At 36.9% G+C, this 72,089-nt stretch overlaps 2 protein-coding genes and 1 long non-coding RNA gene across 4 annotated transcripts; 2 read left to right on the top strand and 1 right to left on the bottom strand.

The window, feature by feature from the left end:
• The first annotated feature begins 2,971 nt into the window (after positions 1-2,971).
• LOC139510705 (uncharacterized) lies at positions 2,972-4,934 on the top strand. Its single transcript, XR_011661964.1, has 3 exons — positions 2,972-3,110; positions 4,068-4,168; positions 4,664-4,934. It is a non-coding gene; the product is annotated as an uncharacterized lncRNA (long non-coding RNA).
• Positions 4,935-10,464: 5,530 nt separating this feature from the next.
• On the bottom strand, positions 10,465-18,992 carry LOC139510704 (uncharacterized). Of its 2 annotated transcripts, XM_071297240.1 has the most exons (8): positions 18,848-18,992; positions 16,665-16,795; positions 15,732-15,782; positions 14,774-14,818; positions 13,108-13,155; positions 12,404-12,427; positions 11,852-11,905; positions 10,465-10,719 (listed from the first exon to the last, which is right to left on the bottom strand). In XM_071297240.1, exons 2-8 carry the CDS (start codon positions 16,786-16,788, stop codon positions 10,643-10,645), a joined length of 423 nt encoding a protein of 140 aa, XP_071153341.1. In that variant the 5' UTR covers positions 16,789-16,795; positions 18,848-18,992; the 3' UTR covers positions 10,465-10,642. The 2 variants fall into 2 exon arrangements, with proteins under 2 accessions (XP_071153341.1, XP_071153342.1); XM_071297241.1 differs by lacking the exon at positions 13,108-13,155.
• Positions 18,993-30,566: 11,574 nt separating this feature from the next.
• Positions 30,567-71,163, top strand: LOC139510703 (uncharacterized). Its single transcript, XM_071297239.1, has 4 exons — positions 30,567-30,620; positions 32,150-32,264; positions 68,160-68,294; positions 69,642-71,163. Exons 1-4 carry the CDS (start codon positions 30,600-30,602, stop codon positions 69,773-69,775), a joined length of 405 nt encoding a protein of 134 aa, XP_071153340.1. The 5' UTR covers positions 30,567-30,599; the 3' UTR covers positions 69,776-71,163.
• Positions 71,164-72,089: the final 926 nt, after the last annotated feature.

Below are 72,089 nucleotides of genomic sequence, written 5' to 3'. Positions count from 1 at the left end.
ACCCATTCCTAAATGGTATGGGGAAGTTATTTCCACCCCGTAAAAACTTAGAAATTAACGAGAAAGGGAAAGAACAAATAATAAGGAACACATACACTATGATTAAAGGGAGCTATTAGACAACAAAAAAGGGTCAATGATTGTGGACTTGTGCTTGAATAAGTGCATTGTTTGTCTCATACCTATTGCTATAGAATGAAATTCAAAACAGTGTGGCTGTGGCCATTGATTGACACATTAAATTCATCCATTGACTGGGACAATTTAGGTGAACGTTTGTATGTAACGACCACTGCTAACTATGTACTTTTTAAAGACACTTAAACTATTGGGTCACCAAAGGTTCTCAACACCTTAATAAAGTAATTCGAAAAATTAATCAGAAATAACACGATGTTTTGATTTATATTAATTATATAAATCAAAACATAAAGGTTATTCCTGATTAATTTTTCGAATTATTTTATAATTAAAGGCGTTAAGAAACTTTTGGTGACCCCACAGTTTAAATGTCTATCGTAGGTACGTCGTGAACAGTGGTCGTTACAGACAAACGTTCACGTAAATTGTCCCAGTCAATGGATGAATTTAATGTGTTAATCAATGGCAACAGACACACTGTTTTGAATTTCATTCTATGTATTTCAAGTATGCCACGTTGCTGCTCACAAGGAATGTACTAAACCAAGAGTTCCAAATGGTGAAGTTGAAATCATCCCTTCGTAAATTTTACGGACGCCATCACGAGTTGGTTGACCGTATGGGAATAACCGTTTCACAGATGATATCGGAGTTATATGTTCCTTACGTCGTAACTACAATCTCCTTCCCTTTCATGATTGTGACCTACCGAATTAGACAATTTACCGGATTTGTTATAACATGAGCAACACGGCGGGTGTCACATGTGGAGCAGGATCTGCTTACCCTTCCGAAGCACCTGGTATATCACCCCCAGTTTTTTGGTGGGGTTCGTGTTGCTTATTCTTTAGTTTTTTATGTTGCGTCATGTGTACTATTGTCGGTCTGTTTTCCTTTTTCATTTAGCCATGTCGTTGTCAGTTTATTTTCGATTTATGGGTTTGACTGTCCCTCTGGTATCTTTTGCCCCTCTTTTATTCCGTTTGTACTTGGGATTAAAGATCTATAACTCAGTGTAGCTTTTATCGTCTTTGTGTATAATTCATTTTTGACGATAGGTTAGCCGTTTGAGTGTTTTATCTATCCATGGAAATCTATATTTATTTTATAAAATTTTTGTTATAAGTTTGATTCAACCATTTAAGTGAGTTTTGTGTTGTACAGTTCACAATCGTGGTTTACATAACATATATATTATATGAACATATGATATTTTTAATGATGAAAAATACGTATCTATGAATAACCTTGAAAAACATATATACATATCTTACCTGTCACTGTTAATTTATGACTGTTTATTATATATTTGTTAAACTGTTGACATAAGTGTTGTTGGTGTTGTTTATTTACACTTGAATAACACTAGAGTTGTTTCTCTTTATACATGTTATACAGCTGCCTCTCTTGTCCTACTATTGGTTGTGTTTTTCATTTGTGTTTTTCATCAAAGTGTTTTAGGGGGATTTTTCTCTACTGTAGTAACTTAGCAATGCAAATGTTTAAGGTTGGTATGTTTTATTTCATTTTTATTATTATTACTTTTGTCATATGTATTAAAATGCCTTGTAGGGACCCTATAAATTGGAATGAAATAAAATTAAATTAAAATCTCCCGCTATAATCAATGAAGATTTAACTGTTTGCTAATTCGGTTTAATTAAATGACAGTTGGAATAATATTGAATTTGATAAACCAATGTTAGATAGAGGTCTATAGAATGGTGACACTACGATTATTTGAACCTGTAATATAAAAATAAATGATGATTGCTGCTTTAGTGAAACTGGACTAAATGTACTTATAAGTCTAAAAGTGGTTTAGACATTGAAGAAATTCGTCAGAATTATAGATTTCAATGATGGGTTGGATTGATTGCAGAAAATTGAATTAAAATTCACCATGCTACACTGAATATCATGCCAGCTTATACTTTCCTGTTGTTCATTACAACATATATGTTTTGTTATGCCTTGGCAATGAATATGTCATGGCATACTGTCTTATGCCTCTATACGACTGCTGGTTTTAATTTTCCACAAGGCCATCTTAAATTATCCTGGTGTTCTAGGACCTGTTTTTTTCAATGTCAAAGGAATATGCCGATAGTACTAGAAACTGGTATTTGTGAGTTGATGTTGCTGGTGATTAACTCAGTTTGAGTATGATTTGAACTCTCTTTAAAATTGCTGCAAAATTCGTGGATATACTAAGGGTTTCTTCCAAAGGAATAGATAACTAAAGGTAACCTTAAATCTGATTTGCAAAATCTTTTGGACTTGTGGGTTGTTAATTCTCTTTGAAATTTTGTTTTATTTGAACTTTGAACTTTTTATTTTAACGTTAAAGCTGAGTCTTTTGTAGATAAATCGCGTGTCTGGCATACACAATTATAGGCCTAGTACATGGACATATGAGGCTTATTTAACTACTCATGTAAGATGGCAATGTTACAGCGAACTCTTGTAGTTTTTATTGCCAAGTAGGTAAAGACATTTGCTTACTATCTTTTTTTAAAATATATTGATATATGTACACAACTTTAAATATAATATTTTTGGTGCATGAAACTTGTATATGCAAAGAATTCTTCAATTACAGAAAAGTTTAGAATTCTAACATATAAGATACAATTGTGCCGAAACCTATTTGATTCATTTGAAGCGCATTTATATCTTGCTTGATAGTTTTTTTTTTTTTAAATGTCCCGCTATATAACTTGGTTTTTTTTAAGAAAAAATAATGTTTGACATAACATTAATAAAGGCGTACATTGTAAGTTAAAATACTTTTGTGATTATATTTTAACCTTTTTCTAATTTATCTTGTGTAAGATTTTGCCAGCAGCTGTATATTAATTTTTTGGTGACTGTGCAACCGTCTGAACTTACTGCTGTTGTAGACGATACAATAATAAATTGTTTATGTTATAGAAGTAAAATAAAAGATTTTGGAAACCTATTATAAAGTAAGTTTACTTTATGAATATAATTTATGGCGACAATAAATAATGTTTTGTACCTTTTCATGTAAAATGAGATACTTAGTAATAAATAATAATAATTGGTTCAAAATTATATGTTTAAATGACAATAGTGAATATATAGCTTCTCGAGCTTAAAATATTATAATATACTTCTTTTTGTCTTATGCATTTCTCACTTATTAAGAGTAGTAGGATACATGTAACAATTAGGGATACTTGCATATTTATCTCCGACGGACATGATTCATCTGACCTCGACTTCATTTCGTGAAATCAGTGATAAAAGTTAAGTTTTTTTGATTGTCCGCAATTTAAGTAATTATTATAGGTCAACTATAGTGTGTTTATGGAATTGTTGACAGATGTACATATATGCCTAGTTTTCCGCATTTGACCTTGACCTTGACAAAATTGTTAAGGTTCATTGATAATTTTATAGTTTTATTTTAAATGGTTAAGTTCGTTTCTAATATACTATAAGCAAAAGGCTTACAGAAGTTAGTTATTGAATGATTGCAAGTGTACATGTCTGTTTGACAGTTTCATCTGACGTGATTTTCATGTTTCAAAATGCAGTGTAATGATTTCATAGTTAAGTCCATTTCTCTAGAATAAAATAATAGGTTTACTATATGGTGAATGTACATGTATGGAATGATGACAAAAGTTATCTGACCTTGACCTCATTTTCACGGCTCATTCGTCAAATATAAGATCGGTTTTGCTTATGTTGTTTCGCAGATTCTATAAGAAATTGGTTACCTAGCTTTTGTGTATGGAATGGTTGTTAGTCATTTATTCATATCTTGTTGTTTTTAAAGACTTTTCTTCAAGAGTTTCAAAATAAAATGAATCAAGATCAGCAACGAAGGAGTCATTTATAATTGATTTTGGGTGCAAACGGCAATTTGTATACATAAGTTTCTTCTTATTTTATAGGATGATAACGCTCGTTTTTTGTTTAGTTTTATTTGTATTTGATGTTTATGGAACAACCAGTAACATGGTTCCCGCAGTTATGAAACATCTTGGACCCCAAGGTAATTATTGGCATTGAATATTTAGTGATTTGTTTTACAGGTAGCATTGAGCTACATTAACTACCGAACAATTTTTTTCATAAATGTACGGAGCCAAATGAGCCTCGACTTCACATTATAAATTTAGAGCCTTTTTCATCAAATTATTAATTCAATCGTTAACGCTTTTAAAATAATGATATATCTGGACTGTAAAGAGACTTTTGAAAAGGTATAACTATGGAACGATTGACCTTATTAAGTCAAGTTCAAGGAACGAATTGAACACTACATGTATGTAAATCATATATAGTCTTTAATAAAATACCGTGCATTTATCCTTTAAAGCAACATTCTTAATTTTTTCAATACATTTTGGAATAAAATAGTTACAACAAACAATACAAAATCGGAAAAGGATCAACGGACTATTTTCAGATATTTCATGTTTGTTTTCATATAACTAGTGTATTCCACTGAGTTCCGAACGCAGAATGTATTTGTTTTATATTTCAGAAGCCTATTGGGACCTTCTGGAGACGATGTATCATAATCCTTACCATGATTTTTCCTGGCTTTTAATGTCTATTATGTCTACGGATGGAGAGGCAATGGGCATAGACATTTAGCTTTTATATAATGTTTCTTTTATGTCTCTTTTTCATTAACAATTCATTTTGCTTCATTCCATCCATTTATTTTAATAACACATGTTTTGTTTTTATCGATAATTATACAAGTTTTAAAGTTAACAAATATTTAGCAATTTTCATCTCACGTTGATTTTACATATTGCACATAATCAGTTAAATTATTGAAGAAAACTAATCGGAGGCAAATTATGACAAAAGGGGAATCGAAATGACGAAAAAAATATAGAAATGTAAAAAAAGAAACAAAACCGTTGATAATAATCAATAGTTAAAGTAGTTTCATCATAACTTTACATCCTGGAACTGGGCTAGTGTACCTAATTTATTATTAAATGTACCAGTTGGTTTTATTTCTGGTCTTATTCTATTGTATTATAATTTTTGTTTTTTATCATCTGCAATTGTTTTAAACAATCATATACCACTGTCCTAGGTTAGGGGGAGGGTTGGGATCCCGCTATCATGTTTTACCCCGCAACATTATTTATGAATGTGCCTGTCCCAAGTCGGGAGCCTGTAATTCAGTGGTCGTCGTTTGTTTATGTGTTACATATTTGTTTTTCGTTCATTCTTTTATATAATATGGCCGTTAGTTTTCTCGTTTGAATTGTTTTACATTGTCATGTCGGGGCCTTTTATAGCTGACTATGCGGTATGGGCTTTGCTCATTGTTGAAGGCCGTACGGTGACCTATAGTTGTTAATGTCTGTGTCATTTTGGTCTCTTGTGTACAGTTGTCTCATTGGCAATCATACAATATCTTCTTTTTTATATTGAAATCATTGTAAGCATTGTATATAATGTAAACATTCAGCTCAGCTTTGGGCGCTGTGATAAGCAATAAAAATTATTCTATTCTATTCATTCCTTCTACTTCTGATGGTAACAGCTCTCGTGAATTCAAAAGCTGTTGAAAAATAGATGCATTCAGTATTTGCAGTTCCTCGTCATCTAACTCCGAAACTAGACTTTATGTATATAACATCAGCTCAACAATGTTATATCTGTAAATTTGCGTTAACAAATTGTTTGTTCTTCCCTCGCCGAGATTCGAACTTATGCTTCTGAGATATCGTGGCACCAAATCGTGTTGAACTGTGCCCGACGCTCTTGTTTGTATATGCGACTTTTTTTTTTGTATTTCTTTGGTTCTTATAACGTGACTCTGTACTTTAAAAACTCCCGTCAGTATGATATTGTTCTATTTTTTGTCATTATGATATATTTCTATTATGAATTGCAAAATACGTTGAACAATAAACGTCAAAATCATTCAATCGCGTAGTGGAATTAACTATTTGTGGATTCTTATAAATTCTATATATAACTTTTGGACAATTTTCAAATCTCGGTCTATTTCTGAAATTTATTCTTACATACTTTTGATTTTTTAACCCTATATGCTAACATTGCCTATGTAAATTTTAAAATTGTTTGTATGTACATTGAACGACAAATCTACATGTTACGTATAGCATTTTCTGACGTGAGACACACAAACCAATGAATATTTGTAGATAGATGTTTTTGTGTTCTGTTAAATTGTTCCTTTTAAAATTGTTATACGATGATGACTGATGTACCCATATTTTGACTATTTTATTTATTGTGTCTGTTTAGTTAACGCATCAATTTACATATAACGAAATTTGATGAGACTGTCATCAAAGTAAGAGGGTTAGCGCTATAAAACCAGGTTTAATCCACCATTTTCTACATTTGAAAATACCTGTTCCAAGTCATGGAATATGACAGTTCTTGTCCATTCGTTTTTGATGCGTTTTATTATTTGATTTTGCCATGTGATTATGGACTTTCCGAATTGATTTTCCTCTAAGTTCAGTATTTTTGTGATTTTATGTTTGACCACTCGAACACATAGCTTCTTCAATAATAAAGTTTTTGATGGGCTGTTGTTACCTTTTGCCGTCAGTTTTAATCTAGCACATGCTATATGAGGCATGCATATGGAATTGTTCCATATTAGCTGAATTATTTATTGTAAAGGATCCTACAAATCGATGTAAGATGCAGCTACATAAATTATAGTCTGAAGCAGCGAGGAATCTGCAACAGATTGCATCCATCGGATCGTCAGCTGTTATGGTGATATAAAGTTGAAAACACATGATGTACATATAATTCGTCTATGTTAGATCTTTAAATTTGCATTAGCAAATGTTTTGTTCTTCCCTGGTCGGGATATCGTGGCACCAAATCGCGTTGTATATAAAATGACTGAATAATAGCCAACGAAAATTCTTATGGGGCGATTGATCATATGCTTATAAAGAAACAGTACACTTCAAAATAATATATAATAAGTCTAATAGGTTACAACATCACCAAAGAATATGAAAATGAATAAATGTTAAATATGTCGGATAACAGATATCCTTCATCAGTATGATTATGATTTAAAAGGAACCATATCAAAATATTCTAATTGAACTTTAACAATCTTGAAATTTATACATTAAAATAGTTGAAACCGAACACATAGACGCTAGCACTATTCTAAAATTCCAAAAAATGACGTAGGTTATATAGTTATTAACAATAGAGACTGCAAATATATGCTTCATATAAAAAAACAAAAAACAAACGTCCGATATGAACTGGTACAATTTGGAAATGTCAAAGGTGACGACAAATGTTACAACAAATATTTTGTGGAAATACATTCCCAAGAAACAGCACTGACCGATCTATGTATTCTTGGGAATGTATTTCTTTCTGAGTTACAAGAAACAAGTGATGGTAGGGAAAATTAGTAACTTATTCTTTGTTTTTTTCATATATGCACTCTGGGGAAACTGGCCTTAACTTTCTTAACCAAAACCTTTCCCGGGCAAGTCTATCGGTCCTTGATCATCCCTCTTTGTTGTCTATGATAGTGTTGGTAAGGTTTTGGAGATCAACCTTGGCGTGGTAGATATTTGATAAAGTAGAATCCTGACAAGAATGTGGTTACAAAAAAACATAATGAAAGGGAAGTAACTCTGAATAAATGTGTTAACATGAATTTTTAAGACAGACAGCTAGATATCATAAACATACTATGTATACACAAGCCAGAGTCTGAGCTTGATTTGCTATATGATATAAAAACTAAACTGACGAAAAAAGGTCATTTATTCAAAATCATAAAATGCAAAAAATACATTTTGCAAATAAAACATTTGACATAAAAGTTCATATTTAATATGAAATAATAATACATAATAAATACGAAATGACATCAACTAATATCATGTCAATTGAATAAATGACAAAGAATAGCAAAGGTGTGGAGAAAAATCTGCCCCATAAATAAACATTATAATTATACATACATGTATCTACTTCAAAAGATAACATTAAGGGCGGTATGTGGGTGGGAATTTTGAACAAATTGTTTGATAAGAATCACAAGTTAACACATCAAATGCTGATGATAAAAGGAAGTGACCACAATACACTTACACGTGAACTCGTGCTGACCCGCAATATCATTGACCAATACGAAAGAGGATATCCAATCATGCATTGGTCATAAGTGAAATTTCTCTGCACGTGAAAACATGTTATCTAGTTTCAACAATTTATCGCTTAATTAAGTAGGACACTCTGACCCTTTGACCAGACTAGAGACATCTTCAGTTACAGTATTAATAGCTGACTCTTTTATTTAAGTCGGTTAGTATAATAACCAATTAAAACAGAATTATCTTCTCTGCTGTCTTAAATTATTTTATTCCGCTTAATTTTCAATTAGCAAATAAAATTGGTTATATAAAACAATTCAAATAGAAAACTTGTGTTTAAGTGACAATGAATAAAATATTAAAGTTTAAATCATACCAGTACTAAATCATTGTCTATGATACTGTTCATTACAACAGTAATTAAATAGCTTCTGATATGAGAAACTTATTTCTCAAAGATACTTTCTTTTAATGTTCTATTACTTCTCCAAAGACAATTGTGTTTAACGACAACATTTCAAAACCATCTAGCTTTTAACCATCTAGTCAGATAATATTTATGAGCAATAACAAAAACGACTAACACCAATAAACTATGTTTTTGAATAAAGTCTAGAAGGTAGGATATTTGAAAATCAGTGCAGTGTAAGCACGTTTGTAATAATGACAAATCCGGGCTTTCTATTTTGTCTCACCTGATTGAAAAGGAGGCGAGACATTGGCATGAGTTTTCGATTGCTGCGTTAATATTAAGTATTAAAACCTGTTTACAATATTTGGTTAAGTTGTAGTGTGTATCCTGTACTTTTCAGTCAGTCACATGTCACTTGACCTTGTCCTTATTAATGCGGTATAATGAGCACATACGTGTTCAGTTTATTGGCCAATAAGTAATATTTATAGTAAAGACAACATTATTGTGGTACTAGTTACTTTTAACATGTAAATATGACGTTTGTTTTCATCTTTTTATAATTGACCTTCGACCTTCAATTCACAGACCTGTGTTTATAGTTTGTGCCGATGCACGTTCATGAGTAGATCAACGGCTTTCAAAAGGGGACCATGTTGCAGTTGGGGTAATAATGCCCTCTAGTATGCATAGAATTATAGATATACTAGACATGCATGTCCAAACCCATACAGTATAGTAATCTATGAAAGGTCCCGTATGACTAAAAATGAAAACTTAACTACATGTTTTATGGTTGTTGTTTTGGGTACCTTTTATTAACCATTTGATCGAGATTAAAAGGGAGATGGTTGAGATCTTAAAGCATCTAGTGCATGTGCCAATATAGGGACCTTTGAATACCTTTTGTCACATCTAAATGATTGTTTGTCAATTTGGAGAAATTTTGTTGATTAAAAATCATTTACAGTCTCTGTTGAATGATACCTCTCTAGACTCTAGCACCCGAAATATTGAATAGACTACTCTCAGATTTGTTTGTACTGTCTTTTTTGTTGTGGGGATAGATAAGTACCCTGCCACGTACACTGTGTTTTTGTAAGACTTATTTCTGCTTTGTATCCATCTGTTAAGTAACTTATTTTGATAGTTAAACTTTGTTTCTTTGTTGTACTGCTACACTACTGTCCCAAGTTAGATGGAGAGTTGACGCCTTTAAAATAGTTTAACCCAGCCATATTTCATATGTGCCTGTAAATGAGTGGTTGATGTTTATTGACTGTTTCTCAGATTTATTTTTTCGTTTATTGTTTTGAATAGGTTTTTTTTTTCTTATGCTGTACCGTTACACTACTATCCCTATATATTTTAACTGCCTAGTGTCGAAGCATGGACTCAATGAACGTTCTCGCAGCAAAAGCCTGATGTAAGAACTGAGTGAGAATGTTGTTACATTGAAAAAGAAAACAAGTTAATACTGTGTTTGAAACCTAATAAATGGCACGTTTATAATTTGAATAACCCGAGTAATTCCTTAAAATTCAATTCTTAATTTCATTTTTAAGTAGTAAATCGATGATGTCAGGTCAAATGAAAGAATTATGTCTTTGATAGACATTAAAACCCAGACAATCATTACACGTGTAACATCCAAAGAGCTGATAGACATTAAAACCCAGATAATCATTACACGTGTAACATCCAAAATTAAATTATTATGTATGAATTGAAATAAATAATGGCAAGGTTAGTTGAGATATCGCTTTTAAAGAAAGAAGACAGTAAAACCACACTAATTTTATTATTTAAAAGATTTCATACTTACAATGTTTTATTATAACAAAGAACATGTTAGTTCTTGATACATATACATACTAGAGAAATATATTAAAAAGAAAGGAAAGGAATGATTGTTCATTTTATTTTAAAAAAAAAAGAGGAAAAATTTTGTAGCATGTTTGGTTTACATCTCTGACATTGCATACCACATCCACGGGAACCCGCCTTGGTTGTTGTTAATCGTCCTTCTTCTGTAATAACCTAGTAAAAACAATATGAAAAAGTTGTATCACGGATATATATGTTATTGACTGAGTTTACTCCAAGAGAACGATTTTTTAATGCGACATGTTGATTTAAGTAAGTCGTGTGGTTAAGATGTTCATTTGAACATTGGTATATTTCATATTATTAATTTAACATTTCACTTAAGATCTGTGTAAATATATTGGCAAATACAATGTCTACCCATATTAAAGTGGGCATAGAGCAGGCATATTAATTACGTTGTTGACATCCATAAATTGCAGAACACAGTATTTGGCGCTAGTGGGTAAGCAATAGTGTTATTAAATGAATATCCTAAACATCATAATTTGAATGTCTTATTTTGTAAGTATCTTTGTGTTAGAAGTGTTTTCTTAAACAAAATATTTGTAATAAGATCTATTATATTTAACCAATCTTATTGGTTTGTTTTAATTGTTGTCTCATATTTTTTCATTTTTTCTTAAAACTAAGTTTTCAACTTCAGTAGACATAGAAGTTGGCTTCTTCTAGTTAGCTCTAAAGTTTATAAATGATCGTTTACTTTCCAAACGTAAACCCTTGCCAAAGGGAAGTATATAAATACGCAGGCACATCTAGTCGAAATGTAGGTATAGGTAGAAACAATTTTCATAGAACGTTGAGCAATAAAAAAAAATAATCACTTTCAAATAAAGGTAACAGTAGTATACCGTTGTTCGAAAGACATAAATCGATTGAGAGAAAAGAAATCCGGGTTACAAACAAAAACCGAAGAAAAAACATCAACCATAAGAGGAAAATAACGATACAACAGAAACACGAAAGTGCAACAAAACGACAATGTAACACACACAGAAACAAATTATTAGACAACAACTGCCATTTTCATGACTTGTTACTTGACATTTTAAGAAACTAATGGTGGGTTGAACCTGGTTTTGTGGCTAGACAAGCTATTGGTGAATTATGATAATGCTTTGCTGTCGAGCCTTGTTTCTTAATTGGCCTCAAGTATTTATGATTTTTTTAAATTTGATATGAGGAAACAGCTACCAAAATTACCGATGTGGATTGTACATCTATTATATGAGTATCTTTTTTCTTAAAAAAGTTACAATAGTTGCTGTAGATGAATAATACATACTGCCAGTTGGATATGAAGGGTATGTTGGGTATGCGATGTTAGGCATGCTTGTTCCTAAAAATAAAAAAATAAAAATTACAATTGTATCTCATCATTCATAGTTTTAAATCAGTTTACACAAAGGTATCTGTGGATATATATTTACAAAGAAGAAAGATACAGAAAAATATCGCCTCATTGTATGTATGTTTTTGGGGTGTTAAGTTATTCAATAACTTATTCTTATGTTTGTTTGTTTTATATAGATATACAAATATATATATATATATATATATATATATGGATATTTTCTTTGTTAGAGGGGGTGCTGCGATTTTTCATTCATTTTCTTGAATCATTGCTTAATATTTCAGATTTAAATTAAGTGGTTGTCTTTCTCTTTTTTTACAATTTCATTTTATGTTTTATGGCTCCCTTCGTTCATCAATTGTTGTATTTCTGGGCTCTTGGTTATACCGTACTATAATTAATAATAGTCGAGAATGAAGACTTCAAAACACAACATACTCTAACCATACAAATTCACAAAATGTATGATAGCCTGATACTCACTGACTCTTCTTGTATATACGTATCCTGAAATAAAAACATATTATGAATTATGTAGGTTATATTTTCAATCCTACAGGAGAACTTTTAAAATTTGAATATGAATATCATTATATGGTCAAAGTGTGTTAAACTCTAAATAGTTTAGGAAGTATAATTCTTCATACTGGGAATTTGTAAAATCTCAGAGATTATTCTGTCATTTCCGAAGAGAGTTAAGAACCTAACTTTATTAGGAAGAATGATGATGTATGCATATTTCACGGCATTTAATATGATGAGCACACAGTTAATAATTCAAGAGTTCTTAGAGTTCAGCTGCATGTTTCAAAGAAATACAATTATTGTTGAAACATATTTAAACCGATAGTTTCAAGCAACACTTTAAGGATAGAATCTAATCATTGAACCTGTATTTGCAGGTATTTACTTACTAGTTCAATTATAATATACTTAATATCCTAGTTTGAATACGTCCATGAGTGCGTACTTCCGATTCAGTTCAGGTTTTTCTTATTTTAACATGAATTTAATATAGTAAATACAAATAGATTGATTTCAATAATTTAGGTAATCTTTTTAGCAATTTGACATTATTTTATGATACATAAATCGTGCAGGTTATCTATTTTTATTTAATGGCATAATGATTAAAATTGTAATGGCATGCAGAGTGACTTTCAAGAGTCCAGGGAAAATTGTTATACCTGGCGGAAGTTGGCCTGGAGAGTTGAAGTTGGGGAAGACACTGTTATCTAAAGTAAAAAAAAACCTGTTATTGTGAATTTTGTATATTGTAATGGTATGAATGAAACAAAGTTGTGATGACTGCCAATAAAAATGCACCACTGGCAACAGTAGTTAAAAGATGTTTTATGTTAAAAGATATTTGTGATATAATTGTAATGTGTTAGTAAATGATGTTTTAACTTTTAGGAATCTTTATGAAATTTTAGTGTAGGCATCAAGACTTCTGCTGTCGTTCTAATATCACATAATTGTGTTTAACTGATTATAAATTTCAATCGGACAATCATATGTTTCATACATTTTAGACAGTCGTATTTACTGCTTTTAATTTGCTAGCACAAAGTTAATAATTCTACAGTTCTACAGAGAATGTAGCATCTCCGAGGTAAAGCTTTAACAACCCTGATTGCTACCGGGATACTAGAGGCCAAATAAGAATAAAAATCCAAAACTTGATACAATTCAATACGGAAAGTCGCTTATCAAAAATGCATTTCCCAAAGCTCAGACAGACCAAACGAATTGAAAACAATTGACATATTACTGACTTGGTTCAAGCATTTCTTATGTAAAAAATTGTTAATTAAACCTGGTTTTGTAGCTAGCTAAACCTCACACTTGTACGACATTCGCATAAAATTCCATTACATTGACACAATTATGTGTAAACAAAACTAACAGACATAGTCAGTTGGATGTTTAAAATAAGGGTATAGCAGTCAACATTGTGTTAAAATCTTTGTAACTAGAAACATAAAACTAAAAAAAAGTAGAAAAAGGCTAATAGTTTACAAAGATAAATATCAAAACGTAAGAAGAGGATAAACAACGACAGTTCCTGTTCCTATAAGCTTTACTTCAAGACCATCATGTATTATTTCTGAAATTGATACGGAATATTTATCCTTCCGTAAAATGTGTTTATGTATGCAAAAAGCACTTTCAAAAACTACGTTTTAACCAAAAAATAATCACTTGATTTTGCAGCGCAAAAGCTAAGTCAATGAATTTTGAATTGCATTAAAAAGAGCAGTTGCAAAGGTTAGTAGAAAGAAAGTCGTTAAAATTTGCAAGCTAAATAATAGAGTTTAATTGGGTGATAGACGTATAATGATTGTTGCTCGGTCTTTAGGTTTTCTTCTGTGTTTTGTATACTTAGTACATGGATTTTCCTTTGGTCGTTTATCGTTTTTTGTCATGACGTTATCAGTTTGTTTTTGACTTATGAGTTTGAATTCTTTTTTTTATGTATTTCGTCTGTAATTTTGAAATGCATATACAACCGATAGTTCATAGTCCAGGGCAAAACCATAGGATAGCATTCAATCTTTAAATTTCAAACTGTTCTCCTAGCAAGAGAAATAATAAGAAAATAGTAAGTATAATATGCCTCATCATGGCGTTATAGAACAGGTCGATTTGAACTAATTTATTTAAATTATGATAGTAAGGTAAATGCAAATTGATATATTTCAATAATTCAGCAATTTAACACCTAGTTAATTGGTAGTGTATAATAAATGCAGGATATCAATTTACATTAAAAGGCATCATGACGTAATTTATAATTGCAGAGTCAGATTCAAGATTCTAAGAAATGTGAATGCAAAAATGATTATATACCTGGGGGCATTTGGCCTGGAAAGCTTGAACTGGAATAGACAGTATCTAAAAATGTAAAGAATATATACAAATACTTAATACTATTGTTTTGTATTTTTTAGATTGTAATGGTATAACTGAAATCTTTTTTTTTTTTTTTTTTTAAACTTTTCACAGATATAAGGTTTCTCTGACTGCCGATAAAAACACCTCTATCAACATGTGGGCAAGGATGTTTTATGTTAAATGTGTATGATATAGCTGCAAGGTTTGAATAAATCATGTTTAACAATTATGGATCATTATACAGTAAGAAATTTAAATTTGTTTAGTTTTGTTTTAAACATTCAAATAAGGAGATTGGTATCATTGTGACAAATGTGACGTAACGAGTTAGACGTATTACCGGGTTTGTACTAACACGATGGGTGCCACTTGTTAAGCAGGATCTGCTAAATCTTCCTGAGCACATGAGATCACCTCTAGTTTTCGGTTGGGTTCGTGTTGCTTAGTCTTTATTTTCTTATATTCTGCAATGTGTTTAGTATACTATTGTTTGGCTGTTTGACTTTTTGTTTTTTAGCCATGGCGTTGTCAGTTTATTTTCGGTTTGTGAGTTTAAATGTTCCTCTGGTATCTTAAGTTCCCTTTTTTGGCAACTAACCTCCAAAGTTCAAATGTAATTGATGTTAGCAACTAAATGCAAACGTACAGGTCAAACTGATACATTTGAATTAAATACATGTAATCGATAAACTCCTATGTAGAATTTTAGTTTTAATGAAAATAAATGAGTGTTGCATTTTAAAAGTTCCCGAAATATTGTTTTGTAACTTTAAAACTCAGAAGATGCAATTATTTATCATCTTACATAAAACCCTATACATTTTGTCAAACATTCATAAATTATTACTGTATATAATGGCCTGGGATATAACATTAAGATATAAGGAACAGAATTATAATGCATATAACATACTACTTAGTCCTGGGAAATGACCCATGGCATCTTTTGCTGATAAAGGGGTACCTGAAAATGTAAGAATATAGGAACTGTTGTAATGTATCTAGTTTACAAACGGATATATTTTCTTATTATATGTGTTCTACTTTTGATTTATTCCAGTTATAGTTAGATTTGTGTAATGGAATATCTCGTCAATTATCGTCTTTAATTAACTCCTCCTTTCATAATTAAAGATTACCGATCTTTTTTAAACGAGAAAATGTTTCCCGTTTGTAATGTCTAGTAGCATACCATGCTAGATTATTTCAAAAAGAACAAAATGCGATAACTGAATTTTTTTAATCCATGAATTTAGCTAGACAGGTAACACTACTATCACATTTTGGACAATTTCTTATAGTAATTACAATTTGTGCAGGGATAAATTTGTAAAACAAAGCGTATATAACATGTTTAGGCTACAAATATCTTCACGACATGGGCATAAAGGCGCGTAAGTGTTTACGAAAGAGTCCGTGAATGTGTAAGCAATATATTTCATACGTCACAATAAGTTGTTGAAACTAGCTTGCAAATAGACTTCAGTTTTGTTACAACACAAGGAAGACTTTTTTTTTTATGGCAGTTGTTATCTTAATATAATTTGCTTCTTTGTGTGTTGCATTGTTGTTTGTTTTTGTTGGACTTCAGTGTTTCTTTTGTTTCGTTAGTTGATGTGTTTTTCCTCGGGTTTAGTTTGTAACCCGGATTTGTTGTTTTCTCTCAATCGATTTATGACTTTTGACCAGGGTATACTTCTGTAAGCTTTATTTAAATCTAGTCAAACATTTAGGGAACTAAGCATTGAGAAAGTTGTAAAGCTATTTTCCAGAAAATATACCTCAATGTAAATTGGTATTCATAAAACAAAGAAATAAAAATACATATAGGACAGAATGAAAGTACCTTGGCCAGGTGGACTCATTAGAGCATTCATACGTGCAGCATCAAAGCCCGGTACTATAGCTGCCGTCAGTCCATTGACAAAGCATAAGCCTAACAGTGCCCCAAGAAAATATTGTGCATACATTTTGTTCCTGAAAAAAATAATGATTAATAACTTTACAACCAAAGTAAATTGAATAAAGGATAGATTATTTTTGTTATTGTTTATTGTTTTATATTTGTATTCTCATTTTGATCTGTATTCCGATGTTGAATGTAACATTTGACATTTATCTGGAGAAAGATTTATTTTCATCAATTTTATTTAAAAAGTAGTAGGGTGGTTAAACAAGTCCAATCTAGCCAAATATATAATTTAGTAATTATAAACAACACTGTACTGATCTTAGACGGAATCGATGTTTTTGAAATATATATTGATGTGGATAGTTAAGTCATTTCTGTTTTTATTCACAACCGTATGTGTAAACAGATTAAAACTGTATAACACAATTTTAAACTTTTGTTCATGTAACATTCCCTTAACTATATTTCAAATTATACATGCTACCAAATATTTGTTTCAGGCTGATTTTCAAACCCTTATTATTGCGTAAAAAACATCAATTGAATGCTCTCTGCAAACAAAAGTTAAATAACACAAACAACGAACTCCGAGATAAGTTCTACACAAAAAATACTTTAGCAAATGGCAAAATCAAAAGCTCAAAAATACTGCAGCTGATATTTAAAAAAAACCTTGTCCGATTCCAATATTTAATAAATTCAAATCAGAGCTGAAAAACGTATGCACTAACACTAAACATCATGTGTTGAATCAATTATGACTTTTATATCGCACACTGCCTTATTCCTTTTAACCAACTCTGATGATTTGGTATCTGTGATGAATGTATTTACTTTTCTCTTAAATTATGATGTCATTAGCGTCACTATTATTTCTGATCCGTCCTGTTACTGTGGTGTTAACTATAACGATGTCCTTCTTTTTTTTCTCTTTTTTTTTTATAACTATATACTATAATTTGACATACTAAATAAGCTCATAAATTAAGCTGTATCCAAAATAACTTTCCATTGGTTTTAGAACTTTTCATCTAGTCATTGAAAATAGATTCTCTCAATGTTCAGCTTATATAAATGAAGTATCATGCAAAAAAAAACCAAGGGAATATTCAAACTGACAAGTTGAAAACAAACTGACAATCACATGGCAAAATAAGAAAACCCGTCTAAAGACAAGCAGTAATTAAAACACAACATAAACAAACTGACAATCACATGGCAAAATGAGAAAACCCGTCTAAAGACAAACAGTAATTAAAACACAAAATAAAAATCTAAAAAGAGAAACTCCATAGAAAAACTGTGGTTGATATCATGTGCTCCGGAAAGGTACATTTATCTTGGCCAATAAGTGGCATGGGTCGTGTTTTTCATTGAAGTCCAAACCCGTGGATAAGTCGTGTACAGTAGTTTGAATTCGAGCAAAAGAGATCGGAACAATGGTTACGACAGCTGGAACATATCAGTCGGCATCTACTACATAAAAGTCAACCAACTCGTGGGTGTCGGCCGTAGATTTTCAAGGAAATCGATTTCATTGCACACCTTGAAATTCTTGGTTTTATAGCAATACAATTGAGAAAGTACATTTGGGAATGTGTCAAAGCGACAACAACCCGACCATAGAGCAGACAACAGCCGAAGGCCACCAATGGGTCTTCAATGTAGCGAGAAACTCCCGCACCCGTAGGCGTCCTTCAGCTGGCCCCTTAAAAATATGTATACTAGCACAGTGATAATGGACGTCATACTTAACTCCGAATTATACACAAGAAACTAAAATTAAAAATCATACAAGACTAACAACGGCCAGAGGCTCCTGACTTGGGACAGGCGCAAAATTGCGACGGGGTTAAACATGTCAATGCATGCACGCTCCAATTTATTTTATGGTTAAATATGATAGCAGAGAAGTCTGCAATACTTTGTTTGACTTTTGTCTAATTCTTTTGGTATTTCGGCAAATCAAATATTTTCTAGTCTGTTAAAACACAATTATGACAAATCGTAGAGAACAAAGAGCAAAAAGAATAGAACAAGAAATGCATAAAGAAATGCATGATTCAAAAGATGTATAAAACAATTTATCAAAATTAAGAGAGAAATATATGTCTTACCTTTACTTTAGCGCTGTAACTTTCAAAATGACGAAGAAGACATTATAACAGTAAATTCATTCCTTTGACGCCCACTAGTAACGTGGATAACCTTAAACCATGTAACACCCATGCAACGTCTTCAGTAAGATTTCAAGGGTCCTAAAGCTGTTTGTTTAACTCGCAGAAACATGTAATATAATTAATATGAGTATTTCACATCATCTGTTATAAGTTTGAATGTTTTGAGGCAGTCAACCTATAAACGAAAGTTTATGTAGAGTTTAGTAATATCTTGCAACCAACTTTAGTATATAACGTTTTTATTTTCTATTTTATAAAAACCAATTTCTATACTAAAACCTTCAGTCGTATAAAGATATATCGTGTGTTTTAAACTATACATAGCAAACACCGAATACACAGCAACCGTTGTCTTTTTTGGATTTACAGAACTTTTTATTGTGTAGTATCATTGAAATTTCTGTCTTACTGGATAACAAACACTACCAGAGACTTTCCTATCAATAAATAACAAACACTGAATAAAATTAACAATCACAGAAACTATTGTCTTTCATGGATTTACAGAATATTTGTATCACTTACATTGTCTTGCTTGAATATTACAAGAGGCTTTCCTATTATGAAACACTACACAAATGCTTTTGCTCTATTGCTCCTCGATTTCTTTGCAGATTTATTTCATATTTGCATTCTTTTTATTTTTCAATGAATAAGAACTTTTTCTCCGTAATGCGGGGTTCACACATTGCCGATTATTGCTCCCGTTTGAGATCAGACAGCGATACGACACGAAAAGTGAAAAAGTCGGATTAGTATCCTCAGTTATCTGGAATGTCCTATTATTGTCTTAACGTAGTCGTTTTAGTTCGTAACAGATTCCTACTGGTCGGGAAGGGTCCGAATAGTTCGGCAAAGCACCCCGACAGTTAGGTGCGTCCCGTAACATTCGGGGAAACTCAGCCGATTTTGTCTAGTCGGATTACAATCGTGCCTATGTCGTGACAGATTCTGCTGTATCGGATCGAATTCCCAACAATGTTCTGTGTATTAGGGACGGTGTCCTGTGGAACGGGAATGATCTGGAGAAGTCCCGACAATAACAGAATACAATACGACTGAGGCCAGACAAAGCCGTTTGCAATGCGATAGAGCGGACCGTGATAGGATTACGTTCCGACAGTACCTGATCATCCCGAGTATGCCGACAGTTTTCGAACGGATAACTTCCGTCTGCGTCGGTTCACTGTCTTGTCACTATCTGATCTCTGTCGGATTACATTCGGTAGAATCGGGACGCAGTCGTGACAGACTCGGTCGAATTTTACCTGGCGAAAGATACAAATCGGATTTCCATCCACGATTCACAGGATCTTGATCAGACTTTTGACAAATTTTAATCGGGTATGGTCCTGTCAAGGACGGCAGTAAAAATCGTGAATGTGTGACCCCAGCTTAAGAGTTTTTTGTTAAATATTTGTTTGTTTTGAGATTGTTACACAGTGATGACTGCTGTACCCATATTTTGACAACTTTACCTATTATGCCTGTTTTGTTTTAAATATAATGGAATTTGATGCGACTGTCATACAAGTGAGAGATTTAGCGCTATAAAACCAGGTTGATTCAACAATTTTCTACATTTGAAAATGCCTGTACAAAGTCAGGAATATGACAGTTCTTGTCCATTTGTTTGATGTGTTTTGTCATTTGAACAGGGACTTTCCGTTTTGAATTTTCCTCGGAGTTCAGTATTTTTGTGATTTTACTTTTTACTCAAATGATTATTATTATTGTACGACTCTTGTTCCTTCCAAAAGATTTGGTATTTCAAGATTTGGTTCCTATGTAAGATAATATAAATTGTTGAATGAAATAATAATACCATAAACCATAATGTATAGATGAAAGGCAACAGTAGTTTATCGCATCTTTGCTAGCCAAGGGTTACGATCCACTCCCCTCCGGAGTTGGTCATAACCCTAGGCTAGCGGAGATGAGTTTACCGATGCTTTTATCTAAGAAGATACACATCACAGTTACAAACTATCATGTGATAAAATGTGACATATTGGAATATGACACAACTATTAAATCTAAAGGTCAGACGTCTATTCTGATATGTCAACGCCATACCATGGGACCGAGCGTATGTTACAGCAGGCATAAGACAAAAAGAAAGCGACAATTGGAAAGTTGAAATAACCACGTTTGTCATAGGTGTCATATTGACGATATCAATATATGAAGAAAAATATAACGAAACTTCCGATCTCAAAATCAAACTGGAGAACTTTCAATGAGCAAGATGTTTTTTTCTTCTTTGTTTTTTTGGGGGGGAGGGGGGGTCTTCGAAAAGTCGGCATAAAAATTTCCATGCAAGATGGTAAATAGAAGTGCACCACCAGTACCAATTTTAATATCGAATGTATTTACAAATATCAATACACTTGCTACAATATTATTTTCATATACAACAAAACCAGTTATTTGATTATATCATCATCATAGGTGTGGCTCTTTTCAAAGTATATTATATTTATCATGATCTAAAAAGATAGAAAAAAATTGATTAGCACCTCGAGTTGGATGTACTTCAGAAAAATATTCCTGGAAGCTTTATTTAACTGTAAAAATAATGGTAGTTAATACGTTAAACAGTTATGTAATGGGAAATCTTGATTGTAGTGCTCCTGGGGAGAGGAGACCGATGTGAGATTTTATAGAGTCTCCTCTGACGAAAATGAAGAAGAAAAATAATGAATTCCATATTTCCAAGTTCTTGTTATTTCGGACTACAATTGATCGTAATTAAATCGATTATAATGTAAAAAAAACAACAAGTGTAATCATGTTTATTTTAAGATTACTTCATATTACATTCATATGATTACATGTTGACTACGAACTGTGTATATGAAAAATGATCAAACTATCATTCACTATGATTGATGTTATTTTCTATAAAGTTTAGTAATTTGGGCATGTAGAGTAAAATTTGGGATTTGTTTTATTAACATTTACCTTAATGAATAAACCTTTCAAAACCTCATGCGTGCTTGGTACCAAGTTTTTTTTAATAGATTCCATTCTGAAAATTAAATCAGTTCATGACAGCTTAAATTATATCCGTACTTGGTATCCTGAAACATAAAACAACCCGTGATTTTATTGCTTGTTCTAATTTGATATTATATAAAGTTTCATGACAGTTACAACAAAACAAGCAAAATAAGATTGTAATTTAATTTAAAGACCAGACCACAAATATACAAGATCATAAACGTTTCAAGGTAATAAAACATTTCAAAGTCTAATTTGTAGAACATCAATCTTGAAAGGAGTAGGTCCGGTAAGGACCGATTTTGGCCACAAATTTCAGGTTCTTCTGACGAAAGATTTTGACCACTTTTTAAACACTTAAGTATCTATTTTATTTGAATCCATTAGTTTATATGAAAGATTTTAACAGATTTAGTCATTAAAAACGATCCGATTCAAACTCAAATATGAAAAATCTACCAAATCATGCCGAAGAATGTCACTTTTCAGATGGTTTTTGGTAAAAATGGAAGTGGCCGCATCCGTGTTCATCCTCAACCTTTATATATGTTATGTATTATCATAAAATACAACTTACTTTTCAATATTAAGGATGAACACGAATGCGGCCCCTTTCGTTTTACACGAAAACCGTCCAAAATTTAACTAAAATGGTAGAATTATGAGGATTTCAGTCATTTAGCATAAAATTGAGAAAGGAAATGGTGAATATGTCAAAGCGACAACCACCCGACCATACAGCAAACAACAGCCGAAGGCAACCAATGGGTCTTCAATGTAGCGAGAATTCCCGCACCCGTAGGTGTCCTTCAGCTGGCCCCTAAAATATGCATAATAGTACAGTGATAATGGACGTCATACTAAACTCCGAATTATACACAAGAAACTAAAATTTAAAATCATACAAGACTAACAAAGGCCAGAGGCTCCTGACTTGGGACAGGCGCAAAATTGCGGCGGGGTTAAACATGTTTATGAGATCTCAACCCTCCCCCTATACCTCTAGTCAATGTAGAAAAGTAAAAGAATAACAATACGCACATTAAAATTCAGTTCAAGAGAAGTCCGAGTCTGATGTCAAAAGATGTAACAAAAGAAAATAAATAAAATGACAATAATACATAAATAACAACAGACTACTAGCAGTTAACTGACATGCCAGCTCCAGACCTCAATTAAACTGATTGAAAGATTATGTCTTCATCATATGAATATCAGGTACAATCCCTCCCGTTAGGGGTTTAGTATCATACTATCATAAAATATATGAGAAGAACATAACCCGTGTCATGCCAACAACTGTTTTTTTTAAGAAGTAAATGTGTTTAGTTCCGATGCAAAGACCCTATCAGTGAATCAATGTTAAAGCCAAAATATGCAATCTTTAATGACCTGACAACAGTATCGTAACTATATCCCCTTTTAATAAGTCTATTTAAAGGTTTTGTTAGTTTCTGAGGAGAATACTGACATTTTTGTGCTTTATAAAGAATATTTCCATAAAATTTTGGATGTGAAATACCTGAACGTATAAGATGTCTGCATGTTGAGTTATATTTACGAATTATTTCCTTATACCGGTGATAAAATTTAGTAAATGTTTTGACCAGTTTGTGATATCGAAAACCCTGGTGTAATAATTTTTCAGTAATACATAAATTTCTCTCGCTAAAATCTAATACATTGTTACATACACGAGCGAATCGTACAAGTTGAGATATATAAACACCATAAGATGGTGACAAGGGAACGTCACCATCTAAAAATGGATAATTAACAATAGGAAATGAAAAATCATCTCTTTTATCATAAATTTTTGTATTAAGCTTCCCGTTTATGATATAGATATCAAGATCGAGGAAAGGGCAGTGGTCATTGTTATCATTAGCTTTATTTAAAGTAAGTTCTACAGGATAAATTTCTTTAGTATACATACTGAAGTCGTCATTATTTAGAGCCAATATATCATCCAAATATCTAAAAGTATTGTTAAATTTTTGTATCAAATGTTGTTTTGATGGGTCTTTGCTAATTTTAGTCATAAATTGTAACTCATAACAATACAAAAACAGGTCCGCAATAAGTGGTGCACAGTTAGTCCCCATTGGAATTCCAATAACTTGACGATATACGGAATCTCCAAAGCGAACAAAAATGTTATCAAGTAAAAATTCAAGTGCATAAATAGTATCAAAGCATGTCCAATTGACATAGTTCTTTTGTTTATTGCTACTAAAAAATGATCTAAAAGAGTTTGAACATATGTACTCGCATTCCGACTTTTTAAATGCCCAGTTAATTAGGGATGTGAATTTTTTCTTAATAAGAATATGAGGCAAAGTGGTATATAGGGTAGAAAAATCAAAACTTTGAACAGATTCAAAATCACCAATATATGCATGCAATTTATCAAGTACTTCCAACGAGTTTTTGACACTCCAAAAGTAATTAATTCCACTATTTTCAAAGGCCTTATTTGAACAATTTATTATCAGGTTTTTTATTGTACCAAGTGTACTAGTAAGTAAAACAGACAATTTAGTAGTTGAACAATGGCTGGAAGATGAAATAAATCTATATTTGTAAGGTTTTTTGTGCAGCTTCGGAAGCCAGTACATAGTTGGGACTTTCATTGTGTTTGGTTCTGCTTGTAAAGAAGTAGCTAAAAGTTTATGTTTGTTACAGATGTCGTTTTCTGAAAATGAAGTCAGTTGGAATGTTGGTGAATTCGTGATTTCCTTTTGCAGAACCTCTATATAAAATTTACGTCAAACAATAATGATATTATTAGCAGCTTTATCAGCCGGGACAAAAACAAATTCCTTGGCTAGTTCTGTTAGTTTATTTTTGATACGCGAAATAGGGTTTTTATAGTTTTTGTTGAGGGTAAAATGTTCTTTAAAATGTTGTATTCGAATATCAACTATCTTCATTACTGAATTAATAAAAGAGTCCAAAGATTTTTTGTCAGCTTTTTCCCGTTTTACCCATTTCAAACAGTAGGCGCGGAGTGAGTCGTTGATGATATTACGACACTCATTCCAGTTAATAGTTGACGGGGGACGATATTTAGGTCCTTTACTGAGGAATGATTTTAACTCTCGGTCGCGAACGATGTTAAGGTCTCCTGTTATAACATGGGAAATTGGTCCATAGGTGTATTCTGAATTACTGCAATTACACGACATAGGTGTATTTTCAGTGATATTTACATCTTTACACAATTGGCTATAATTAAACACATATTTTCGGGTAGATTTCTTGTAAATATAACAAATGAGAGGGAGTTCAGTATTATCAAAATATCCAGGAATTTGGTCTTTAACAGAATGGTCGTTAAAAATACCGGCAATATTTACAAAATCAAAACCTTTATTGACATACTTTATTTTAATAAAATGTTTTTTATGATCTTCAGGTCGATCAATTTTTGGAAACAGTTTAGAATAACAATATGCCATTATAATTTGGACAATTTCATACTTAGGACTGTAATATGAAATTGTGTTGCAATCCTCTAAAATTTTATTTAATTTATTTATAGGTAAAGAACAAAGCTTGGTTAACAGATAATGTCTGCCGTTGTTTTTTGAAATGGAAATTAGGTCCGAAATATTTGTATGGTTGGTCCGAAATTTTCTTTGATTGCGATTTTTTCTGCGTCCATGAGAACGATTTTTACGAACAGTTTTAGAAACTATATCCAAAATGTTAACAGAATCGGTTCTTGATATATTGCCAATTCCCATGATATTATCATTAAGACCGAGAGGGTAGACTGTCTGTAATTTTTTAATCCAATTTAATTCATTTATTTTTCGTGATCGTACAAACTTGGAATGAGATTCACCAGGCTGCTTATTTACTACTTCTAAAGGTTGAACTGTTAAATATTTAATAGGATGACTGTGCTTCTTAAGATGTTGATAAATGATACTTTTGAATTTATTGGGTCTTTTAAAACGATACAGGTGTTCTTGCGTGCGTTTAGATAAATATCGCCCAGTTTCACCTACGTACTGAATACCGCATCCCGGTTTGTTTCATGTGAGTAAATAAATAATACTGTTTGTTTTTCAAGTAATATCAGTTTCAAAATTTAGAGAAAATGTGCGACCATTAAATGTGGACCTTACTGTATTGTTGGTGGAAAGACGGGGACACGTAAGTCATTTTTTGGCATGACACTTATCGATAGAAGGGTAACCACGATTTTTATTGTTAAAAACGTTAGCTATAGTAGTATTTTTAGATAAGCGATTCTGAAGATTGAGACGTGTAGATACCCTTTGAACGAGTTTAGTATTTAATATTTTTCCATTTCTAAGCTTCATATTTGTTTTTTGGTATGTAGATTTATTACAAAGGAGCAAAGACTGGCGTCCAGAATATGAACCATCACACAGTAGATTAAATTGTGTAAAAATGATAAAACTGTTCGGCTCAAGACGTCAAATGCTTATTGTCATAAGTTACCCGACAAATTTAAAAAAAAGAAAGGGTATATCAAGGTAGCGACTGACGTCTGACTAAATAGATGAATGGGGCTGAATATTAAAATACTACTTTTTGATAGATATTCCTAAAGTAATGAACATAGAGAAGTTCTCGCTCGGACACACACTCCATAATCTAGTATAATATAAGAGCATAAACCTTAAGCACGGGGAGGCACTCTACTGTCTCCACACGGCACTAAAGACAAACTCTGTAAAAAATAAAATTGAGAAAGGAAATGGTGAATATGTCAAAGCGACAACCACCCGACCATACAGCAAACAACAGCCGAAGGCAACCAATGGGTCTTCAATGTAGCGAGAATTCCCGCACCCGTAGGTGTCCTTCAGCTGGCCCCTAAAATATGCATAATAGTACAGTGATAATGGACGTCATACTAAACTCCGAATTATACACAAGAAACTAAAATTTAAAATCATACAAGACTAACAAAGGCCAGAGGCTCCTGACTTGGGACAGGCGCAAAATTGCGGCGGGGTTAAACATGTTTATGAGATCTCAACCCTCCCCCTATACCTCTAGTCAATGTAGAAAAGTAAAAGAATAACAATACGCACATTAAAATTCAGTTCAAGAGAAGTCCGAGTCTGATGTCAAAAGATGTAACAAAAGAAAATAAATAAAATGACAATAATACATAAATAACAACAGACTACTAGCAGTTAACTGACATGCCAGCTCCAGACCTCAATTAAACTGATTGAAAGATTATGTCTTCATCATATGAATATCAGGTACAATCCCTCCCGTTAGGGGTTTAGTATCATACTATCATAAAATATATGAGAAGAACATAACCCGTGTCATGCCAACAACTGTATTTTTTTTAGAAGTAAATGTGTTTAGTTCCGATGCAAAGACCCTATCAGTGAATCAATGTTAAAGCCAAAATATGCAATCTTTAATGACCTGACAACAGTATCGTAACTATATCCCCTTTTAATAAGTCTATTTAAAGGTTTTGTTAGTTTCTGAGGAGAATACTGACATTTTTGTGCTTTATAAAGAATATTTCCATAAAATTTTGGATGTGAAATACCTGAACGTATAAGATGTCTGCATGTTGAGTTATATTTACGAATTATTTCCTTATACCGGTGATAAAATTTAGTAAATGTTTTGACCAGTTTGTGATATCGAAAACCCTGGTGTAATAATTTTTCAGTAATACATAAATTTCTCTCGCTAAAATCTAATGTTGATAACTATTTACACCACTGGGTCGATGCTACTGCTGGTGGACGTGTCGTCCCCGAGGGTATCACCAGCCCAGTAGTCAACACTTCGGTGTTGACATGAATATCAATAATGTGGTCAATTTTATAAATTTCCTGTTTACAAAACTTTGATTTTTCTCGAAAAACTGAGGATTTTCTTATCCCAGGCATAGATTACCTTAGCCGTATTTGGCACAGTTTTTGGATTTTTTTTTATCCTCAATGCTCTTCAACTTTGTACTTTTTAAATATTTTGATATGAGCGTCACTGATGAGTCTTGTGTAAATGAAACGCGCATCTGGCGTACTAATTTATCCTGGTACCTTTGAAAACTATTGGTATAGGAATATTCTTATGTAAAAAGTGGTGGATTAAACCTGGTTTTATAGCTAGGTAAACTTGTTTACGTGTTGCTAAAATCTACACCCAAATATTTAAATGATTAGAAAATTCTATATATTACTATGACAATTCTTAATATTTCCGTCAGAAAACACCCATTCATATTTAAAAAAAAAAGTGTTTTGTTTTATTCGTGTTAAAACACCAATCTTGACAAAATAGGTTAAAAGTGTCAAGCTGCAATTGGAGACTTGTTTTGAATTTGACAATATACCTATGCACTTGCCATAGAGCAAACATTGAAATGTCACAATGAGCACAACTCCATCTCAAAAGAAACTAGAATATTGGAAAGATGCGTCTGCAATGCTATGCAATATCATCTGAATACAATGTTGGTAAACGATCAATGAACATGTGTCTATAGGATAATTGAAACTACATGTATGTGATACACTTATGTTATAAATATATTGATATGATTATAATTGAGATTATAATGCAAGTTTGAGCTTTCTAAAGAGCTATCAACTGCTTCGCTCTATCATAATTAAAAAATCTTCTCCTCTGAAGCTATTGTGCCTAATACTTCTTCACTTTAAATGAATGCTCCTTTAGGAATCTAGTTTATGAATTATCTATCAACAAACATGGCCGCCATGGCTAAAAATAGAACATAAGAGTGAAATGAAGTATTTGGCTTATATCTCAGAAACTAAAGCATTTAAAGCAAATCTGACATCGAGTTAAAACTTTCAAAAGGTCTATCAGCCCTGAAATTTTCAGACAAACCGAACAAGTCACTGTTGGGTTGCTGACACTAAATTGGTTATTTTAAGGAACTTTTGCAGTTTTTGGTTATTATCTTGATTATTATTGAAGATAAAGATAAACTGTAAACAGCAAAAATGGTCGGCAAAGTAAGATTACAAAAATGTGTAATGACCAAAATTGTCAATTGACCCCTTAAGTAGTTAATGTCCTTTAAAGACTATTTTACACAAGTTGTTTATGTTTTTTTTACTTTAAAAGTCTTCTCGAATGAATTTATTATAATTTTTCTATTTTATTTCCTTGTTCGTCAAGAAACAGAGACATTATGGCTAAAATCGATCATATGGGTAAAATGGATTTATTTGCTTTTGAGGAAAATATGACAGATACAATGAACATTTAAATGGCATTTTTAAGTCAATCATTACTATATTTTGAAAAGCAAAAAAAACATTGATGAAAGATGTAAGCAAACAAATAACAGGTGAGCGATTCATGCTCTTGAGAGCCTCTTGTAAGATTGAAATCCCTCTCATTAATGAATTATTCATCACTCATCAGATCTTGCGTTTATCCGAGTATACAATACTCATTACCTGGTACTTTTGATAACTATTTACATCGATTTTCTATTAAAAAACGGTTTGCCACATTATTCACTTTATTGACGAAATTTAAAATTCGATTTTTTTATCAATCAGCCAAAACTATTTGTGTAAATAAACGATATAGATTTTACGAGAAAATTCTTATGTGATTTTAATAGTTGAAAACATACTTTTGATAATAAATTTACCAATTAAATTAGGCATTAAATGGACAATTAGTGTGTATATATTGAATTCACTCCTGCGAATATGTCATTTGACATTATATTTACATTTGATTGTTCAAATTTAATCGTTGTTGGTAAATGGAGACGACTTACATAGGATATGCCCGTTGCCAAATCCAATTAGATTTATTTTATGTTTTATATAGTTGAATAGCTTAATTTTGAGATAAAACACCAGTATAATAAGGCTTTTCTTTTAAAGGAAACTCCATTATATTCTAAAAACCATCGAAAATGTACTGCTATTGAATTATTGTCTTCCCGTACTTTGATTCGCCGACAACTTTTCTGTATATGCAGTAACCTTAACATGACACGTTTGATAATCCAACAGTGCAAGTGCGAAGGGGAAAATTCACGACGAAAACAAAACGTAAACCATCATTAAAGGAAAACAGTTTTAACCGAATCTGAAAGAATTCTTTATTATAAGACACGAACTCATTTTTCAACAGATATGACATAGTTAAATAAACAAATGGAAAAACATGGAAAAAATAAAAACAAACAAAACATAGCTATGTCATCTCATTTATTTTTCGAGTGATCCATGTGTGTCTGTGAATTTTTGGTCAAGGTCACAATTCGGAAAACTTAGAAAACAAAAACCCAAATTATCAGATTGCCAATGTCTAAAAATTATTTTTTTTTGTCGATCAAACGTTATGCATTTAGAATGAACAATAATTCAAATAACTGAGTTCAGTATATGTGCATGCATTGAAATAATTTCGTTTACATTGTGCATGCATTTGTTCAAAAAATTTCCTTAACATATGTACATGCCTTGATTCAATAATTTCCTTTAGCAAATGTGCATGCATCAGTTTGATAATTTCCTTAACATTAAATACACCACAAATTCGTTTCATATGACTTTAAGCACGTTAATATTGTGCGTTAAGTCGTAAAAATACAGACATATCATGACGACTAACAGTATCACCTCTGTCTGACATTAAATATACATTCCTCGATGACAATCAATCTACCAAGAGCATGTTTTCCGGACAAAATTCGGTAATTAAATCTCGTCAATGATGTGTTTGTGTAAAAAATATGGTCAAAGCTAAATAATTATAACTATTTTATCAAGGTGCAAGTACTGTGTAAGCAATTCATCACACATGACAGTTAACCAGAAGTGTTATTTTTACTAATGAGTCCGCACTCTTAAAACAGTTTGATAGGTCATTTTTATCCAAGGTTCATTATTTAACTGGACGACTTCAATTTGTTAAGGTAAGACCAAAGTTTCCATTTGATCATTAAATCATGTTAACCTTTTCAACTTCCCAACCTCACTCTCAAATTAGTCATTACTGCCATGTAAAATTTAATAAATTGTTTACGACAAGGTTGTCAGTTGTCACCAACTAATTATAAATTGTAAACACATTTATGAAAGTGGGAAATTTAAGTGATATACAAACAATAGTAAAAATAAACAAAATAAATGAAAAGATTTTTTTTTTAATTTTTGTCATTTAATATTCCTGTGTATTAACTTTATACAACTTGTGCTATAAGAAAAGGTTGCAACCCTATGACAAAGTTGACAGTAGTAGTTTTTGACGGGAGTGTTGATACTACTTTCGTACGGACTTTTAATTATTTCTGGTTCCACTCTTTGGATGCATAGTTTCGACTTACAAAAGCACGTGTCTTACGCACTAAAAAGTATCATGTTACGTTTATATTTAACCAGAAAGGGGTTGTCTTATCGGGTTTATTGGAATTCTGTGATAATATATATTTGGCACACTTTTACAAGAGTCTGCGTTTTACATACATTAAAGATTAAATGACTAATCATCTTCACGTAATTTACAATCCCGTTCTTGAATGCATGGTGCTTATCATATATTAATGCACATATGTAATTTCATTATTATAATACGACACAAATACAAACACTTGCATATATACATGGAAATAAATTATTTCATAAAGTATAGCTACACCGAGTTAGTTTATTACTATGTTCAATTTTAGTGGCTTTAAGTCATGAATAAAATATACGAATTCATTAAAACATAGACAAATGATACTCATGTTGTTTTATGTTTAAACAATACATCTGACTAAAGACTTTGTGCATATTCTTTGGATATAACGCATGTGAAGGTAAATATGTTTACCAAGTATCTCTGTTTTAAAACCGGTATGAGAACAGTTTGTTTATTCTTGGTTTGCTGGTCTTTATTTGAAAGAATTTTAAAGAATATTGTTTATGAATTCAACTATTAACGTCCAATAAAACATAATATTAAATTGACAATGCATCCAACAGTATTCATGGATGTCAGCAAATTGAACTTGAAACTATTTGCTTTCACTATTCACTCTTTATAACTTATTTATTGCATTTGAAAGCGTCTTGGTATACTTTGACCTTCAGAATACTCACACTCACCCCTTAACAAAATTAACACAAAACAGAAGTAATCACATAAAAACGTGAACAACAATAAATACAAACGAACAAAATGTAATAAAGCGCACTCAGATTATATGTCATTTTTTTTTAAATCTTATAAATCTTTTAGATGCGGATAACCGTAACTTCGGTGTTATTGTTATTTTTGTGTATTTTTGGTGTTAAATCACAATCATGGAGGAAAAATCAAAGGAAAAATGAATGGAATTCTAATTCCATATCCAGTGAGTACGATTATTTATAAGTCACTAAAATATAGGATATCATTACATAATTGGGGAGATTATGTTCTCCCATTTCTCACACCGTAAAATAAACTCATCATAGATACTAGGACTACAATTTTACACCTACGCCAGACGCGCGTTTCGTCTACAAAAGACTTATCAGTGACGCTCGAATCAAAACAAATGTTTAAAAGGCCAACATTGATGAATTGAAATTGGATAAATGTCCTGTCGTCCACTGTTTGTCTTACAAAATGTCGGTTTCTACAACGTTAGTGAAGAATGCCTCTGCAATTTTTACATCATCTTAAATACTTTACAGCCAAGACTGATCGAGATCTGATTGACAGGCACAAATACTTTGTGTGTGACATATACCTTTCACTACATTTTGTATGAAATTTAAACGCAGTAATTATCCAATAGTATAGATATCAGGTCTAACAAAGCGAATTAACTAGTGTGGATCTAGCCGGCGTTAATATTCATGAGGCTAGCCGTCAACAATATTCATGAGATCAAAACCGCGTTCGATGAAATGTTTTGGGTAGTTATTAGATTGTGACAATAAAATAAATTTTGCTGTCAATATCCATTATGGTTATGCTATTTATAGCAATATAAAGTAATTAAGAAATATTAAGCCAATAGGTGTCTTCTGTAAAGTCCGCGTCATTTAAAATGAAAGTAAATGAAAAGTTTAATTGCATTGCCTCACACAACACAAAACAATTATGATCATTACAATGTTGTTATTATTGAATCAATGTAAACTTTAGTAATTAAAACAAGATGATTAAATAGAGGGTAATTAAATGGAATTAATTGTCATATGGGCATTCCATAATCTGTTCGTTGTCTACAAATATAGTCCAATTCTAAAACTAAAATATACAATACATATGATAGTATCACACAATTAAAAAAGATCAGAAAAACAAGAAACATAGTTAATTAAAGACATATAATAAACAGAAAAATAGAAACTGTCAATTACTATTTCAATGACATAATTCTTCAAAATTACGGAGATCAATAAGAGTCTTTAATCTTTAATTCAGTCCATATTATTGCCTCTAAAATGGCCCATATCACTTATGCCCTAGACCCGTACGAGTTAGTCAGAAAAGGATAAGGGGGGGGGGGGGGGTACCCTGGTATATCACAAATTCGAAAATGAACTATTGCCGGCTGGCCAAACGAAGAGATTCTCCACGTGGGCAATGATACCAGAGGAAGAGGTACTTATTGCCTTTGAAATGGCCCATAACACTTATACCCTAGACCCGTACGAGTTTGTCAGTAGAGGGTTCAAAGGGGGGATATTGAATCCAAGATACAACGAATTCGAACTGAACTATTGCCGGCTGGCCAAACTAAGAGATTCTCCACATCGACCATTATACCAGAGGTAGAGGTTGGTATTGCCTCTAAAATGGCCCATAGCACTTATGCCCTAGACCCGTACGAGTTAGTCAGAAAAGGATAAGGGGGGGTACCCTGGTATATCACAAATTCGAAAATGAACTATTGCCGGCTGGCCAAACGAAGAGATTCTCCACGTGGGCAATGATACCAGAGGAAGAGGTACTTATTGCCTTTAAAATGGCCCATAGCACTTATACCCTTGACCCGTACGAGTTTGTCAGTAGAGGGTTCAAAGGGGGGATATGGATTCCTAGATACAGCGAATTCGAACTGAACTATTGCCGGCTGGCCAAACTAAGAGATTCTCCACATCGACCATTATACCAGAGGTAGAGGTTGGTATTGCCTCTAAAATGGTCCATAGCACTTATGCCCTAGACCCGTACGAGTTAGTCAGAAAAGGATAAGGGGGGGTACCCTGGTATATCACAAATTCGAAAATGAACTATTGCCGGCTGGCCAAACGAAGAGATTCTCCACGTGGGCAATGATACCAGAGGAAGAGGTACTTATTGCCTTTGAAATGGCCCATAACACTTATACCCTAGACCCGTACGAGTTTGTCAGTAGAGGGTTCAAAGGGGGGATATTGAATCCAAGATACAACGAATTCGAACTGAACTATTGCCGGCTGGCCAAACTAAGAGATTCTCCACATCGACCATTATACCAGAGGTAGAGGTTGGTATTGCCTCTAAAATGGCCCATAGCACTTATGCCCTAGACCCGTACGAGTTAGTCAGAAAAGGATAAGGGGGGGTACCCTGGTATATCACAAATTCGAAAATGAACTATTGCCGGCTGGCCAAACGAAGAGATTCTCCACGTGGGCAATGATACCAGAGGAAGAGGTACTTATTGCCTTTAAAATGGCCCATAGCACTTATACCCTTGACCCGTACGAGTTTGTCAGTAGAGGGTTCAAAGGGGGGATATGGATTCCTAGATACAGCGAATTCGAACTGAACTATTGCCGGCTGGCCAAACTAAGAGATTCTCCACATCGACCATTATACCAGAGGTAGAGGTTGGTATTGCCTCTAAAATGGTCCATAGCACTTATGCCCTAGACCCGTACGAGTTAGTCAGAAAAGGATAAGGGGGGGTACCCTGGTATATCACAAATTCGAAAATGAACTATTGCCGGCTGGCCAAACGAAGAGATTCTCCACGTGGGCAATGATACCAGAGGAAGAGGTACTTATTGCCTTTGAAATGGCCCATAACACTTATACCCTAGACCCGTACGAGTTTGTCAGTAGAGGGTTCAAAGGGGGGATATTGAATCCAAGATACAACGAATTCGAACTGAACTATTGCCGGCTGGCCAAACTAAGAGATTCTCCACATCGACCATTATACCAGAGGTAGAGGTTGGTATTGCCTCTAAAATGGCCCATAGCACTTATGCCCTAGACCCGTACGAGTTAGTCAGAAAAGGATAAGGGGGGGTACCCTGGTATATCACAAATTCGAAAATGAACTATTGCCGGCTGGCCAAACGAAGAGATTCTCCACGTGGGCAATGATACCAGAGGAAGAGGTACTTATTGCCTTTAAAATGGCCCATAGCACTTATACCCTTGACCCGTACGAGTTTGTCAGTAGAGGGTTCAAAGGGGGGATATGGATTCCTAGATACAGCGAATTCGAACTGAACTATTGCCGGCTGGCCAAACTAAGAGATTCTCCACATCGACCATTATACCAGAGGTAGAGGTTGGTATTGCCTCTAAAATGGTCCATAGCACTTATGCCCTAGACCCGTACGAGTTAGTCAGAAAAGGATAAGGGGGGGTACCCTGGTATATCACAAATTCGAAAATGAACTATTGCCGGCTGGCCAAACGAAGAGATTCTCCACGTGGGCAATGATACCAGAGGAAGAGGTACTTATTGCCTTTGAAATGGCCCATAACACTTATACCCTAGACCCGTACGAGTTTGTCAGTAGAGGGTTCAAAGGGGGGATATTGAATCCAAGATACAACGAATTCGAACTGAACTATTGCCGGCTGGCCAAACTAAGAGATTCTCCACATCGACCATTATACCAGAGGTAGAGGTTGGTATTGCCTCTAAAATGGCCCATAGCACTTATGCCCTAGACCCGTACGAGTTAGTCAGAAAAGGATAAGGGGGGGTACCCTGGTATATCACAAATTCGAAAATGAACTATTGCCGGCTGGCCAAACGAAGAGATTCTCCACGTGGGCAATGATACCAGAGGAAGAGGTACTTATTGCCTTTAAAATGGCCCATAGCACTTATACCCTTGACCCGTACGAGTTTGTCAGTAGAGGGTTCAAAGGGGGGATATGGATTCCTAGATACAGCGAATTCGAACTGAACTATTGCCGGCTGGCCAAACTAAGAGATTCTCCACATCGACCATTATACCAGAGGTAGAGGTTGGTATTGCCTCTAAAATGGTCCATAGCACTTATGCCCTAGACCCGTACGAGTTAGTCAGAAAAGGATAAGGGGGGGTACCCTGGTATATCACAAATTCGAAAATGAACTATTGCCGGCTGGCCAAACGAAGAGATTCTCCACGTGGGCAATGATACCAGAGGAAGAGGTACTTATTGCCTTTGAAATGGCCCATAACACTTATACCCTAGACCCGTACGAGTTTGTCAGTAGAGGGTTCAAAGGGGGGATATTGAATCCAAGATACAACGAATTCGAACTGAACTATTGCCGGCTGGCCAAACTAAGAGATTCTCCACATCGACCATTATACCAGAGGTAGAGGTTGGTATTGCCTCTAAAATGGCCCATAGCACTTATGCCCTAGACCCGTACGAGTTAGTCAGAAAAGGATAAGGGGGGGTACCCTGGTATATCACAAATTCGAAAATGAACTATTGCCGGCTGGCCAAACGAAGAGATTCTCCACGTGGGCAATGATACCAGAGGAAGAGGTACTTATTGCCTTTAAAATGGCCCATAGCACTTATACCCTTGACCCGTACGAGTTTGTCAGTAGAGGGTTCAAAGGGGGGATATGGATTCCTAGATACAGCGAATTCGAACTGAACTATTGCCGGCTGGCCAAACTAAGAGATTCTCCACATCGACCATTATACCAGAGGTAGAGGTTGGTATTGCCTCTAAAATGGTCCATAGCACTTATGCCCTAGACCCGTACGAGTTAGTCAGAAAAGGATAAGGGGGGGTACCCTGGTATATCACAAATTCGAAAATGAACTATTGCCGGCTGGCCAAACGAAGAGATTCTCCACGTGGGCAATGATACCAGAGGAAGAGGTACTTATTGCCTTTGAAATGGCCCATAACACTTATACCCTAGACCCGTACGAGTTTGTCAGTAGAGGGTTCAAAGGGGGGATATTGAATCCAAGATACAACGAATTCGAACTGAACTATTGCCGGCTGGCCAAACTAAGAGATTCTCCACATCGACCATTATACCAGAGGTAGAGGTTGGTATTGCCTCTAAAATGGCCCATAGCACTTATGCCCTAGACCCGTACGAGTTAGTCAGAAAAGGATAAGGGGGGGTACCCTGGTATATCACAAATTCGAAAATGAACTATTGCCGGCTGGCCAAACGAAGAGATTCTCCACGTGGGCAATGATACCAGAGGAAGAGGTACTTATTGCCTTTAAAATGGCCCATAGCACTTATACCCTTGACCCGTACGAGTTTGTCAGTAGAGGGTTCAAAGGGGGGATATGGATTCCTAGATACAGCGAATTCGAACTGAACTATTGCCGGCTGGCCAAACTAAGAGATTCTCCACATCGACCATTATACCAGAGGTAGAGGTTGGTATTGCCTCTAAAATGGTCCATAGCACTTATGCCCTAGACCCGTACGAGTTAGTCAGAAAAGGATAAGGGGGGGTACCCTGGTATATCACAAATTCGAAAATGAACTATTGCCGGCTGGCCAAACGAAGAGATTCTCCACGTGGGCAATGATACCAGAGGAAGAGGTACTTATTGCCTTTGAAATGGCCCATAACACTTATACCCTAGACCCGTACGAGTTTGTCAGTAGAGGGTTCAAAGGGGGGATATTGAATCCAAGATACAACGAATTCGAACTGAACTATTGCCGGCTGGCCAAACTAAGAGATTCTCCACATCGACCATTATACCAGAGGTAGAGGTTGGTATTGCCTCTAAAATGGCCCATAGCACTTATGCCCTAGACCCGTACGAGTTAGTCAGAAAAGGATAAGGGGGGGTACCCTGGTATATCACAAATTCGAAAATGAACTATTGCCGGCTGGCCAAACGAAGAGATTCTCCACGTGGGCAATGATACCAGAGGAAGAGGTACTTATTGCCTTTAAAATGGCCCATAGCACTTATACCCTTGACCCGTACGAGTTTGTCAGTAGAGGGTTCAAAGGGGGGATATGGATTCCTAGATACAGCGAATTCGAACTGAACTATTGCCGGCTGGCCAAACTAAGAGATTCTCCACATCGACCATTATACCAGAGGTAGAGGTTGGTATTGCCTCTAAAATGGTCCATAGCACTTATGCCCTAGACCCGTACGAGTTAGTCAGAAAAGGATAAGGGGGGGTACCCTGGTATATCACAAATTCGAAAATGAACTATTGCCGGCTGGCCAAACGAAGAGATTCTCCACGTGGGCAATGATACCAGAGGAAGAGGTACTTATTGCCTTTGAAATGGCCCATAACACTTATACCCTAGACCCGTACGAGTTTGTCAGTAGAGGGTTCAAAGGGGGGATATTGAATCCAAGATACAACGAATTCGAACTGAACTATTGCCGGCTGGCCAAACTAAGAGATTCTCCACATCGACCATTATACCAGAGGTAGAGGTTGGTATTGCCTCTAAAATGGCCCATAGCACTTATGCCCTAGACCCGTACGAGTTAGTCAGAAAAGGATAAGGGGGGGTACCCTGGTATATCACAAATTCGAAAATGAACTATTGCCGGCTGGCCAAACGAAGAGATTCTCCACGTGGGCAATGATACCAGAGGAAGAGGTACTTATTGCCTTTAAAATGGCCCATAGCACTTATACCCTTGACCCGTACGAGTTTGTCAGTAGAGGGTTCAAAGGGGGGATATGGATTCCTAGATACAGCGAATTCGAACTGAACTATTGCCGGCTGGCCAAACTAAGAGATTCTCCACATCGACCATTATACCAGAGGTAGAGGTTGGTATTGCCTCTAAAATGGTCCATAGCACTTATGCCCTAGACCCGTACGAGTTAGTCAGAAAAGGATAAGGGGGGGTACCCTGGTATATCACAAATTCGAAAATGAACTATTGCCGGCTGGCCAAACGAAGAGATTCTCCACGTGGGCAATGATACCAGAGGAAGAGGTACTTATTGCCTTTGAAATGGCCCATAACACTTATACCCTAGACCCGTACGAGTTTGTCAGTAGAGGGTTCAAAGGGGGGATATTGAATCCAAGATACAACGAATTCGAACTGAACTATTGCCGGCTGGCCAAACTAAGAGATTCTCCACATCGACCATTATACCAGAGGTAGAGGTTGGTATTGCCTCTAAAATGGCCCATAGCACTTATGCCCTAGACCCGTACGAGTTAGTCAGAAAAGGATAAGGGGGGGTACCCTGGTATATCACAAATTCGAAAATGAACTATTGCCGGCTGGCCAAACGAAGAGATTCTCCACGTGGGCAATGATACCAGAGGAAGAGGTACTTATTGCCTTTAAAATGGCCCATAGCACTTATACCCTTGACCCGTACGAGTTTGTCAGTAGAGGGTTCAAAGGGGGGATATGGATTCCTAGATACAGCGAATTCGAACTGAACTATTGCCGGCTGGCCAAACTAAGAGATTCTCCACATCGACCATTATACCAGAGGTAGAGGTTGGTATTGCCTCTAAAATGGTCCATAGCACTTATGCCCTAGACCCGTACGAGTTAGTCAGAAAAGGATAAGGGGGGGTACCCTGGTATATCACAAATTCGAAAATGAACTATTGCCGGCTGGCCAAACGAAGAGATTCTCCACGTGGGCAATGATACCAGAGGAAGAGGTACTTATTGCCTTTGAAATGGCCCATAACACTTATACCCTAGACCCGTACGAGTTTGTCAGTAGAGGGTTCAAAGGGGGGATATTGAATCCAAGATACAACGAATTCGAACTGAACTATTGCCGGCTGGCCAAACTAAGAGATTCTCCACATCGACCATTATACCAGAGGTAGAGGTTGGTATTGCCTCTAAAATGGCCCATAGCACTTATGCCCTAGACCCGTACGAGTTAGTCAGAAAAGGATAAGGGGGGGTACCCTGGTATATCACAAATTCGAAAATGAACTATTGCCGGCTGGCCAAACGAAGAGATTCTCCACGTGGGCAATGATACCAGAGGAAGAGGTACTTATTGCCTTTAAAATGGCCCATAGCACTTATACCCTTGACCCGTACGAGTTTGTCAGTAGAGGGTTCAAAGGGGGGATATGGATTCCTAGATACAGCGAATTCGAACTGAACTATTGCCGGCTGGCCAAACTAAGAGATTCTCCACATCGACCATTATACCAGAGGTAGAGGTTGGTATTGCCTCTAAAATGGTCCATAGCACTTATGCCCTAGACCCGTACGAGTTAGTCAGAAAAGGATAAGGGGGGGTACCCTGGTATATCACAAATTCGAAAATGAACTATTGCCGGCTGGCCAAACGAAGAGATTCTCCACGTGGGCAATGATACCAGAGGAAGAGGTACTTATTGCCTTTGAAATGGCCCATAACACTTATACCCTAGACCCGTACGAGTTTGTCAGTAGAGGGTTCAAAGGGGGGATATTGAATCCAAGATACAACGAATTCGAACTGAACTATTGCCGGCTGGCCAAACTAAGAGATTCTCCACATCGACCATTATACCAGAGGTAGAGGTTGGTATTGCCTCTAAAATGGCCCATAGCACTTATGCCCTAGACCCGTACGAGTTAGTCAGAAAAGGATAAGGGGGGGTACCCTGGTATATCACAAATTCGAAAATGAACTATTGCCGGCTGGCCAAACGAAGAGATTCTCCACGTGGGCAATGATACCAGAGGAAGAGGTACTTATTGCCTTTAAAATGGCCCATAGCACTTATACCCTTGACCCGTACGAGTTTGTCAGTAGAGGGTTCAAAGGGGGGATATGGATTCCTAGATACAACGAATTCGAACTGAACTATTGCCGGCTGGCCAAACTAAGAGATTCTCCACATCGACCATTATACCAGAGGTAGAGGTTGGTATTGCCTCTAAAATGGCCCATAGCACTTATGCCCTAGACCCGTACGAGTTAGTCAGAAAAGGATAAGGGGGGGGTACCCTGGTATATCACAAATTCGAAAATGAACTATTGCCGGCTGGCCAAACGAAGAGATTCTCCACGTGGGCAATGATACCAGAGGAAGAGGTACTTATTGCCTTTGAAATGGCCCATAACACTTATACCCTTGACCCGTACGAGTTTGTCAGTAGAGGGTTCAAAGGGGGGATATGGATTCCTAGATACAGCGAATTCGAACTGAACTATTGCCGGCTGGCCAAACTAAGAGATTCTCCACATCGACCATTATACCAGAGGTAGAGGTTGGTATTGCCTCTAAAATGGTCCATAGCACTTATGCCCTAGACCCGTACGAGTTAGTCAGAAAAGGATAAGGGGGGGTACCCTGGTATATCACAAATTCGAAAATGAACTATTGCCGGCTGGCCAAACGAAGAGATTCTCCACGTGGGCAATGATACCAGAGGAAGAGGTACTTATTGCCTTTGAAATGGCCCATAACACTTATACCCTAGACCCGTACGAGTTTGTCAGTAGAGGGTTCAAAGGGGGGATATGGATTCCTAGATACAACGAATTCGAACTGAACTATTGCCGGCTGGCCAAACTAAGAGATTCTCCACATCGACCATTATACCAGAGGTAGAGGTTGGTATTGCCTCTAAAATGGCCCATAGCACTTATGCCCTAGACCCGTACGAGTTAGTCAGAAAAGGATAAGGGGGGGGTACCCTGGTATATCACAAATTCGAAAATGAACTATTGCCGGCTGGCCAAACGAAGAGATTCTCCACGTGGGCAATGATACCAGAGGAAGAGGTACTTATTGCCTTTAAAATGGCCCATAGCACTTATACCCTTGACCCGTACGAGTTTGTCAGTAGAGGGTTCAAAGGGGGGATATGGATTCCTAGATACAGCGAATTCGAACTGAACTATTGCCGGCTGGCCAAACTAAGAGATTCTCCACATCGACCATTATACCAGAGGTAGAGGTTGGTATTGCCTCTAAAATGGTCCATAGCACTTATGCCCTAGACCCGTACGAGTTAGTCAGAAAAGGATAAGGGGGGGTACCCTGGTATATCACAAATTCGAAAATGAACTATTGCCGGCTGGCCAAACGAAGAGATTCTCCACGTGGGCAATGATACCAGAGGAAGAGGTACTTATTGCCTTTGAAATGGCCCATAACACTTATACCCTAGACCCGTACGAGTTTGTCAGTAGAGGGTTCAAAGGGGGGATATTGAATCCAAGATACAACGAATTCGAACTGAACTATTGCCGGCTGGCCAAACTAAGAGATTCTCCACATCGACCATTATACCAGAGGTAGAAGTTGGTATTGCCTCTAAAATGGCCCATAGCACTTATGCCCTAGACCCGTACGAGTTAGTCAGAAAAGGATAAGGGGGGGTACCCTGGTATATCACAAATTCGAAAATGAACTATTGCCGGCTGGCCAAACGAAGAGATTCTCCACGTGGGCAATGATACCAGAGGAAGAGGTACTTATTGCCTTTAAAATGGCCCATAGCACTTATACCCTTGACCCGTACGAGTTTGTCAGTAGAGGGTTCAAAGGGGGGATATGGATTCCTAGATACAGCGAATTCGAACTGAACTATTGCCGGCTGGCCAAACTAAGAGATTCTCCACATCGACCATTATACCAGAGGTAGAGGTTGGTATTGCCTCTAAAATGGTCCATAGCACTTATGCCCTAGACCCGTACGAGTTAGTCAGAAAAGGATAAGGGGGGGTACCCTGGTATATCACAAATTCGAAAATGAACTATTGCCGGCTGGCCAAACGAAGAGATTCTCCACGTGGGCAATGATACCAGAGGAAGAGGTACTTATTGCCTTTGAAATGGCCCATAACACTTATACCCTAGACCCGTACGAGTTTGTCAGTAGAGGGTTCAAAGGGGGGATATTGAATCCAAGATACAACGAATTCGAACTGAACTATTGCCGGCTGGCCAAACTAAGAGATTCTCCACATCGACCATTATACCAGAGGTAGAGGTTGGTATTGCCTCTAAAATGGTCCATAGCACTTATGCCCTAGACCCGTACGAGTTAGTCAGAAAAGGATAAGGGGGGGTACCCTGGTATATCACAAATTCGAAAATGAACTATTGCCGGCTGGCCAAACGAAGAGATTCTCCACGTGGGCAATGATACCAGAGGAAGAGGTACTTATTGCCTTTGAAATGGCCCATAACACTTATACCCTAGACCCGTACGAGTTTGTCAGTAGAGGGTTCAAAGGGGGGATATTGAATCCAAGATACAACGAATTCGAACTGAACTATTGCCGGCTGGCCAAACTAAGAGATTCTCCACATCGACCATTATACCAGAGGTAGAGGTTGGTATTGCCTCTAAAATGGCCCATAGCACTTATGCCCTAGACCCGTACGAGTTAGTCAGAAAAGGATAAGGGGGGGTACCCTGGTATATCACAAATTCGAAAATGAACTATTGCCGGCTGGCCAAACGAAGAGATTCTCCACGTGGGCAATGATACCAGAGGAAGAGGTACTTATTGCCTTTAAAATGGCCCATAGCACTTATACCCTTGACCCGTACGAGTTTGTCAGTAGAGGGTTCAAAGGGGGGATATGGATTCCTAGATACAGCGAATTCGAACTGAACTATTGCCGGCTGGCCAAACTAAGAGATTCTCCACATCGACCATTATACCAGAGGTAGAGGTTGGTATTGCCTCTAAAATGGTCCATAGCACTTATGCCCTAGACCCGTACGAGTTAGTCAGAAAAGGATAAGGGGGGGTACCCTGGTATATCACAAATTCGAAAATGAACTATTGCCGGCTGGCCAAACGAAGAGATTCTCCACGTGGGCAATGATACCAGAGGAAGAGGTACTTATTGCCTTTGAAATGGCCCATAACACTTATACCCTAGACCCGTACGAGTTTGTCAGTAGAGGGTTCAAAGGGGGGATATTGAATCCAAGATACAACGAATTCGAACTGAACTATTGCCGGCTGGCCAAACTAAGAGATTCTCCACATCGACCATTATACCAGAGGTAGAGGTTGGTATTGCCTCTAAAATGGCCCATAGCACTTATGCCCTAGACCCGTACGAGTTAGTCAGAAAAGGATAAGGGGGGGTACCCTGGTATATCACAAATTCGAAAATGAACTATTGCCGGCTGGCCAAACGAAGAGATTCTCCACGTGGGCAATGATACCAGAGGAAGAGGTACTTATTGCCTTTAAAATGGCCCATAGCACTTATACCCTTGACCCGTACGAGTTTGTCAGTAGAGGGTTCAAAGGGGGGATATGGATTCCTAGATACAGCGAATTCGAACTGAACTATTGCCGGCTGGCCAAACTAAGAGATTCTCCACATCGACCATTATACCAGAGGTAGAGGTTGGTATTGCCTCTAAAATGGTCCATAGCACTTATGCCCTAGACCCGTACGAGTTAGTCAGAAAAGGATAAGGGGGGGTACCCTGGTATATCACAAATTCGAAAATGAACTATTGCCGGCTGGCCAAACGAAGAGATTCTCCACGTGGGCAATGATACCAGAGGAAGAGGTACTTATTGCCTTTGAAATGGCCCATAACACTTATACCCTAGACCCGTACGAGTTTGTCAGTAGAGGGTTCAAAGGGGGGATATTGAATCCAAGATACAACGAATTCGAACTGAACTATTGCCGGCTGGCCAAACTAAGAGATTTTCCACATCGACCATTATACCAGAGGTAGAGGTTGGTATTGCCTCTAAAATGGCCCATAGCACTTATGCCCTAGACCCGTACGAGTTAGTCAGAAAAGGATAAGGGGGGGTACCCTGGTATATCACAAATTCGAAAATGAACTATTGCCGGCTGGCCAAACGAAGAGATTCTCCACGTGGGCAATGATACCAGAGGAAGAGGTACTTATTGCCTTTAAAATGGCCCATAGCACTTATACCCTTGACCCGTACGAGTTTGTCAGTAGAGGGTTCAAAGGGGGGATATGGATTCCTAGATACAGCGAATTCGAACTGAACTATTGCCGGCTGGCCAAACTAAGAGATTCTCCACATCGACCATTATACCAGAGGTAGAGGTTGGTATTGCCTCTAAAATGGTCCATAGCACTTATGCCCTAGACCCGTACGAGTTAGTCAGAAAAGGATAAGGGGGGGTACCCTGGTATATCACAAATTCGAAAATGAACTATTGCCGGCTGGCCAAACGAAGAGATTCTCCACGTGGGCAATGATACCAGAGGAAGAGGTACTTATTGCCTTTAAAATGGCCCATAGCACTTATACCCTTGACCCGTACGAGTTTGTCAGTAGAGGGTTCAAAGGGGGGATATGGATTCCTAGATACAGCGAATTCGAACTGAACTATTGCCGGCTGGCCAAACTAAGAGATTCTCCACATCGACCATTATACCAGAGGTAGAGGTTGGTATTGCCTCTAAAATGGACCATAGCACTTATGCCCTAGACCCGTACGAGTTAGTCAGAAAAGGATAAGGGGGGTACCCTGGTATATCACAAATTCGAAAATGAACTATTGCCGGCTGGCCAAACGAAGAGATTCTCAACGTGGACAATGATACCAGAGGAAGAGGTACTTATTGCTTTTAAAATGGCCCATAGCACTTATACCCTAGACCCGTACGAGTTTGTCAGTAGAGGGTTCAAAGGGGGGATATGGAATCCAAGATACAACGAATTCGAACTGAACTATTGCCGGCTGCCAAAGTAAGAGATTCTCCGCATCGACCATTATACCAGAGGTAGAGGTTGGTATTGTCTCTAAAATGGCCCATAGCACTTATGCCCTAGACCCGTACGAGTTAGTCAGAAAAGGATTAAGGGGGGGGGGGGGTACCCTGGTATATCACAAATTCGAAAATGAACTATTGCCGGCTGGCCAAACGAAGAGATTCTCCACGTGGGCAATGATACCAGAGGAAGAGGTACATATTGCCTCTAAAATGGCCCATAGCACTTATGCCCTAGACCCGTACGAGTTTGTCAGAAAAGGATAAGGGGGGGGGGGGGGGTACCCTGGTATATCACAAATTCGAAAATGAACTATTGCCGGCTGGCCAAACGAAGAGATTCTCCACGTGGGCAATGATACCAGAGGAAGAGGTACTTATTGCCTTTGAAATGGCCCATAACACTTATACCCTAGACCCGTACGAGTTTGTCAGTAGAGGGTTCAAAGGGGGGATATTGAATCCAAGATACAACGAATTCGAACTGAACTATTGCCGGCTGGCCAAACTAAGAGATTCTCCACATCGACCATTATACCAGAGGTAGAGGTTGGTATTGCCTCTAAAATGGCCCATAGCACTTATGCCCTAGACCCGTACGAGTTAGTCAGAAAAGGATAAGGGGGGGGGTACCCTGGTATATCACAAATTCGAAAATGAACTATTGCCGGCTGGCCAAACGAAGAGATTCTCCACGTGGGCAATGATACCAGAGGAAGAGGTAGTTATTGCCTTTAAAATGGCCCATAGCACTTATACCCTAGACCCGTACGAGCTTGTCAGTAGAGGGTTCAAAGGGGGGATTTGGAATCCAAGATACAACGAATTCGAACTGAACTATTGCCGGCTGGCCAAACTAAGAGATTGTCCACATCGACCATTATACCAGAGGTAGAGGTTGGTATTGCCTCTAAAATGGACCATTGCACTTATGCCCTAGACCCGTACGAGTTAGTCAGAAAAGGATAAGGGGGGTACCCTGGTATATCACAAATTCGAAAATGAACTATTGCCGGCTGGCCAAACGAAGAGATTCTCCACGTGGGCAATGATACCAGAGGAAGAGGTACTTATTGCCTTTAAAATGGCCCAGAGCACTTATACCCTAGACCCGTACGATTTTGTCAGTAGAGGGTTCAAAGGGGGGATATTGAATCCAAGATACAACGAATTCGAACTGAACTATTGCCGGCTGGCCAAACTAAGAGATTCTCCACATCGACCATTATACCAGAGGTAGAGGTTGGTATTGCCTCTAAAATGGCCTTGAGCACTTATGCCCTAGACCCGTACGAGTTAGTCAGAAAAGGATAAGGGGGGGGGGGGGGTACCCTGGTATATCACAAATTCGAAAATGAACTATTGCCGGCTGGCCAAACGAAGAGATTCTCCACGTGGGCAATGATACCAGCGGAAGAGGTAGTTATTGCCTTTAAAATGGCCCATAGCACTTATACCCTAGACCCGTACGAGCTTGTCAGTAGAGGGTTCAAAGGGGGGATTTGGAATCCAAGATACAACGAATTCGAACTGAACTATTGCCGGCTGGCCAAACTAAGAGATTGTCCACATCGACCATTATACCAGAGGTAGAGGTTGGTATTGCCTGTAAAATGGCCTATAGCACTTATGCCCTAGACCCGTTCGAGTTAGTCAGAAAAGGATAAAGGGGGGGGGTACCCTGGTATATCACAAATTCGAAAATGAACTATTGCCGGCTGGCCAAACGAAGAGATTCTCCACGTGGGCAATGATACCAGAGGAAGAGGTACTTATTGCCTTTAAAATGGCCCATAGCACTTATACCCTATACCCGTACGAGTTTGTCAGTAGAGGGTTCAAAGGGGGGATATGGAATCCAAGATACAACGAATTGGAACTAAACTATTGCCGGCTGGCCAAACTAAGAGATTCTCCACATCGACCATTATACCAGAGGTAGAGGTTGGTATTGCCTCTAAAATGGCCCATAGCACTTATGCCCTAGACCCGTACGAGTTAGTCAGAAAAGGATAAGGGGGGGTACCCTGGTATATCACAAATTCGAAAATGAACTATTGCCGGCTGGCCAAACGAAGAGATTCTCCACGTGGACAATGATACCAGAGGAAGAAGTACTTATTGCCTTTAAAATAGCCTATAGCACTTATACCCTAGACCCGTACGAGTTTGTCAGTAGAGGGTTAAAAGGGGGGATATATTATCCCGGTAAACAACGAATTCGAACTGAACTATTGCAGGCTGGCCAAACTAAGAGATTCTCCACATTGACCATTATACCAGAGGTAGAGGTGGGTATTGCCTCTAAATTAGCCTATAGCACTTATGCCCTAGACCCGTACGAGTTAGTCAGGAAAGGATAAGGGGGGGGGGGGGGTACCCTGGTATATAACAAATTAGAAAATGAACTATTGCCGGATGGCCAAACGAAGAGATTCTCCACGTGGGCAATGATCCAGAGGAAGAGGTACTTAATGCCTTTAAAATGGCCTATAGCACTTATACCCTAGACCCGTACGGGTTTGTCAGTAGAGGGTTCAAAGGGGGGATATGGTATCCCGGTATACAACAACTATTGCCGGCTGGCAAAACTAAGAGATTCTCCACATCGACCATTATACCAGAGGTAGAGGTTGGTATTGCCTCTAAAATGGTCCACAGCACTTATGCCTTAGACCCGTACGAGTTTGTCAGGAAAGGATAAGGGGGGTATCCTGGTATATATACAAATCAGAAAATGAACTATTGCTGGCTGGCCAAACGAAGAGATTCTCCACGTAGGCAATGATACCAGAGGTAGAGGTAGGTATTGCATCTAAAATGGGCCATAGCACTTATCCCCTAGACCCGTACGAGTTAGTCAGGAAAGGATAAGGTGGATTCCCTGGTATATCACAAATTCGAAATGAACTATTGCCGGCTGGACAAACTAAAAGATTCTCCACATTGGCCATTATACCATACGTAGAGGTGGGTATTTCCTCTAAAATGGTCTATATCACTTATCCGCTAGACCCGTACGAGTTAGTCAGGAAAGGGTAAGGTGGGTACCCTGGTATTTCACAAATTCGAAATGAACTATTGCCGGCTGGACAAACTAAGAGATTCTCTACGTGGGCAATGATACCGGAGGTAGAGGTACTTATTGCCTTTAAAATGGTATATAGCACTTAAACCCGAGACCCGTGCGAGTTTGTCAGCATAGGGTTAAAAGGGGGATATGGTATCCTGGTTTGCAACGGATTCTCCACGTAGGCCATTATACCAGAGGTAGAGGTGGGCATTGACTCTAAAATGGCATATTGCACTTATGCCCTAGAACCTTACGAGTCAGTCATCAAAGAGAAAGGGGTTTACCCTGGTATATCACTAAGTCGAATTGAACTATTGCCGACTGGCAAAACTAAAAGATACAAACCTTTTTTATGTACTACTTTTGGATATATTATATAGATTAGATGTCTTTAAAAACCCTACTTCCGGTAGAATCCAATATGGTGGACATTGACGTAAATAAGCTTATTTTTTAGGGAGGGTGATTGAAATGTGTTTTAACGTATTGTTACTATTATTAAATTGTGCAGGAACCTTTCTTTGATGCTTCTAAGGGATACAATGTATAAGACATATGTCTTAAAAACCCTTTTTTCCGGTAATATTCAAAATGGCGGACATAAATATATCATTTTTTTATTTTGATATTTAACTTCTTTTCAAAATGTGAAGAAAGTGGGGTTTTTTTTTGTGGTGGTCATTAACCATATGCTTTAATTTATCCTCTAAACCACTAATCATATTCTGTAGTTGATATTTGAATATAAAGTTAACACTTCCGGTAAAAAAAAACAATATGGCGTAAAGGTCAAAGATGAGTACTCAATCTATATCTTCGATGTAGAGTTTTGGATAGATTGATTTAAACAAAGAAAATCACTTAAGTACTAAAACATTTTAAAAACTACTACTATTTGGCCCAAAAATATGTGTATTCCCAGTTACCACCACATGCACACGACGCAGGGCACGGGAGACTTGATTTTCCACATTAACAACAACCGCGGCACCTTTCTTACATCCACAATGTGCAAGCTTCTGACAACATGATGAGGCCTCAGAAAGAGTTTTTTTTAAAGTGATCCTCTTTGTCCCGTCGTCATCCATTAGCGCCTGGACTTGGTAGCATAAGAGCCAATTTTAGGCTCGTCCCCTTGACACGTGTCTTAGTATATTGTACGTTTTGCATGCTGGAAAAGACTAGACTAAATTGATAGCCTCAATTAACCTACCCTTTTGCGTAAATAGATATTTCTTGCTTTGTTAACCATGCTAACCCCATATGATAAGTGTGTGCTATCTTACAGTAAACACCGGTGATTGGGGCGGATCAATTATTATTCTTTATGTGAAAGTCACATCTGCAAATGCAATGTCTCCCAAGCAGCCTTTTTTTCCCTTTTCAAGAAAACAGAGAACCGTATCACAACCGGAAAATATATGGATCACAATATTTGTGTGTGATCACTCATCGCTAGTGCATTTGGAAGGTCATTGATATATATTTATCCAAAGCTTTTCCTCCTCCTAAACACAATCCATAGTTTGTCTACCCCTATCTCACGGAATAGCGAAACAGTAATGACAGCATCATCAGAAACGACTGTTCGAATAATGACTTGTTTAAGTTCGTGTTTCACTGCATCAGACACATACACCATGATTCTAGTGTCAGCCTTTTAATATGAATATGGTGTTTAACTTGAAATGCATCGCGTGGTGGTAATGATAGAATATCCTGAACATGTGTTGCTACAACTGTCATATGCATTTAAGACTTCATCATAATAGTTTCATGTTTTTTTTAAGGTAAGGGCATAATGCCCTATCAGCATACTCGTTATGAAACAACTTGAAACTGTAAACAACAGTGGATGAATGCGTACATAGAAAATACCGGTAGTTTGAAGGCTGCCACAAGAAAAAAGAGCTACATTTAGGGGTAAGGGAATACATAGACGTATCCAGAGTCAAAACAAATCTCAAAATTGGTAAAGTTTTCTGAGAGATGACGACATTAAGAAAGAACTTTTTAGTTTTTATTCTCAGGAGCTTGCTCAATAGATTTTGAGGGAGAGTAAGTTGTAGCAACAAATGCTCAGGATGTTCTGTGTTATTCACCACATGATGGTGTTTCAAGTTTAGCCCCATGTTAAAATGAAGAGGCTTATACTATAGAATCAATATACATGTGTCTGATGCAGTGATACACAGACTTAACTGAGTCATGACTTGAACAGTCGATTCTGATGCTGCTGTCCTTGCTGTTTCGTTATTCCGTGACAAAGGGGCAGACGAACTTTGGCTTGCATTTGGAAGTGGGAAAAGCTTTAGATATAATCTATCCATGACCTTTCAAATGCACTTTTACTTGAAAGGGAACTTCGTTGTTGACATGGATGGCGTTTGAAGATGTGACTTTATGATTTAGAATGATGATTGATCAGCCAACATCACCAGATATGGATTTGATAATGTCATTGATAAAATGATACGTGGTTTTGTAGTAAGATCGAACAAACTTATCAGATGGGGTTTATGAAGCAAGAAAACATGTTTTTGGAAGTGGAAAGACTTATTGATGCTATTTGAACGACTCGGTCTAGTGTTTTTCAGCATGTAAAACGTGCAATATACCATGGCGGGTTTGGATGAGTAACAAGCTTATTTTTTTCCTATGCTAACTAGTCCAGACGCTTATAAGGCTATTTAAACGACTCGGTCCAGTTTTTTTCAGCATGTAAAACGTGCAATATACCATAGCGGGTGTGGATGAGTAACAAGCTTGGGATTGGTTTCTATGCTTACTATTCCAGACGCTTATGTATGGCGAAAGGAAAAATATGAACCATTGGAACCCTTTTGGACAACTCTTTGTGAGGCCTCTTCACCTTATCAGGAGCTTGTACATTATTGATGTAAGAAACAATACCGCTGTCTTTTTAAATGAGGAAAATCAGCTCTCCGATTGTGAATATTTGCGGCCATTAATCCGTAATTTTAAAGATGTTTTAGTACTAAAGTGATTTTATTTTATTTTCATCAATCTATCCAAAACTCTACATCGAAGATATGGACTGAGGACTCATCTTTAAAATTTACGCAAAATTGGTTTTATTTACCAGAAGTGTTAATTTTGTATTTAATCATTATCTATAGAATAGAATAAGTGGTTTAGAGGATAAATTAAAGCCAAATCCAAATGTTTACTGACCAGCACAAAAAAAACCCAGTTTCTTTTCATTTTGAAATAAAGTTGAATATCAAAATAAAATAATGATATTTTATGTCCGCCAGTTTGAATATAACCGGAAGTAATGATTTTAAAGACATATCTCTTATTTATTATATCCATTAGCAGCATCAAAGAAAGGTTCCTGAACAATTTAATGATAGTAGCAATACGTCAAAACACGTTTCAATCACCCTCCCTAAAAAATAAGCTTATTTTAGTACAATGTCCGCCATGTTGGATTTTACCGAAAGTAGGGTTTTAAAGACATCTCATCTATATAATATATCCAAAAGTAGTACATAACAAAGGTTTGTACCAAATATTATTATAGCAGCATGATAAAAACCGCTTTTCACACACTAGCCTCTGATATTTGGATGATTTAAGTATGATGTCGGCCATTTTGGATTTTTACCGGAAGTGAGACATTTTTTTTCAAATGCCTCCTTATCTGAAATAAAAGAGTAATAGATGAGGAAGGTCTATGCCAAATTTTATTCTTGTAGCAGGATTTGCACAATTTTTCACAAAGCTGCCGTATTAATTTCTGGTACATCAGATCATCGAATCAGCTATTCCATAACATACCAAGTACTTTTGTGTTTTGTCCGCATATAGTACTTTTTCTGTCTTAGCTAGCTTACGTATATCCACACTGTTTGACGTCCAGGATCGTAGATAGAATCCAGTTTCCTCCATCATTGTTCTCCCTTCCTTATAGTCAGCACACCCTCGTTCTGTAAACTTAACAGAATGTTGTCCACATACAAATCTCTTTCCATCAGCTGTTATGTAGCTGTTATAGTGATATTACGTTGTAAATGTTAAATATCGTGGCGTTTGGTATAAACGGCGAACAAGTCGCTCCGAACAGAACGGATTTGAACTTCTAAGTCTGTAAATAACTTGTTGGGTCGGATGGGTTACTTAGCCACCAGAAACGTGTATCGTCTCGATCACCCTTTTTTGTAATCCTTCATGTAAAAAGGCTTTTTTAAATATCCGTTGTTATGGCGACAGAATTGTCTGTAAATCTCATCAGAATTTTTTTCAGGTCGTTTAGCTTCGGCGGTGTATCCAAAAGGCAGTCATTTAAACTTGGCGAATTATGCGACTGTCGACAACTGCAGTCGTAAACAATTCTGATAGGCATAGTGCTTGATTCCTTCTGTACAGGATGATTAGGAATGTAGTGATATTTTTCTTAAGTTCAGCTGTTTCATCTACCTCTCTTTGAATCCTCTTCGTTCCTGTTCTTGTATAATGTTTCCGTACTTCTTTAACATATCTGAGTTTTTAGTAAGTCTTTGAAGGACGTTTTCAGTCGTTCTGTTCGTGACTGCTTAATTTATAGGCAATTCATCATGTTTCCAAGGTAACCTAGCGAAATATTTAGTTTCTCAGAACTCAATTGATCTGTCCTGATAGACTTTAATATATGCATTGTTGTCTTAGTCTACCTCCCTGCTTTTTATTCCTATTGAATCTAAATTCCAAAATCTCTCTAGATTGTATTCTTCAACTTTGTGTGATATTAGAACATTAAACATACTAGTCTTCGACGTGTTTGTTTTCGTACCGTATGTAAGTACCGAATGCATATATCCGATCTTGGATTTCACGGCGGTCGGATCGTTTCCACGTACTATATAATCGTTAACAATGTCCCCGTAGTGATATGCGCCTACCAGCAACGATATCTCGAATGAATCATGCTTTTTCACCGTGTGCGCTAACTTTAAACCACGCAAATAACCGTTCTGTGTATCAATGTTACGTATGTAATTCTGTAGAGGCATGCCGATCAACATGCCGATCATCTGTACTTTGATTGACAAGACGTGTCCTGCAACGGTTTTCAGATAGATTGTTGACTTTTCTATGTGTCTCGCGTTTTTCTCTGCACCTCCAAATGCCGATAAATATATTATTTCTGTTCCCGCTATCTGTAAATTAAGTTAAGTTCTGCGTTAAAAAAGATGTTTGCGCTCCTTCGTCAAAAAGAATATTCGTATCGATAAAGTACTGATTTGAGCCTACTTGTGCTACGGCAGTTTACCAAATTACATTGATTGCAACTCTGTCGATTGAGAATACAAACTAGTAGCATCATGTTCCGTATTACGAATGTCATTCACGAGTTGAACGTTGGTCGAATTCGAAGATAGTGGTATTAACGGGTTGCTGCTCTGATTTCCTTTTGCGCGAAAATTAGTATGCGCTGAGTTACTACCCTTGTTTCTATGGCTAACCTCATTCCCTTGTTTTAATAAAATTATATTGTTTCTTGGAAGTGCATTACATTAGTTTGTATGGTGTTTCTCATTACAATGTGTACATGTGTGTTTAGATTTACATTCGTTTAGTCTGTGTATAACAAGGCAGTTAAAGAATAACTAAGCTGTTCATACGGGATTCTGTGTCGGCTATTTTACTGCAACGAGTTGGTGCGTGTATTTCGTGACAGAAAACGCTAGGTCTAGTCTCAATATTCTTGTAAGATTTAGATTTCATCAATTTCGGGTGTCGACTCTATTGTCCTGTGTCCAGTATAACGATCTCATGTTATATGCTTTTACGGAGGTCCCGTTATACCAAGGTTTTTATTCTATGTTCTCGCGCGAGATATTTTCTGACTTCCACGGGTAATTTGTTCACAATAATGCGAACAAGTAGCGTGCCGTATGTTTCATGTGTCTGACCAAAAGTTTCTAGACCCTGACTACCTTCAATTTGATCGTAAAAACTTCGTAAGCTTGTAAACTGATTTATAGGCGAAGGAATTTCTAAACCTAGTGCTTCGTGTTCTAGCTCATGAGCTTTCAAGCAGTTACACTTTTGTATATTTGTAAGTGACAGGTTCAGATGTGAGGCCGACTCATATGAGTCCCAGAAGGTTTGCCATTCTAAAATGGTGCCTTTGAAAGTTGGAAGCGTAAGTTTTGTAGGCCGTGACTCTGATTAATAGCTGCAGAAAATGTACTTTGTTGCGTGTTGATTGTGAGACTAGCTTGGGCAAACTGGTTTTCAAACGACTGTGTGTTGTGTGGGTTGGCTATGTTGTGCGTTGAAACAAACGGTATAGTTTCTGGATTTAAAGTGTGCGTTTTAGTACTTAAGTATTTGATTCAATATGACGGGACTGCAGGGTTTTGGACATTTTGTATGCACTTACGTACGTGTTGAATCGTCGTTAACATATTAACCGAAAATTCATCTGAATCAAATAATCTAATTTACCACATCGTAACATTCCGTTAACTTTAGAATTTGTTCATTCAAGTCCTAAAAAATGTTTGTTTTTGCACAAGTTTTCCGAGTGTTGCAATGACTTCTACTTCATCGAAATTTGTATTCTCCTTTGCTTCATCTAATCTTCGGAATACCTTGAACTACACGTATTTTGCGACTGCATATCTGAACAACGGAACCGAAACTACGTTAGTGATTGCAAAAAGCAGATTAGCGCAAGTGAAAAACCTAACATAACCGCAACTAGAACTTATGGCCGCCGTTATTGGAACTAGACTAGCTTTTCATGTAAAATCGACCTTTGAATGTAAAAACGTGGTTTTTTGGTCGGATAGTTGTATAGTATTGCACTGGTTAAAATCATCGAAACCGTTTAAACGATTTATTGTGAATCGAGTGCGAGAAATAACAAAATCTACAAAATCAACATTAATGGAGATATTGCCCGAAAGAATGCAACCCAACCGATCTCTTAACACGAGGAATTGACGTCGATCAATACATCAATAGTGTCATTAAAAAAAGACCGAGTTAGTTAAAGGTATTGACAATTACAGAAGAAAACGAAGACGAGGAATTTCTAAACAATGAAGTTCATACTGATCACTATGGTATCAGTAACGTTATAGACAATTCGAAATATGGAACTTTCAGGAAAGTGATTCGAGTATCTGCTTACGTTCAGTGGTTCATATCCAACTACCAATATACCGATATAACAAACATCTGAGATAAAACACAAGGAAATATCCTAGCATTAGACAAGTAGGACTCTTCATAGATGACGGTGGTTTTGTGAGATGCAATGGAAGGATTCACACCGCAACGATTTCAGAGAATACCAAATTTCCGTATTTATTACCTGCGAATCATTTACTTACCAAACTGATAGTGACAGACGCACACGAGCGCTTTCATTTTGGACTTAGTGCTACGCTTACTTGCGTACTACAATCGTATTGGGTACCGATACTTAAACAATTTGTTAAGGAGTAATTGATCAAGTTTTCGCTCCTGTTAATCATTGTTATGTTACCTAAGTGTGACGTGTTGACATTAGAGTCCGAATAGATATACATACATTCTATTCGCTTTTGTTATTGTTAGCTATATAGTTGCCCGATGTATCCACTTAACGATATTGGTGTCAAGTGACCAGGATGAATTTGAAGCTGAAATCGATACTAGCAGGACATAGAAGCGCCGTTTTCAGAATATTCCAGAAATTAGACGAAAATGGGGAGAGCGGAACAGAACTTGTTGATTCCGATGAACTTTCGAAACAGAAATCGTTGACTCTGATGAGTATTTATTTAATTTAGAAACAAAAATACGTTTAATAGCAAAATGTATCTAAGTACAAACATCAACGCTAAACACAAATGCCACAAGTTCACAACATCACACAAAAGTACATGAATGCATTATTTTACATACCTTCATATAAGAGCTGACGTTATTTTTTACGAGAAAATTGAAACATATGTACGTGGTTTAGAATCCGTTGGTCAGACAGAGAATACATATGGCCCATTATTGGTCCCTGTCATATTAAAAAGTTACCGGGGGACGTACGCATAAATCTTACAAGACACCATGAATCAAATAGTTGGCAATTAAATGAACTACTACAAATACTATCTCACGAACTCTACATAATGGAGGAAGGCAATTCCTCTGCATGATCATACGGAAACGTATACCGCTACAGCAGCATTTCACACCAATGCAAAGGTACGTACAAAATAAATCAACAGACAAATAAACGTAAAACCATGTGTACTTTTGTAACGAATCACATGTCCCCGTTAACTGCACTAAGATAATTGATCACACAGCAATTATTTCTATTGTTAAACGGGATAGTTTATGTTTTAACTGTCTTTGACCTCCCAATATAGATGATTGCAAATCACACCAAAGTTGCAGGAAATGTAAAATATGACACCATACTAGTTTATGCAAAGACGCGGTTGAAAAAGATGAAAAACAGAGTAACACTTATGTAAATATTAACACAATTCAGGAAACACAACACAACGCGAAGAAAACGGGCACAGTTCTTCACTCACAGACACAGAATAAAAACTGCCGTAGCGCAAGTAAGTTCGGGCATTCAATGTACTAACACAAACACATTATTTGACAAGGGCGCACAGATGTCCTTCATCACAGAAAAATTAGCTACAGAGCTTGATTTGACAATTACCAGACAGGAGACCATAAACTTGTCAGGATTTTGTGACACAAGTGAGGGCAAAACAGTTCGACATCAAAATAATGGTACCATTTACTTACTTACAGACAACGGAAAATTACCTATCAACGTTTTGATTGTACCAGCAATAGCTGTACCAATGAAAACTTATGTACATAATATTACAAATTTAAAGTATTTGTTTGGCTTGAAATTAGCCCATCCGCTCTCACATGACCCAATGGTTGAAGTTTCTCTATTGAATTCTATCTAAATCGATTATTACTGGTCAATTGTCGATGATAGAATAGTATGAGGAGCAGGACCTACTACCGTCAAGTCGGAAATCCGTAACCTTCTGTCCGGCACAATCAATTGTATACCTGCAAATCCAGATCACACACTTACGTCAATGATGAACATATGAGAAGGTAGGACACAAATTTGAAGAGCATATATTGGAGAAATTTTGAGAAGTTGAAGCTGCTAGTATAAATAATACTGACAACAAATCTGAAAACAGACCATTCCAAGATGTATATGAATCAAATAGTAGAGGTTACCATATGGAAACAGGAAGATATATTGCTAAGTTACCTTGTAAGGAGGAACACCACACCTTACTAGACAACAGAAGTGTTGCACAACGGAGAACAGATAATGTCAATAAGCGTCTTAGTCGTGAACTTACATTTTTATAGAACAACGGAAAACTTATAAATGAACAAGAAAAACCTCGATTTATCGAGAGAGTTGATGAACGATCAACCAAAACAAATGTTCATTCCATACCGCACCATCATACTGTAAAAGTCGTCAACCATGCCCATCAGAATTGTATTTGACTGCAGCTGCAAACCTTCACCTGTTAGTCTAAGATTAAATGATTGTTTGATGGATCTTTGGCCAAACTTTAATGATTTAACCGGAATTTTTCTCCGATTTAGAATGAACAAATACGCCGTGTCGTCAGATATAGAAAAAAGCCTTTCTTAATATGGGTTGGATGAAGAGGATCGTGATGTTACCAGATTCTTTTAACCTAGTAACCCGGATGACCAAAATAGTCAACTAACCGCAAACAGATTCAAGTCAGTATAATTTGGAGCAACTTTCTCTCCGTTTATCCTAAATGCTGTTATACGTAAACATTTGACTGCAATTCCACAGACTTGACCACAATTTTAAAGAAAGACTTTTATGTCGACAATAATATTTCGAGCTTTGATCAACAAAGAGCTTTGTTAGACTTCTTTCATGCATCACGTTGAGTATTTGTAAATGATTTGTATGATGCGGGAGCATAAGAAATTGAACATTTATCAAAATCATCATATGGAACCGAGAAGCTTAATTCTTATGGAACAATTTTGTTCGGCGGATGGTGGGAGAGATTGAGATGAATAACGAAAAACTGCATTAAAAAAGTATAAGGACGAGCACTTATGGACAATAAAACACTCAACACGATAATTACTGAAGTAGAAAGTTTACTCAGTGATCGCCCACTAACATACGTTTCATCGGATCAAACGGACGACAAACCCCTTAGTCCGTCACATTCATTACATTGAAAACGGACCAGGACGCTACCGTATAACGGACTTGAAGACTGTAGTTTACAATCAGGAACCAAAGACACTACGCATGAATCAGTAACTGGCAAGACAATCGAAGTTTCTTTCATTAAAACTCGTAAAAAATACATAAAAAGATGGAAGCAGGAACACATAAATTCGCTTAGGGAACATTACCGATACACAGATCGAAACACATAGAACATTAAAGTCGGAAATGTAGTTCAGATTCAGGACTATGTATCAAGAGTAAATTAGATCATTGACAAATTATTTTACGGCAAAGATGGACTTACACGATCAGTCATAATCGAACAAAAACTGGTTTGATATCTAGACCAATTATCAAACTTTATCTGTAAGAACTGAATTCTTTGGAACTTGAAAATAGAGCAGCTCAGAGTGAGGCAAAGACGAAAATAAAAACTTGGACTAACATGTGTTAAATGTAAATTGTGAAAAGTAAAATGATAATGTGTGATTAGCATATGGACATTAAAATGAATATAAAAAGTGGGCTGCTAAATATTTTACATATAAACTTTCAAGTTTTAATTTATTTTATTAGAACTTTAATAATTAAAGTTGTGATCACTTTCATTTATTGTAAAGTAATTCATGTGCGGCCCAAGCATGTTGGGAGCAAAATCACAAACGTAACGTTCTCGCTGCCGCTATTCATTGTAATGTCACCTAAGTGTGACATGTTGACATTAGAGCTTGAATAGAGAGATTTGTTATTGTTAGCCATATAGTTGCCCGATTTATCCACTAAACGATAGCCTAGACCCGTACGAGTTTGTCAGCTGTAGGTTAAAAGAGTAGTAACCCGGTTTAACACAAAGTCGAAATAAACTATTACTGGTTGGCCAAACGAAGAGATTTTCCACACGAGCCATTATATCAGAGGGAGAGGTATCCATTGCCTCTAACATGACCCAAATCATTAATGCCCTAGACTTGTACGACTTAGCCAGGAAAGGATAAGGTTGGTACCTTTATTTACTGTAAATTCAGAAATTAATGCGAGGTTTTTATTATTGCGAAAAATGCGACTGAGTTGTAAACGCAATAATTTAAACTCGCATTTTGAAATAATTTATATGAATTTAACAGGATTTTTCTCAAAATCGAAGTCGACATGAACTATTGCCAGCTGACCAAACCAAGACATTTTCCACATGAGTCATGACACCAGAGGTAGATGTAGTAGTTGTGTAATGGCCCATATAGTACTTATGCCCTAGACCTGTACGAGTTTGTCAGTAGAGGGTAAAAAGGGGGATGTGGTACTCCGATTCATTACGAAGTCGAAACAAACTATTGCCGGATGTCCAAACTAAGAAATTCTCCACGTGGGTCATTATATCAGAGGAAGAAGTAGGCATTGCCTCTAAAATGACCCATATTACTTATTCCCTAGACCCGTACGACTTAGTCAGGAAAGAGAAAGGTAGGTACCTTTATATATCTCAAAGTCGAATTGAACTATTGACGACTTGTCAAACTAAAAGATTCTCCTCATGGACCATGATACAGAGGTTAAGGTAATAATTGCCTTTAAAATGGCCAGCAAGTAAAAGTATGTTTGAATATTTTGATATACAAGAGTACTTCCCTTACCCTTTTCCTACCAATACGTACGGATCTATAATATACGATATATGGGCCTTTTTAGAGAAAACAACTACGTTAATCTTTTTAATAGCCCACAAGGAGAATCTCTTATTTTGGTCTTTGTGATATACAAGAGTCCTACTTTCCCTTTGCTGTCCAACAGGTACGAGTTTAGGACATAAAAACCATGCGTAATTTTCGAGGCAATATTATTCTCTACATCTGATATAATGGACAACGCCATCAGGGTTAGTGCTATGGCCCATCTTAAAGGCAATAACTACCTCTACCTCTGCTAAAATGGTCCACGTTTAGAATATCTTAGTCAGTCAGCTGACAATATTTCATTTCGACTTCGTTGTACACCGGGATACCATATCCCCCTTTAAACCGTCTGCTGTCAAATTTGTACGGATCTAGGGTATAAGTGTCATGGGCCATGCCCACCTCTACCACTGGTATAATGGCCCACATGGAGAATCCCTTAGTTTGGCCAGCCGGCAATAGTTTATTTCGACTTCGTTGTAAACAGAGGTACCACCTCCCCCTTTTAACCCCTTGCTGACAAAATCCTACGGGTCTAAGGCATAAGTGCTATATGCCATTTTAAAGGCTGGGTCCACTTCTATCTCTGGTATAATGATCCACGTGGAGAATCTCTTAGTTTGGCAAGCCGGCAACAGTTCATTTCGACTTTGTGATATTCGAGGGTACCCCTTTACCCTTTGCTGACTAATTCGTACGGATCTAGGGCATAAGCGTTATGGGCCATTTTAGAGGCAATGCCCACCTTTACCACTGGTATTATGGCCCACGTGGAGAATCCCTTAGTGTGACCAGCCGGCAATAGTTTATTTCGACTTCATTGTAAACATAGGTATCACCTCCCCCTTTTAACCCCTTGCTGACAAAATCGGACGAGTCGAGGGCATAAGTGCTATAGGCCATTTTAAAGGCTAGGTCCACTTCTCTCTCTGGTATAAAGGTCCACGTGGAGAATCTCTCAGTTTGGCTAGCCGCCAATAGTTTATTTCGACTTCGTTGTAAACAGAGGTACCACCTCCCCCTTTTAACCCCTTGCTGACAAACTCATACGGGTCTAGGGTATAAGTGCTTTTGACAATTTTAAAGGCAATAAGTACCTCTTCCTCTGGTATCATTACCCACGAAGAGAATCTCCTCGTTTGGCCAGCCGGCAATAGTTCATTTTCGAATTTGAGATATACCAGGGTAACCCCCTTATCCTTTCCTGACTAACTCGTATGAGTCTAGGGCATAATTGCTATGTGCCATTTTAGAGGCAATACCAACCTTTACCTTTGGTATAATGGTCGGTGTGGAGAATCTCTTAGTTTGGCCAGCCGGCAATAGTTCAGTTCGGTTCGAATTCGTTGTATCTTGGATTCCATATCCCCCTTTGAACCCTCTACTGACAAACTCGTACGGGTCTAGGGTATAAGTGCTATGGGCCATTTTAAAGGCAATAAGTACCTCTTCCTCTGGTATCATTGCCCACGTGGAGAATCTCTTCGTTTGGCCAGCCGGCAATAGTTCATTTTCGAATTTGTAATATACCAGGGTACCCCCCCTTATCCTTTTCTGACTAACTCGTACGGGTCTAGGGCATAAGTGCTATAAGCCATTTTAGAGGCAATACCAACCTCTACCTCTGGTATAATGGTCGGTGTGGAGAATCTCTTAGTTTGGCCAGCCGGCAATAGTTCAGTTCGAATTCGTTGTATCTTGGACTCCATATCCCCCCTTTGAACCCTCTACTGACAAACTCGTACGGGTCTAGGGCATAAGTGCTATGGGCCATTTTAAAGGCAATAAGTACCTCTTCCCCTGGTATCATTGCCCACGTGGAGAATCTCTTCGTTTGGCCAGCCGGCAATAGTTCATTTTCGAATTTGTGATATACCAGGGTACCCCCCCCCCTTATCCTTTTCTGACTAACTCGTACGGGTTTAGGGCATAAGTGATATGGGCCATTTTAGAGGCAATACCAACCTCTACCTCTGGTATAATGTTCGGTGTGGAGAATCTCTTAGTTTGGCCAGCCGGCAATAGTTCAGTTCGAATTCGTTGTATCTTGGATTCCATATCCCCCTTTGAACCCTCTACTGACAAACTCGTACGGGTCTAGGGTATAAGTGCTATGGGCCACTTTAAAGGCAATAAGTACCTCTTCCTCTGGTATCATTGCCCACGTGGAGAATCTCTTCGTTTGGCCAGCCGGCAATAGTTCATTTTCGAATTTGTGATATACCAGGGTACCCCCCCTTATCCTTTTCTGACTAACTCGGACGGGTCTAGGGCATAAGTGCTATGGGCCATTTTAGAGGCAATACCAACCTCTACCTCTGGTATAATTGTCGGTGTGGAGAATCTCTTAGTTTGGCCAGCCGGCAATAGTTCAGTTCGAATTCGTTGTATCTTGGATTCCATATCCCCCCTTTGAACCCTCTACTGACAAACTCGTACGGGTCTAGGGTATAAGTGCTATGGGCCACTTTAAAGGCAATAATACCTCTTCCGCTGGTATCATTGCCCACGTGGAGAATCTCTTCGTTTGGCCAGCCGGCAATAGTTCATTTTCGAATTTGTGATATACCAGGGTACCCCCCCCCCCTTATCCTTTTCTGACTAACTCGTACGGGTCTAGGGCATAAGTGCTATGGGCCATTTTAGAGGCAATACCAACCTCTACCTCTGGTATAATTGTCGGTGTGGAGAATCTCTTAGTTTGGCCAGCCGGCAATAGTTCAGTTCGAATTCGTTGTATCTTGGATTCCATATCCCCCCTTTGAACCCTCTACTGACAAACTCGTACGGGTCTAGGGTATAAGTGCTATGGGCCACTTTAAAGGCAATAAGTACCTCTTCCGCTGGTATCATTGCCCACGTGGAGAATCTCTTCGTTTGGCCAGCCGGCAATAGTTCATTTTCGAATTTGTGATATACCAGGGTACCCCCTCCCACCCCCTTATCCTTTTCTGACTAACTCGTACGGGTCTAGGGCATAAGTGATATGGGCCATTTTAGAGGCAATACCAACCTCTACCTCTGGTATAATGGTCGGTGTGGAGAATCTCTTAGTTTGGCCAGCCGGCAATAGTTCAGTTTGAATTCGTTGTATCTTGGATTCCATATCCCCCTTTGAACCCTCTACTAACAAACTCGTACGGGTCTAGGGTATAAGTGCTATGGGCCATTTTAAAGGCAATAAGTACCTCTTCCTCTGGTATCATTGCCCACGTGGAGAATCTCTTCGTTTGGCCAGCCGGCAATAGTTCATTTTCGAATTTGTGATATACCAGGGTACCCCCCCCCCCCCTTATCCTTTTCTGACTAACTCGTACGGGTCTAGAGCATAAGTGCTATGGGCCATTTTAGAGGCAATAACAACCTCGACCTCTGGTATAATTGTCGGTGTGGAGAATCTCTTAGTTTGGCCAGCCGGCAATAGTTCAGTTCGAATTCATTGTATCTTGGATTCCATATCCCCCCCTTTGAACCATCTACTGACAAACTCGTACGGGTCTAGGGTATAAGTGCTATGGGCCTCTTTAAAGGCAATAAGTACCTCTTCCGCTGGTATCATTGCCCACGTGGAGAATCTCTTCGTTTGGCCAGCCGGCAATAGTTCATTTTCGAATTTGTGATATACCAGGGTACCCCCCCTTATCCTTTTCTGACTAACTCGTACGGGTCTAGGGCATAAGTGCTATGGGCCATTTTAGAGGCAATACCAACCTCTACTTCTGGTATAATAGTCGGTGTGGAGAATCTCTTAGTTTGGCCAGCCGGCAATAGTTCAGTTCGAATTCGTTGTATCTTGGATTCCATATCCCCCCTTTGAACCCTCTACTGACAAACTCGTACCGGTCTAGGGTATAAGTGCTATGGGCCATTTTAAAGGCAATAAGTACCTCTTCTGCTGGTATCATTGCCCACGTGGAGAATCTCTTCGTTTGGCCAGCCGGCAATAGTTCATTTTCGAATTTGTGATATACCAGGGTACCCCCCCTTATCCTTTTCTGACTAACTCGTACGGGTCTAGGGCATAAGTGATATGGGCCATTTTAAAGGCAATACCAACCTCTACCTCTGGTATAATGGTCGGTGTGGAGAATCTCTTAGTTTGGCCAGCCAGCAATAGTTCAGTTCGAATTCGTTGTATCTTGGATTCCATATCCCCCCTTTGAACCCTCTACTGACAAACTCGTACGGCTCTAGGGTATAAGTGCTATGAGCCATTTTAAAGGCAATAAGTACCTCTTCCGCTGGTATCATTGCCTACGTGGAGAATCTCTTCGTTTGGCCAGCCGGCAATAGTTCATTTTCGAATTTGTGATATACCAGGGTCCCCCCCCCCCTTATCCTTTTCTGACAAACTCGTACGGGTCTAGGGCATAAGTGCTATGGGCTATTTTAGAGGCAATACCAACCTCTACCTCTGGTATAATGGTCGGTGTGGAGAATCTCTTAGTTTGGCCAGCCGGCAATAGTTCAGTTCGAATTCGTTGTATCTTGGATTCCATATCCCCCCTTTGAACCCTCTACTGACAAACTCGTACCGGTCTAGGGTATAAGTGCTATGGGCCATTTTAAAGGCAATAAGTACCTCTTCTGCTGGTATCATTGCCCACGTGGAGAATCTCTTCGTTTGGCCAGCCGGCAATAGTTCATTTTCGAATTTGTGATATACCAGGGTACCCCCCCTTATCCTTTTCTGACTAACTCGTACGGGTCTAGGGCATAAGTGATATGGGCCATTTTAAAGGCAATACCAACCTCTACCTCTGGTATAATGGTCGGTGTGGAGAATCTCTTAGTTTGGCCAGCCAGCAATAGTTCAGTTCGAATTCGTTGTATCTTGGATTCCATATCCCCCCTTTGAACCCTCTACTGACAAACTCGTACGGCTCTAGGGTATAAGTGCTATGAGCCATTTTAAAGGCAATAAGTACCTCTTCCGCTGGTATCATTGCCTACGTGGAGAATCTCTTCGTTTGGCCAGCCGGCAATAGTTCATTTTCGAATTTGTGATATACCAGGGTCCCCCCCCCCTTATCCTTTTCTGACAAACTCGTACGGGTCTAGGGCATAAGTGCTATGGGCTATTTTAGAGGCAATACCAACCTCTACCTCTGGTATAATGGTCGGTGTGGAGAATCTCTTCGTTTGGCCAGCCGGCAGTAGTTCAGTTCGAATTCGTTGTATCTTGGATTCCATATCCCCCCTTTGAACCCTCTACTGACAAACTCGTACGGATCTAGGGTAAAAGTGCTATGGGCCATTTTAAAGGCAATAAGTACCTCTTCCTCTGGTATCATTGCCCACGTGGAGAATCTCTTCGTTTGGCCAGCCGGCAATAGTTCATTTTCGAATTTGTGATATACCAGGGTACCCCCTTATCCTTTTCATACTATCTCGTACGGGTCTAGGGCATAAGTGCTATGGGCCATTTTAGAGGCAATACACACCTCTACCTCTGGTATGATGGTCGATGTGGAGAATCTCTTAGTTTGGCCAGCCGGCAATAGTTCAGTAAGAATTCGTTGTAAACCGGATACCATATCCCCCCTTTTAACCCTCTACTGAGAAACTCATACGGGCCTAGGGTACAAGTGCTATAGGCCATTTTAAAGGCAATAAGTACGTCTTCGTCTGGTACCATTGCCCACGTGGAAAATCTCTTTGTTTGGCCAGCCGTCAATAGTTCATTTTCGAATTTGTGATATACCAGGGTACCCCTTATCCTCTCCTGACTAACTCGTACGGGTCTAGGGCATAAGTGCTATGGGCCATGTTAGAGGCAATTCCAACCTCTACCTCTGGTATGATGGTCAATGTGGAGAATCTCTTAGTTTTGCCAGCCGGCAATAGTTCAGTAAGAATTCGTTGTAAACCGGATACCATATCCCCCCTTTGAACCCTCTACTGACAAACTCGTACGGGTCTAGGGTACAAGTGCTATAGGCCATTTTAAAGGCAATAAGTACCTCTTCGTCTGGTACCATTGCCCGTGTGGAGAATCTCTTCGTTTGGCCAGCCGGCAATAGTTCATTTTAGAATTTGTGATAAGCCAGGGTACCCCTTATCCTCTCCTGACTAACTCGTACGGGTCTAGGGCATAAGTGCTATGGGCCATGTTAGAGGCAAAACCAACGTCTACCTCTGGTATGATGGTCAATGTGGAGAATCTCTTAGTTTGGCCAGCCGGCAATAGTTCAGTAAGAATTCGTTGTAAAGCGGATACCATATCCCCCCTTTGAACCCTCTACTGACAAACTCGTACTGGTTTAGGATATAAGTGCTATGGGCCATTTTAAAGGCAATAAGTACCTCTTCGTCTGATACCATTGCCCACGTGGAGAATCTCTTCGTTTGGCCAGCCGGCAAAAGTACATTTTCGAATTTGTGATATACCAGGGTACCCCCTTATTCTCTCCTGACTAACTCGTACGAGTCTAGGGCATAAGTGCTATGGGCCATTTTAGAGGCAATAATATGAATTGTTAATAATGACTCAGATTGGTCGCCATAATTTTGAAGAATCATATGTCATTGAAATAGTAATTGACAGTTGTTATTTTTCTGTTATTTTCATTTCTGCAATTAACTATGTTTCTATTTTTCTGATATGTTTAAATAGAAAATACTGTCGTAATATTGTATGTTTTAGTTTCATGATTGGACTATATTTGTAGACAACGAACAAATGACCATCAATTCTCTGTCATTCCTAAATTTCTATATTTAATCAATTTTTTAAATTTATTGTAGCTAACATTGATTTAATTATCACAAAATTTTGATAAGAACTGTTCTTTACTTTATTTGTTTGTTGTAATGTCCCGTTTAATTTCTATATCTAATTATATTTTTTTAAAACTTGTTATTGCTTTAGTTTACATTATTTCTCTAATCACAGAATGTTAAAAGACCGTTTCTTTGTTTTATATTTATGGAGGCATTTACATTGTTTTTATTACATTTACAATGTTGTTTAAAGACGCAGACCTTGAAGAAGACCCAAAGTTGATTCAATAAACGCGGACCTCGAAGAAGACACCCATTGACATGCCTATTTGAAGTAATATCAAATATAAATAGGAACGTTATTTAATTATAATTATCGTTCATAGTTTCTAACAACACTTCTTCGAACGCAAGTCATCTCATGAATATTATTGACGGCTCATGAATATTATTGAAGGCTGGCCTCATGAATATTAACGCCGGCTGCTATCGACGGCTAGATCCACACTAGTAGCGAATTATACACTGTTAAAGGCCTTCTTATAACATTGGTGAGTGTAACTGTCAGTCCCAATCTGCATTCTGTAGTGCTGCTATATTTCTGTATTGTAAAGTCTCAAATAAACCGTATTTTTTTTATATATGTAATGAAAAATTCTAACGAATGATATTCGTTGATACAGATTGTCCACTACAAACACACAGAAATCCAGAGAGTTATTGGCATGTTGACAACTTTGGTAGACGCTACCTACGACGTTGTCCTCATGGACAAGCATTCTTCGCACATAAGTGTTCATGTGACCATACTCCACCACGTAGGTATTGTTAAGTTATAGTGTAGGATTTTACACAATTTTAACTATTGGTAGATATAAATGTAGCAATTTGTAATATCAATTGCAAATACTGTACATGCCTGTAATGTTTTGCTGAATAACTTAATAATGGACTTTTCATTATGAACTTTGTGTACTATAACTATATAGAGCAATCGTAGGAACCTTGATAGTCTAAATAAATCAAGAAATTTATCCTCGCTCTAGAGTACGTATTTTTATATTTGTGCGTAACAAATATATACACATCTAACCACGCTAATGCAACACAAATCAAAGAAGCAACATTAAAAACAACCACATTGTTTGATTTCTTGTAAATTTGCCTCTATTAAACCATTTTTTTAAGAAGGGTCCATCAAAAATAATTTGGGAGTAGATCATTGCTTAGGATAACGCTGGATATTAGGTTTACTTCAAACTGACCCAACGATTTGAAGCATAAATGTTTATGTCTCAAGTCAGAAGCCTGTGGCCTTTGTTAGTCTTGTATGTTTTTTTAAATTTTAGTTCATTTATATGTTGTGGAGTTTAGTATGACGTATCATTTTCACTGAACTAGTACACATTTTTTAAAGGACAAGCTGTTGACCACCTTCAGTGGCGGGATTTTTTGGCTGCGTTGAAGACCTATCGTTTGACGTCGGATGTTTTCTGCTCTTTGGTCGGGTGTTGTCATTTTATCACATTCCCCCTTTCCATTCTCAATTTTACTATAGAAACGAGTTCACAGCGAACGACAGACATTAAGCGATGGAAACAGTCCGGATTGGATCTGTCTTCTGAGTGATCTAAATATGGGCTATACATTCCATTTTAATAATCCCTTTTAAAACTATAAATGTGTGATTGCTACATATTCCATTAAGAAATTCACTTCTAACACAAATTTTAACAGCTATAAAATAAAGAATATCAAAAGTACCGAACTCCAAGGTAAATGGACCCATAAAAACTGACAGAATCAAATCAATACTCAAAGTATTCTTTAACCAAAGGCTATTTGCCAGACGATATCCACCCGCATCAGTTGCGTCTTAGATGAGTAACAAAAAGAATATGATAATCGGACATACCATAGTTTTTTTCTGGAATGAAAATTATCATGTAGATTCAAAGCCAACTTTTGCCAGAAGCGTAAAACGTTTTATCGCAAAGAATCCCAAAAATTCCTAAACGGAAAAGTCAGGTCTTATATGTCGCATGCGTTAACAAAACTCACTGTGTGTCAATGAAATGAGAAGCTTCAGAACTTAATGAGATTTTTCAGATTTGAAATTAGTATCTGAAAAGATAAAGTATTAATCCTCAAAATATTTGTTTCAGCCTGTGACCTCAGAGCTTCAGACAAGAGTCCTAGACACTATGAACAATATAGCAATGGATATTGGATTGAAATGATGTGCGCTGATGGAACCGCTTTTAACTCAAACACATGTTTATGTTCAACTTTTATCTAAATTGTCCAGTTTACACTTTTTGTATTTGTATAAAAAAAATGAAACACATATACAGAAACAGCTGATTGGTTTGTTATTTAAAGAACACTTCACATTTCAATCGACGCAACAAAACAAAAGTTGTTGCACAACCCTTCCTAAAAAATATCATATTTACAATTTTACATCTCCAAATGTTCATATGCATGTCTCAATGGCAACGTTCAATAGACGCCATACCGTTACAGCATGGGATATTTTTTTCATAGATTCTACTTGTCATAATCACATTCCCAAACTTTTTTTTTCGATTGTGACAGCCTCGAATTAGACTTGTCCTGTATATAAGCATCACGACAGATTCCACACGTGGATCAAAACTTCGTATTTTAGTTTTTAAAGGGGGTTTCTGTTGCTTTTGCAATAATATCCTCGATCCCCGTCTCTTTTGTGAAGTTCGTACCCTTTTTTAGTTGTCTGTGAAGTTTCTTGTTGGTTCATTTGTCGTTGCACTTTTAGGTTATTATTTTATCTGTTAGTCATATCGACTTGTGGTTTTTGAGTGCCCCCTTAATATCTTTTAACTAATATCGAAAAGGGGTTTTGTTTTAGATTGTCCAGAAGCGGTATCACAATTTCATACTTTATCATTTGTTTATGTATTGTGGTGCAAACATTGCCAATAGTTAAAGAGTTCGGCAATCTCTCTTAATCAGAATGATACTATAGACATTCACCAATCAATTATAATAAGATGCTTAATCACTGGATTGTGAACAGTAGTAAAACAAAGGTTGTAACTAGTATCGATCAGGATCGTATGTTAAACCATGTATTATAACTCGCTCAACCGCCCACTGGTATGACAGTAATTTACAGTTCGGTTTCATTAACAAAATTAACAACCCTAACAGACATAATTGGTAAATGTGAAAGTAATTGGGATGTAACAGCCAAGAGTGTGTACATATACATATACTCAGACCTTATAAAACATCATCAGTGTCTGAGCAAAAAGATGATAAACCAGGGGCATGTCAAAGAACGTCTCGTCCTTTTTCTAAAAAAAAATTCATCGGAAGGTACCAATACTTTGATGATAAATATATCAACTTCTCAAATAACACACGAAGGTCTTCAAGTATAGATTCTGGGTTGTTTATCGTCTTTCATAGTGTTCAGTTTTTTTATGTACTTTGTCTTTATGCCTTTTTGATTTTTTTCTTTGATACATATGACGTGGAACTGTACTTATACATCCCGTCATTATGTTATTGTGGTATTGTAATTTTTTTAATCACTGTCTTTCATTTTTGCTAGTGTGCTTTGTCTATATGCCTATTTGTGCTTCTTTTTTACATATCTGTTTATATAATGGTTAAGATTATAAATAAACTCATCATAGATACAGGCACTAAATTTTATATATACGCCAGACGCACGTTTCGTCTACAAAAGACTCATCAGTGACGCTCGAATCCAAAAAAATTATAAAAAAAAGCCAAATAAAGTACGAATTTGAAGAGCATTGATATCCAAAATTCCTAAAAGTGTTGCCAAAAACAGCTAAGGTAATCTATGCCTGAGGTAGAAAAGCCTTAGTATTTCAAAACGTTCAAAATTTTGTAAACAGTTAATTTATAAATATAACAATATCAATGATAATTCATGTTATAACACAGTATGGACAGCTGTACCTCTAAGACGTGTCACGGTACTTGTCTATCCCAAATTCATGTATTTGGTTTTGATGTTGTATATATATATGTTATATTTGTTATTCTCGTGGGATTTTGTCTATGTGTGTTACATTTTAGTGTTATGTCGTTGTTCTCCTCTTATATTTAATGCGTTTCCCTCGGTTTTAGTTTGTTACCCCGATTTTGTTTTTTCCCATGGATTTATGAGTTTTGAACAGCGGTATACTACTGTTGCCTTTATTTGACATTTTTTACTCAATATGTCTGATTTGTTCACAGATCGTTGTGAATGTAATGACTTGTAATGAGATTGCCATTCAAGTGAGAAGTTTGGCTATCTATAAAACCAAGTTTAATCTACCTTTTTTTATAAAAGAAAAGGCCTGTACCAAGTAAAAAATATGGCAGTTGTTATCCATGGCATGATGTGTTTGAGCTTGTTATTATGCCATTTGATTAGGCCCATTTCGTTTTGAATTTTTTCGGTGTTCAGTATTTTTGTGATATTGTTCACAGTAATTAATTGTACAACATAACCAACAAAAAATTCAAACAGACACACACATAAATCTGACAAGGACGCCAGCAAACAAGTTATTGTAGTTCATGATACCGTATTACAAATGGATATGACG

Source organism: Mytilus edulis, chromosome 2, assembly GCF_963676685.1.
Source record: "Mytilus edulis chromosome 2, xbMytEdul2.2, whole genome shotgun sequence".
NCBI classification, from domain to species: Eukaryota; Metazoa; Mollusca; class Bivalvia; order Mytilida; family Mytilidae; genus Mytilus; species Mytilus edulis.
The sequence above is the reverse complement of the archived record's forward strand: the minus strand, read 5'-3'. Positions and strand labels throughout refer to the sequence as shown.

What these genes read in the sequence shown, in the direction of transcription:
- LOC139510704 (XM_071297240.1), bottom strand. Translation starts at nt 16,788, where the DNA reads ATGTATGCACAATATTTTCTTGGGGCACTGTTAGGCTTATGCTTTGTC. An exon ending in TCATTTCCCAGGACTAAGTA is followed by an intron (nt 14,819 to 15,731) that starts GTATGTTATATG and finishes TTACATTTTTAG; the next exon opens with ATACTGTCTATTCCAGTTCA. An exon ending in CCCTTCATATCCAACTGGCA is followed by an intron (nt 10,720 to 11,851) that starts GTATGTATTATT and finishes TGTTTTTACTAG; the next exon opens with GTTATTACAGAAGAAGGACG.
- LOC139510703 (XM_071297239.1), top strand. Translation starts at nt 30,600, where the DNA reads ATGTTTTCCGGACAAAATTCG. An exon ending in TGTTTTCCGGACAAAATTCG is followed by an intron (nt 30,621 to 32,149) that starts GTAATTAAATCT and finishes TAAATCTTTTAG; the next exon opens with ATGCGGATAACCGTAACTTC. An exon ending in GAATTCTAATTCCATATCCA is followed by an intron (nt 32,265 to 68,159) that starts GTGAGTACGATT and finishes TCGTTGATACAG; the next exon opens with ATTGTCCACTACAAACACAC.